The 59,361-nt window shown below is 37.9% G+C and overlaps 1 long non-coding RNA gene across 3 annotated transcripts; it reads left to right on the top strand.

Moving 5' to 3' along the window:
* The first annotated feature begins 5,773 nt into the window (after positions 1 to 5,773).
* On the top strand, positions 5,774 to 49,925 carry LOC107308987. 3 transcript variants are annotated; one of them, XR_004306366.1, is made up of 6 exons: positions 5,774 to 6,329; positions 41,927 to 41,990; positions 43,024 to 43,132; positions 44,427 to 46,683; positions 48,773 to 48,892; positions 49,536 to 49,925. It is a non-coding gene; the product is annotated as an uncharacterized LOC107308987 (long non-coding RNA). The 3 variants fall into 3 exon arrangements; XR_001553024.2 differs by having other exon boundaries at positions 48,773 to 49,925; XR_004306365.1 differs by lacking the exon at positions 5,774 to 6,329 and adding an exon at positions 40,738 to 40,990 and having other exon boundaries at positions 48,773 to 49,925.
* The last annotated feature ends 9,436 nt before the right edge of the window (positions 49,926 to 59,361 follow it).

Here is a 59,361-nt window from a genome sequence, read left to right as displayed (position 1 = left end):
CAATATTCTGAGTATACGGTTTCTTTAGCAAGCCTGCCTGACTGTAACAAAAGAATGAATTAAAATGGCTAGGAGCAAGAAAAGTAGTCTTTCTGATGGCAGTGCTGAAATGACATTTCTTGTGACTATTGCTCCTCAGTTCACTGTAGTGTATACAGGAAACAGGAAATAAAACCCTTCCTAACCCATTATTCCAGCTGTGTTTGGTCTGTGATGATTTGGTGCATCACTGTACAACCTAGAAATTGTGGTTGAATTCATGACATTCTTATTATACTGCAAAATGTTTCTGTGTATCTGCTTTTACTATCCAAACCCCTGCTGGAGGGATAATGGATACTGTACATAGTGAATATGTTTTGACTTGCATATAAAAAGGAGTAGTGGCAGTGGGAAGATTTGTTTTCTTCCAAAGACCTGAAAAATGTAGCATAGAAAATATCCACATTGGCAATAGCACAATGATAGTTATTAGTTCACAAAAAGAGAGGAAAGAAAGTGTATATTTTTTTTAATAATTAAATATTTAGCTGAGGGACCAGAGCAGGTTAGAAAAGGTGCCTCATATCCTAAAGCCAAGTCCTGAAATGTATGAAAAGAATTTTGGACAGCATCAACTTCTCTCAAGAGAAAAGTCCATAGTGACAGGAATTTGCCCAGAGCTGACACACCTCCTCTTGAATCCCTTCACTGTCTGCTATGCCTGGATCACCTTCAAGTTTCACGTGATCCCCCAGAGTTGCACATAACTTTCTTTCTATCCACATTTATGTCTTACTATCATAAAGTAAGAACAGTCATACAGGATCAGACTAAACATCTGTCTAGCCGGGTATCCTGTTTCTGACAGCAGCCTGGGGGAGAGTATAAGAAAATGTCAAGCATGTACTGATCCTTTCTTGGTGTACTCTCCTACCTTCTACTGAATCAAGGCTTTGGGACTTCCTGAGCCAGAGATAATACTAACATTTTTCATCCTTCCTCTCAATTCCATTAGCAGTGCAAGCCTCAGAAACTTACTTTCTATTTTATTCAAAACCCCTTCTTGTTTTCCTACATACGGCACCTTATATAAGCACTTTTCTTGCATTGAACCATAAAGCTCCTATGTTATTTTCTCCATTTAAATTCCTCTTTGGAACTCACTTCTTCCTTGACATCCACCTGGATAATTTAGTAGTAATTTATTTCATTTATGTACCCTGTTAGTTTGCCACTCATTGATGTGAGGGGAAGGGTGTGGGGATCTCTAGGGAAGCTGTGAGCTGTGCAGGCTCTGGGAGGAAGGCTGCATTTGAGCTCTGTAAGAAAGAGCAGGGAGGACTTAAGGCACTTAGTCCAAGACAAAATACTTGAAAGCTAACAGCTCTGGGAGCCTTTCAGCTTCAGAAACCCAGTGTTTCTGTGCAAGACAAACATATAGTCCAGATCCCAATATGACAAGAAACAATGCAATTGCCACTGACACTGTTTTTGAATGATGTGGATAATCAAATAGTAAAATCAAATAGTAAAATCATTTCTTTGGCTCCTGGTGCCCTACAGGTTGTGGCTGGTTCTCTTCTAAATCAAACCTTGTCTGAAAAAGATAAATGTTGTTAAACTACACAGTGCCTCCCTCCCCCTTCTTTGCAGCAGGAAGCAAATGCCTCTGTGAAAGTACTGTGGTGTGAGCAAACACAATATTGAGCCAGGAAATGTGTATTCAGGAGCATGTGAAAACCTGAAGGGAAATGTAGGCCTAAAAAAAAACCCAGAACCATACCCAATAACCATTTCCCCTTTCCTGCCAAGTATAAAGGAAATTAAAATTGCTTGCTACTTTAGTGCACATTGATTTTCAGAAAATGCATTCTAGAAGTGCTGTGATTGTGAATTAGGCCACTTATTTCCAACTTCAGTATTGGCATGTTTGCTTGGACGACTTGATAAGCTGATGCCAGTATTGTAAGAAGAGCGGATCCACAGTCTTTGCAGCTGTAACGTGAAAATCTCTAGGCTCCTAAATTTGAACTATTGCCCTTATCACTGAACTGGTTACTCAAATTCTTATCTTAATAGACAGGAAGAAATCAGGAAGGAGGAGGTGATCTCTAAAAAATTTATACATAGGAAGGAAGCAAGAGACATTACTGAGTCATTCTTTGTCACATGGTGGCCATCTCCAGCTGTGACAGAGTTTATCATTTTTTCTCTTGCTATTTTTACATGCTGATAGTTTCACTTAGCTGGAACACAAGATGAAGTCTGTGTGTCAGCCAATCCAGTTCTGACCCATACTCTCTTATCTCTGTGAAGAGGTTCCCTTCTGCTTTAGCATCTTCTCAGCTAATTTGGACGATCTTAAACCTATCCATATTTTGTGATATAAGACAGATCAGAAATATGTTCTCATCATTCACTCTAAGCAAATTAGAAGATGTTGAAATGGTTTGCCTTCTAGGCAAACTCATAATTGTATTACTCAAATGTTTTACTCTGGAAGCAGTGACTTATTTCTCCTTTCATTCTCATAGGAAAAACAATCTGAAATCACCTGCTTCCCCTTCACTTTCAGCTCTCAACAATTTTGATGACATGCAGCTGTCTTTATGCATCTCAGTTTTACAGACTGGTCCTCCTCCTACATCAGTTTCAAATATAGACTCCTCCTGTTCTTGTTGCCACGTTTTCACTGTTGCTAACCATCTTTCAAGTCAGTCAAATATTGTGGTACTTGCTAGTGAGAAACAGACACAAGAATCAGTTGAAAAACTTGGCTGCAATAAATGGGAGAAAAAAAAGTCTGTCATAAGCAAGTTATGTCCCACTTTTGCATTCTGCGAGTAAACTCATATTTGTTGAGATCAATTTCCAAGAGATTGACAATTTTCTGCACCCAAACTCCCTTTGTGTAGAATGGGTGGGAAGCAACTTGTTAGAGACGTAGCAGCAGTGCTTATTACTCTGCTGTTTTCAAGTTTTCAGTTGTACAGGATTATATACGCGCCAAAAGAAAAGTGTTATCCTAAATTTCAGGGTTGGGATTTTTCACTAGAGCAAAGTAAATATTTCCATGCTTTGGAACATTAAAACTGGTAGTGGACTAGAAAGTATTAGGAGGTGAGAATTTTTCAGAAGTAAAACTTTTTTTTTATTTTTTTTTATTATCCTGCTGAACTAACGTCACACCAACACAATAAAATAGCTGCTGTGCTTGTACCAGGGTCAGAGCTTTAGTCATAGTTTTATCAGTGTTACTATTTTGGGGAAATAAAGCCATTCACCTTCTAGCTTCTGTATGCATATCTCTGATTTGGAAATAAACAAAAAGCCACTGCACTCAAGTACAGTGCAGTACTATTCCTTGTCATCCGTTTGTTTTTTTTCATTAATTGGAATGATGGTGGATGTTGATCTGGAGGAGACAAACAGATAATTCATATGCCAAAAGCTCAGTTAGGAATACAGACTGAAAAAAAAGATAAATAACTGTATGCAGCTGTGACTGCTGCCAGCTGGCACATTTTCTTTGCTGGTCTGCCATGTACATCTGCAAATATTTTATTTTATTAATGATAAAAGTAGCATTGGCCTCCTAGTATTGAATCTTTCCCTGCATTTCTGGTTTGGAAAACTTGTGCTATGATTCCTCTTCCTCTTATTAAAACTACTATTGTTATTGTTATTAACATAGTCATGTTTAAGATGTGAACTATGACCTCTAATGATAATGATAACTGCTACAAAAATACACCAGCAAACTTACCCTCTGACACAAGAGATAAGATACATGGATGGAAAATATAGTGAAATTGTATTCAGCACCGTGTATGGAAGCTGGACATGTCATCATCTTTATTGCTGCTGAGGTTTTTGAAAGACTAAAGTGAAAGGAGAAGATGAAGGTAGGCTTGTATGAGGATAATGAAGTTGTTTTGCTGTTATTGAGGATTTCCTGCCTCTGGTGGAGAACACTGCAGAGAGCACCAGCAGTTACCCAGAAGGAGAAACAAGTATGCGTGGGAGATATCATGGGTGACTTATGGCCTTGAATTAGTCTCTAAATGTACAAGGTAGATATGAGTCTCTGAGGCATGGTCTATACATGCAAGTAAAGATGAAAAGAACTGTCATACATTTGAATGTGTGACAAATTATAATAGTGAAGGAATGTTCAGTGAGATGGACTAGTCTCTGAAGTGCTAATGGCCTGGGGCTATGCCTTGTGGACATCCAGATTCTGAATATACTCTTTCACTCCTGCTGTATCTTCATTAGGTGGGGTGGCTGTTGGAATCGACTTTGTGTGGATACTGATCAACACCCAATTCAGTATGAAGCTATTTCTGGCCTTTCAGTAGCCCTATCTGAACTAACCTGGCCCAGCCCAGTGCTGTTGTCAAAACTGCATAATCCATGGATTTAGTTGTAGCTTTGTACAATTTAGTGTTGTTGGTGCTGCTGGAATTGCAGTTTTAAGTTCATATTCTGGAGTTGGATGATAGTGTTCATGAGCCTATTAATGGATTCTGCTAATACTCTGGATTTTAAGCCTGTAGGTGTTCTGACAGAAATTGAGTAGGCCTGGAATGCCTACAGGCAGGATGGGCAGTGAATACAGAGGCAAGCTGTTGGCAAAGCCTTGTGCAGGAATGGCTGAAACTTACCTAACTTACCTAAGCAAGATTTAAGAGAGCTAGAAACATTTTTAATATTAATTGATTTATCTGTCGGTGTGCTGAGAATTCACTGTTTTCTCTACTACCTTCAGTGTGCTCTAACTCCTTTGCTGACCACATTCCCTACTTTTCAAACCACATCTTTGGTCCTGTGCTTCTCCTATTTGCTCCTCTGCAAGGAACTTCACTACCCATGACATGCATTGCAAGGGCTTGGAGACAGCTGTCATATGTCTTGATTTGGAATGGTGGTAATGAAGGACTGGTAATACAACCACTTCTCTTTTTTTTAATTTTCAACTTCTATAATTATGAATTTTAATATGAATTTTAATTTTAATATGAATTTATTCACTGAAATTATGTCTCTGTTGTACTATGTAATTAACCATAGGCTTTATTTGCTATATTTTAAACCTCACTGCCTGCTACCTTATCAGTTGTTCTGTAGATCTGTATAGATATTTTTTTTATTAGGTTTAAGAGCTTGTAAATTAATAGAGTAGTTCTGAGAGCTTCCGTATGTACCTGCCCGAAAAAATAGCAATGGTGACTTGATATATGATTTGTCTTTGCTTTCAGTTTGCGGAATGCATCTGAGAGACAAGATTCCTGCTAGCCAATTTATTTTTTAGATAACAAGGAATGTCTAGAAGTACATTCAGAAGGAAAACACAGTAATTAATTTGTCACTGAAACCTGAGGGGTCCTCTTCCTCATATAGGTGATAATGAAGGTTTTGCATGTAATTAGCAGGAATAATTAGCACGTTTCTGGTAACAAATAGACGGAGTGCTTCTCTGCAAATAAATTAATTGTTGTGTTAACACAGGCAATTGTCTCTTTATTGTCTGACAATGGCCCTTGTTTGCACTAAAGCTTATTTCAGTCCTTAGCAGCTTTACACAAATAGGAAAGAGAATCTATAAAATTGTGGCTCATCCATCTGCTTCTGAGAAACTTCAAGACCACCAGGGGACTTGTTTGTCAAGGCTTGTTAAACAATTTGTAATCTTGAACATGTGTTTCAGTATATTAACAAATGAATTGTTCAAATTAACTTAGTGGGCAAGCCAGGAAAACCACAGTAATCAATCAAATCCCGAGTCTGGGCATCCAGGAACAGAAATCTCCAAGAAATAATACAGCAATAAAATCATAGCGAAGCTACGTGGGAGCCAAATGAATCCCGGAACGTTACATATAACCACGCAGCAAAGCGGGACTGTTGTTACGTAGTTATGGTCCTCATAGTGCGAAATCACGTTGTGATGTATGTACCCTTAGCGGCGAAGAACCGCGGCAGACAGCCCCTAATGCCTGCGCCTGTTCCTTTCTGAATTGCTGGAAGGCTACTGCTGAGATAAGCCTTTCTTTTGCTTTAGTCCCCTCTTCTCAGATCTAATTGTTATCTCAGCAGTAATCTTATATTAACTTCTGGGGAGCTGTTTGTGTTGAAGTCACGGCTAGCTTTAGTCCTATCTAATGGATCTATGGAAAAAAGAGGGAGAGGAAAGGAGAGAAATGTAGTTTGAAGATAGGATACTACATGTACCCTATTGGATTGGGTAAAAATCATGCATTTGTTTTGTGGGAAGTACTGGCTCTTGTATATTTTTCCTCTTCCGGTGACGATTCTCCATCATTTCTCTGGAATGAAAACGTTGGGTATGTATATATGTATATGTACATATATATATTATTATTTTTTCTTGAGGGCAGGGTTACCATATTTTTCCAAAATATCAATTTGTAATTTCATTTTCAGATGAATATTTATCTTCATGTGTGTGTATTTTTTTTTTATTTTTTTTATTTTTTATTTTTTCCATTGCTTCCTAATTTGCACTGCTTTTGACAATCGATTTTAGAGTAATAGCAGTACAAAGACTAAAATTAATCCCCAAATATAATGCTGGCAGATTATGGAATGCATTTCAAAGCTAGCCCTGCATTTTTTAAAGAGAAATCTTGTCTTATAAATATATATTTATTATATAAATAAATAAAACTTATTGGGGGAAAAAAAAAAACAAACAAGAAAAAAAAAAAAGAAAATTAGTTTCCTAAACTAATGTTTTCTGCATTAAGTGAAAACGTAACCATTAGTCATAACATCCCCTTTTCTTGCCTTATTGGAGAGATGTTACTTGTACTACATACGTGTTTTTTGTTGTAGTTGACTAATATTATGCATGGGAATACTAAACAAAACATATGACCAAACAGTACTTTTGCAAGTATCTATACAATTGTGAAATCTGAGGCACATCTATACTTGTAGCTGGTTGACTTCAATGCCCCCAGACTAGCATAGTGCATGTCAGTGAGCTAACTTTAGAGTAGGAAAGAGGCCTATGAATGGCCTACCTCAATGATCAGGTGATCTTTAGGACCTCTGAACTGCTTGGAAGATGTGTGGCTTCTGGGAGATGTGAAAGCTTCTGTCATTCAGTTTTGCCTGCGATTTCTGCCTCCTGGGTTTTTAGGCTGGCTGCCACTGTTTTTCTTGTGTGTTGTCTGGTGAACATTTTCTATCATCTCATTTTGTTTTCTTCTAGTGCATGAACAGCACTTAAACTCATTGTGTGGGGTATCTCTACTTGTATGCTCTGTCTCTCTTTGCATGCTCTCAGAACATTCAACTGACCAAGGAATTAAATAATAGCAACCCTGAAGGAAAGCCAATTTGATGGTAGCTGCAAAGGCAGAAGAGCATTAGAATTATTTTTCTGGCTCACAGGTTCATTACTGCCATCAGCTTTAAGCCTATATAAGGTTTGGTAATTTGCTTAAGTTATACCACACAAGACATCTCAAAGTAGAAACATATTTTATGGAAGTGTAAACATTATTGTTCTTTTTGATCCCTGCATAATTCAGTTTATGTTGTGCTGTGCTGATTGTTGACAGCTAGGGAAGAGAATTTAAGCCAAAGGATTACTGATACCATGCAGAGGTGGCAATGGTGGTCCTGATACAGGTTGACTGACTGGTCAACACAGTCTGTGATTCACTCATTACTCCATTTACACTCCTGTGGGCTCCTCAGTAGTGCAGGGTGCCAGTGTATCATCTCTTCTGGGTGCCTGAACCCCTTCCTTGTTGCACTCCTTAGTGCTGCTCTGTTTGTGCAGGGCATGTGCATTCAATCCCAAGATAGCTTTGGTATGCACAGCTGTGTAAGAGGAATGTATGAGATTTACATTTCTACCTGGTTGGTCACTTGTAAGCAGTATGCATGGTTCTAAAGAGGGGTAAAGGCTGTGATGAGTGCCTCAATATGTGGTGCAGCCGAGAGACACTATTCATGTTTGAGTTGCTGACTACTGTATTGTATGCAAAGAATTTGGTGGGATGAACTCAATGTAATTTCCCAGCTTTTAGACAAAGCATTCGAGATTTTTTACTTCTACTGCTTTGGAGACTCCTGTATATGATGACTGCATAGTAGTGGTGTCTTCTCTTTACCTGCATTCTTTTTGTAACAAGCTAAATTCATGTTCTTTATGAAATCATTCACAAATCTGTTATTCCAATAGAAATTAAAGTAACAGTTTCAGTTCCTGCGTAATCTCAGTGCTTTATCTCTGTTGAGATAAATTAGGTGATCCACAAATTTGAAATGTATCAGAATGTGACAGACATACGTTAGCAGCTTTCTGTAGTAACTCTTCAAAAAGTTATTAACACCAGAACCTCTTGGAATCGCACACTGCTGCTGTATATAATAATGAGTAATGAAGACCAAACAACCTGTAGTGTTTGACTAAATCAATTTCTGCAAATTTCTCTAATATGGTCCAAAATCCACTACAGTGGATGACAATCTTAGCAAACAAGCAGATTTGGTGCTAATTTTCTCTGAATGCTCAGCAGTACTGATAACTTTCAAAAACCTTATGGAATTTGCTTTAGCCATTGCTGATAGCCGGACTTAAGGTAGCAGAATTAACAGAAGGCACTTAGAAAAGCTAGAAAAGGTTTAGTTGGCTGTTGTTTAGATTTTTCCTCTTGATTTAGTTTTAATCTAATCTCTTCTGGGCACCAAGCAGAGCTGAAAAGTGAGTGATTTTTTTATCTAAATTGAAGTGATAGCAATTGATCAGGTTTTCATCATCTGTCTTTGCTGTCTTTGGCTCTTCCTCTGTGATCTAAAGTTGACTGAAGGAAATGAAAACTTACTTGAATTCTTTAGATATATGTCTGTTTACAGATCAGTATGTTGAAGCACGGTGGTACAGGGCACAGTTCTATTTCTTGCCGTGAACAGAACATCTTTATTGATTTAATTGAGAGCAAGAACAAATTTGATGCTATATTAAAACTCAGGATGAATCTTAGCCTTGCACCATGACTTGGGAACTAGTCATTAGACATTGGAACTACTAGTCAGTAGTTATACTTACAGTGTAACAGAGATTGGGGTCATCCTAGTAAGGGTACAGGTAATGCTAATCTCCACCCTTTTCCTTTTGTTACTCAGAAAAGGTCTGAGAAGGCCTTAAAATATATATCTGCAAAAATATATTGATAAATATCTTGTAGAAGTCTTCTAGGCTTCATACATTCCATTCACACATAGGGAATTCTTCCAGCTCAGGTTATATGTTAATGGAACTTTCTGCTTGCGAACTGTGATGCTTTTTAACTTTAGGCAGTAGGAACAACTTCCCTTGTCCCCCCAAGTCAATGAAACAATGCTTTGAGCACTGATTCTCTTTATAATTGAGTAGGCTATAATTTCAACTTTTTTTTTTTTTCTTCTTCATTGAATCATTCTATTTTCAAACACTCTGGCACTGAAATACATTCAGGATTTTGGGGGTATCTATGATATTTATTGCAATAAATGCCTTTAAATACTTCTTGCTAATTTACCATATGTTCCAGACTTGATCTAAGCATTAGAGTAAACACTGGCAGCTCAGATTATTCTGAAACAGAGGAGAAAGACCTAAGAACCAGCAAAGGCTCTTGTTTACCATGAATATAAACGCTTTTCTGTTGTTGTTTATTTTTCCTCCTATATTGTGTAGGTGGCTTTTCCCCTGTATTCAAGGGTGGAAAAAGTATTGGCTCAGAGCAAGTCTTTTTTTGTTTGGATCTCTACCTATTGCTCATTCTTACTGATGCTGACTGAAGCATCAACAAAACACTCTGAAACATTTATTCGCTGTCATTGTCTATAAACTGCAAACAGCATCTGAGACTTCATTGGACCTTTTATAATATTCCAGAGGAGTAAAAAAAAATTCAGCAAGCATTGGAATTTAACATTCTTATTACTAATCAACAGCTTCCAACCATCACGTAAACAACTCTTATTGAAGCTCTGGGTAAAACTGCAATATGTTTCATAGTGGCAAGATAGGTTTTAGGTGGCAGTAGCTTCTTTAGACCCTGCGAGTGTTACTAATTCCAGTCACTCAGCACTGTCATTTATCTGAATGAGTGCGTGTAGAATGAAAGTTGCTGTTGATGGCACTGTCCTTTTCTAGTCTAAGGAGTGTTTATTGCTGTGATAGTAGAAAATGAAATCATATGCACCAGGCTAATGAAATGCTGTAGATGTTGTCACTGTATGCTGAAATCTAAAGATACGTAATGGAACAGACCTGATTATGTCTGTGAGCATTCAAAGGATGTCTGTGGATTACTGTCATTAATTACTTCAGCTGCTTAATAAGAAAACAACAAGAATGAATAGCCATAAACTTCAGCAGGAAGGAGGAAACTTATATTTGAAGAATGAATCAGGAAGCCTTGCAAGAATTCATTCTTGGGTTAAGGATTCAATCACTGAAACTGTTTTCTGTGTGGAAGGGATATGAAGAGACGACTGGAGTTGAAAAAGTCAGGAAAAAAAAAAAAGGGTATTTGGGGAAGTGTGTAGAGCACAGTAAAAACATTCCATGTTTTCATAATAGTAAGTATCAGTATAAGGAAACCTAACCTTTCCATGTCTGGTGAGTTCCAGTTTTAAGAAGGATGGATCCCAAATTCAGATTAATCTTTCTCACTTTATAAAAAAGAGGTTGAGATATTTGGCAAGTTTCAAACTCTACAAAGTCAACTCAGGTCCCTTTTTAGGAGCAATTATGCAATAGCAAAGGCTGCCAAGGGCTGTTTTGTAACCGGTATCACTGGAATATGCAAGACTCAACAAGATACTTATCTGTCAGGGGTGATGTAGGATTAGTGAAATTATGCTGCAGGAAGCTTGGATTCAGATAGCCTTTGAAATCCTACAGACTGAAATTTTTCTTAACCTACATGATTCTAGGAACACATTCGAAGAGCTGTTACATAATGGGATCAGTATTAAAAGGAAAATGTATGTATACTGCTCCAAAATCAATGCCAGTTTCTTTCCATGAATACTACAGCAGATACAAAGAACACAATAACACTATTCGATAGAGTGAATTCTCAGCTACAAAATATTATTTTTCAGTGTAGTCACCATCTTTAGCAAAGTTATCATTAAAAGGTACCTTTGGCAGTCACCTAATCTGGACACCCGTTCAAGCATTGTGAATGTCACAGACTGTAGTTCATAGAGTTGAAAAAGAACAATTTGACTAGTCCAGAATTTCAGTGAGTCCCAGAAAGGTGAACAGAGCTTTAAGGATACAAAACTGATGGATACTCCTCAAATTTACTGAACACTACTTACCTCTGTTTGTGCTTACATATAACGGTGACAATTTTACTACTTCCTAGAAACTTGTTCTTTTGTCCACAATGCTGTTTTATTCTTACTCTTCCTATTTATTTTAAGCCGTTTTAATATGATCTTCTTCATTCATAATCTGTGACGATAATTCCATTCCTGTCCTCTTTTTCAGAGGTCCCTGTAGGTTTTAGAAGGGTCATGGAATCTCTTCCCATGTTCCTTCTTTGTGGGTGAGCCATCTGAGTGGCTTGTCAATGCTAGTTTTGAGGCGGGCTATCAAGCACAGGTTGAATTACATGTGGAGCATCTGCATCTCAGTGACTTCTGGAGAACACTATTTTTTTCCCCCAAAATTTAAATTTACAGCACAGTTATGTAGTAGAATTTATGCAGTGGTATGATTGCTAACATGTTAGCTTGGAACATAATTCCTCCCCATTTCTCTTCCCATTTCCCTTTCCTTTTTTCTCCTTTTTCCTTTCCTTTTCCTTCCTTGTTAGCTATACTTTTTTTTTTTTTTTTTTTTCATTCTTTAATGTGATAAATTCTCGCAGAGTTAATTAATAGATATTGTAATGTGCATAAAAGCATGATCTACACAAAGACAAATAGGGGAAAATGTAACTGAAAGCAGTGATTGTTTAAAGCTGGAGGGCAATTGGAATGTGAAGCAAGAGAACACACCAAGACACATTGTAAGAACCTTAGGAGCTGAGAAAAGGAGTGCTGTGTCTAGTAGATACAGATGCCAAATTAGAGGTGAAGCTAAAAGTGAGGCTAACTGTTGTTGTTGTGTTTATAGAAATACGTTTTCTTTCCTAAGAATGTGAGGTGTGTAAATTGAGTACTTTTATAAAAAAATTTTTGGGGAGGTTTAAGTTTTCTATAATCCAGCCATTCAGCAGCCCCGAGAGTCAAGACATCTGCTCTGGAGATGTCATGCCTTGATGAGCCTTAAAGCATTGTGATTTTTTGACATAATGCTGAAATGAAATCTTTGATGCCTGTCAGCTGCTGGCTGCTTGGAATGCTTTTGTTATTTTCTTTTTTTTTTATTGCATTTTCAGCGTGATGTTTACTACGCACAATATGAATGTGTGTCATTTTAAAGAGCAGCTTTAATTCCTTTTATCCAATGAGCTTTCTGTAGAAGTGATAAATTCCTAGAAGTTAGCATTCTTTTGGTGGAGAATGCTGGCACAGCTCTGTGTATGCGTGCAAGAGTACAGAGTGGGGGTAAAAGGCTGTGTGAATTTCTGCATGTAGTAGAAGAAAGATGCCACCGGATGTAGCGCTGCATCTCACGTGATCATTTTGGCACCACTGATCAGTGCTTATTACACCTGATGTGAGCTGCAGCCAGGTTGATGTCAGACTTCATAAAATGAAAGCAAAGTCTTTTGGATGCGCTGTTACGGTGCTACTTATGGAAACTGTAAAACCAGATGGTGAACTCCTGACTCATATAGGTGAGTGATGCAGGAGCAGGCCCACTGTCACGGAATGATGGTGGCCAAGAAGACTTGAAAGACGTGTGATCATACAGCATAGGAGCAGACAGCTTCTGTTGGCAGTAATAGATGCCACCTGTGATCTGTGAAGTGATCATGGACCCAGTAAGGATGGATGGTTTACACTAATGCTATGACAACCCTTAGGGCAGTTTCTGTGCAGCATTTTATCTTCTGTTTATTAAAGGTGGCATCTGCCCAGCTGTTCTTCACCAGCGATAGTCACTTTTTGTTTAGGTTAAAGGGAGAGAACAGTGAACTCACTTCATGCAGTGATGGCAGAAATAACATGAGGCCAGTGTCCAAGGCTGTGGAAAAGCCAAACAGGAACTCTGACCTCTGGGATAAGAAGTTTCAGAGGGAATGCCTGCTGTATCAGCTGATGTGCAGCTGTCTGTGCATGAGGGCCAGCAGAGAAGAGAAAGAAATAGAGGAGCAGAGATGGCAAACAAAGATGTTTGCAGAGTTTAAATGTACAGTACTTACTGGAAAGGCAGTCTTAGATTTCAAAATAATTATATTCATCACTGGTATTGTTTTTTTCCTTTTTCTGTTCAGTGAAGCTGGACTGATGTATAATCTTTCTTTCTCAAACAAGCGCAAATGAGTGAGGTCCCAACTACTGAAAGACTCTCAGTCAAGGTGGAAACAAATTTTGCTTAATTTCCTCAAGCATCAGTACCTGTGGCAGTTTTGTGACACATGCCCAGGCCTCCCCACTACTTCTGGGGTCTCTCCTGTGAGGTGTTAAAAATTCTGGCACCAAGCCTACAGCATGATAGATGACAGATGATAGATGATTTTGAATGTGCACTTGGCCCCATGACTTCAGTGGGAGTACTTACATGCTTAAAGTAAACACATGCTTAAGTGCTGCACTGCTGCGGAGCCAGAATTCCCAATGACCTGCAGGATCCTTTCTTTGGAAATCAAATTAATGCATTTCTGTCCTCTATAAATCTATCCACTATTAGGTGTCTTCATGCAGAGATGATATCAAGCTTGTTTCATGAACACAGGGCCTTGGATCTGGTGCTAACCTGGTATTAGCCCATGCTCTACTGACATTTAGGAGGCCCAACACTGTGCTATTTAATGGAGGTGACTGAGTCTATATTTGTCTGTGCAAAGTTTGTTGGTTGCATTATGCATACAGATTTATGTAATTAGGACAGTAAATTCCATAACTATGGCTGCAAATGTGAGCCATTTCTCTAGAACTTATTGTAGCTGTTGCATTCATGAAGTATTCTTTTTTGTTCACTTGTTTGGTAATACAGCTTTGGTTATGCCAGGATTCTTAATGGTCTATCATACTCTTTCATGCTTTTAGCAAAACTATGGCAATAAAAGCTTTAGTTATAGGCAAGCCTTCTGTTTAGTTCAGTTTTCTTGAGATTCTAGTTGCTGCTTTATAAAATAACCAGCCATTGTCTTGGAAGCTGAGTAGGAAGCTGCATTTAACTTGATCTTCCTTACAAACATAAGCAAAATATAAGCACAATGAAGTAATCGTTATGACCATTTTATATTAAAAAAAATGAAGAAATCCTAGTATTATGCAGCGAAATCACAGTTAAAAGCAATCAGTTCAATTTATAGAAAGAACAATATTGCTCATCACAGGAAAGACATTTATGAAATTGATTCATCAGGAATCTTTAATTCATAGTTTGTGATATATTATACTTGTGGAAGTTGTCTCTGTGGCTTAGGAATGTCACTAATGTATCAGAAGAAGATCAAGCTTGCAATTTTTTCATTAAGAAATGCCATATTTAGTATTTTCTAGAAAGTTTTCCTGTTAGTGATGAGTCAAAAATCCAGGAAAGGGGAAGTGATCTTTGAATAAATCCTTAACATGGCACAGAGTGTATTTCAAGAAATTACTATTTGTCAGGCTGGAGGAATTGGAACAAATCTAAAGCTTGCATCCTATGGAAGGCAAAAAGGAATGACTGTGAATATTTAACTTCAACATGGAAAAACACATTATCTATTGGACGTGATAGGATATTTGTGCCTGGTGAAGAAATAGCTTGGATGTCTGCAAGATAACAACTGATATGAAAATGGTGTGTAAACATTGAAGTTGTAGTTAAAACATAAAAACATTCATTGTTTCTTCCAGTGCAGGAATAAGGACCATGACGTGAGTCTGGTGGCATCCTTGTTCAGAACAGTCAAACCAAAAAGTGAAACTGGAACAACTGGACGTTTCCTTTGTGCATCTTGTATTTCCAAGAACAGATTCTGAGTTCTTCCTCCGTGTGAGGGACAAATGTTTTTTTTAACTTTTAAATGGTTCTTATCATTTAAAATAATTCCCGAACAAATAATAATAAAAATGAGAATTAGAAGCTTGCTTGATGGTTCAGTCCAGCAAATTGTATGTAATGTATGCAAATTGTATGAGGCCCAAACATATTGAATACCCATCAAAAAGAGCAGCTACTTTTTTGCCATTTTTGACAACAATTTGCTGACATTAAAATTGACTATTATGTAGAGCTTTTGAATGCCTTGTGTAATGTGAATTCTTTCGTTTGCATGAGGGAAATATCTAATGGTAGCAGACTGCTTATTTTGGACAACTTAAAATGACTTGCTGCAAGCATCTTAAATGAAATGCTGGCTGAATAACCACAAGCTCAATTATAATTCTGAATTATTTTCTACTGTGCTTGCCACTTTGTCCCTAGCAGCCAGAGAAGATGATGCCTCATTGGTGACTGGTCTTGTGACACATGCATGTACATCCTCTGAATATTAGCAAAGTAAACACTCAGTGTAGGAACTCATCAGTAATGTCATGAGGCAAATTCTGATAAGTACATCACCTATGAATTGTAGTGCAAACTGTCAGAGTACTGGAACTATTGGAACTGGACATCTATGTAGCTCAAAATCAGCAAGTGCTGGGCTTTTCCCCTTCTGCTTCCATCTGTCAAGGCCAAAACTGATCATGTAAATCAGCTATCTTGTGTTTTTCTTCCTAAATGGAAAAATATATAACTTCATAAGAAAAATATGTCTTAAAATTTCATTCTCTCTTAGGTATCTTTTAATATCAGTTACTAATTGCTTAAGGAGATTCTCCTTAAAGAAAGCAAAACATAGTTGCCCCAGATGACCAGAGTCTTGGAAAGAGATATCATGAAACTACAAGTTCTGCAACATATTTTTCCTTGCTGACTGTATTTCTTTGCAATTCTTTCATGCTACTTTCAAGAATTCTGTTATATCTGGAATAAACAGTAGATATGATACGTAAGGTAATCCTCCATCAGCTCCGGAGAGAAGCCATAATGGCACAGATAATCCTCTTGGTAAGGATCAGGTGTGGTGTGTGTATGTAACCAATGGGACCGCACACAGTTTATAGAAGTTACAAAGTTAGAAGCTTTGGCTTACAGATGTTGAGTATTTATACTTACTGTTTGTTTGGAACAATGCACTAAAATCTCCCTTTTCCCTGGTTTGGTACGTGGAACAGATCCATACCTAATTTCCATCAGCACAAATACCTAAAGAATTGTTTGAAAATGTTTTATTCCCTTTGGCCCTGAAGGTTCCTCTGGAATTCATCATGTTGACTGACTACTTGCATTGCCCAGTTACTTGTAAAAATTTAGCTCACTGTCATCTCTTCCTTTCAGCAACAGAGAATGATACAGCACAACTTTGGGAAACGGCAGCATTAAATTAGAGATGCAAGCTGCAGACTGCAATATTAAAAATGTGTTCTCCTACTGTGGCCTAATTTGCCTTTTTCTTTTTATGCTGATAATGTATCTGAACCCACACTGTGAGCAGTGTGTAATAAGTTTCTAGGCTTTTGGCATCTGTTATGGACAAACTGTGGATTCTTTGCAACTTCAAACAGCAAACGAAATGAGAAGATCGATGGTATTCGTGTCTAGATGTGTGACATGGAAATCTGCCTAAACAAATGTAAGTTTGCAGCGGGAGCACTTAAATTGTGTTGAGGCTAAAAAAGCATATCTTGCTTATCACATGAATTAATTAACTGCGAAACATTTTCTTTCTCCTGTTTTTACAGAAAGTAAAGGGATGGGAATTTGAATCCAGCATTACAAAACTCTGTGTGTCTGGCTCAGAGAAAGCCCTGAAACCACAGAATGTTGGAAGCATAACTGAGGGAAGGATTGCTGCGTGCTTGCCTTGTTGATACTTTTCCTCAGGCATTTGCTACTGGCCACTGTCAGAGGCAGGATACCCAGCTAGATAGACCTTTGGTCTGACCCAGTATGGCCACTCTTATATAAGAATACATGCGAGCTGGGGTGATTTTGATCTTCAGCCCCTTCCAGGGCTGGGTCACGACTGAGGATGAATGAAGCTGTGACTGGAGTTAATTTTAAATCTGTTACTCAGGTTTGGAGCAATTTCAAGGAATGTTGTGCTGTCCAAAAATATGAAAATCCAGTGTATGTACAGTGCTTCTCAGAAGAAGTAAATTTTGTATGTTCAAACATTGAAAAAGGATTTGGAGTAACAAAGAGAAATTATGACTGTAATTTAGCAATGGAAAATATGTTGATGGGTGTAGCAGAAATGCTAAGTCATGGCTCGAACCTCTGATTGAGCACTTGGTGGAAGGCAGGGCCAACCCAGGGGAGCTCCGTTGCATGTAATGCACCTGGATGATGGGAAAGGGGTACCACAAGGATCCTCCCCTTCCCAGACTTCACGTAAGAGCTGGCAGTGGACATGAGGAGATCTCTGAGTGCCCGAGGCCTTCCAAGGGTAAGCAGATTTTTTTTTCCCCTTTGTGTCTATACCCATAGCTGCTGTATTAGCGCTTATCCTTACTTGCAGCAGCCTAAGACTTTGCTACCCTGCAATTATTGCTGTGCTTTCCATCACATTATAGTGTTACAATGGATGTTTTGCTTACACCCTCCCAGTGTAGCTGGGTATCAGTTTTGCATAAGTAGTGTGGAAACTAATTATTGTTCTCCTTATTATTATTTTTTTAAAGTAGGGTATTTTTTGTAGCAATATTCTGTAGTATACGTCACTAACATGCTAAGCACAAGAAGCCCTCTTTTTATTTGGAATCTTCAGAAATTGCAACATAACAATATTTTAAGCTGATATGATAGTAGCCATTTTTTTTTAATGAGAGATTCTATAATTTTCCTGAGATGCACTTTCCCTTTCCAGATCACAGGCATTTACTGAAAGCTTCATTTAAATGACTGGTGATGATACTTTTAAAAGTGTAAGTTAGATTCAGAGTTCTGCCAGTAATGGAATAAATAATTAATTCCTTTGTTTAAGTGATACACCCTCTATCCTTAATCTCTACTTCTAGGAACATAGATGTGGCCCTGGATTATTGCCCCTTTGTGACTATGGAATATGAGAGGTCTGAGTGTGACACTGTGAGGTCACCTTCCTGAAGCCCACGGTGAGGGGAAGCCACATTGGGAGTGGGCAAGTGAATTCAGATTTGACTTTAAGGGAGCATGGTCAAGTGCTGCTTTTAACCGTAGCTGTTTACATTGTGGTGAGTAAAAAGAGGATTAATACCATTGTACTTGAACCAGTAGCTGAACTGTTTTCAGTGTCTGGTTTTATACTGGCTAGTGTTTGGGTAGAAGCAAGATGTGTTCAGTAGCTGCTGTCAAATAAGGGAGCTTTTCACTGTCAGTATTTATTGATATTTACCCTTCAGATGCCTGAAACAGTGTTAAAATGGAGTAGCTTCCCATGCAGATGTCCAAACTGTTATTTGATTGTTGCGCGAGAAATACCTATTATAATTCAAAATATAAAGAGTGGTTCAGCCCAGTACATTTGCTGTGGCAAGAGATTCTCACTCCATGCAGTTTGATATTGCTCGCCTGAACTGATTTGGTGCAGTTCTCCTTCAAATGCCCTTTGGATAGCATGATCTAAAGGTGGAAAATGAATATGGAGCTAAATCTATTCTACAGTACTCAGACCAGAAGAAAGAGAATGTTGCAAAGGAAGCAGGAAGTCTGAGAAAGTCTTGATCTAATTTCCATAAATGTTTGTTCTAAACATACAGCAAATACCAATATAAAAAAAACTATTGAAATAATCCAGTTACTCTCCTTTTTCTGCAATTTTGCTGATTACAACTCCTTCTATAACAGTTTTTTTTCCCTTTGAGTGCTATTATTCTGTACAGTTGTATGAGCCTGTATTTAAAAGTAATGCAAAGGGGAAAAGAAAATCCTGCAGTCTCAGCAGCACATATCTGGAGGGGCCACAGTTTCTGTTGAAATGAAGTTGTTAATGGAATTAGATTCACAGTGACATACTGTGAAAGATTTTTCTTTATTGCACCCCTAAGATTTATGAAGGAAATGGTCCAGACTCTAGCAAATTCTTGTGAACAGTGAGGAATATGTTTTAGTGTGCCAGATGAGAGCAAATGAAATTGTAGTGTATATTTCAGCTGGGATGGCCTTCTGGAAAAGTTCACTGTCTTCACACAAATGTAGGGGTTGGAAGGGATCTCTGGAGATCATACAGTCCAACCCTCTGCTAAAGCAGGTTCCCAATAGTTGGTTACACACGAAAGCATCCATGAGAGTTTTGAATATCTCCAGAGAAGGAGACCCCACAGCCTCTCTTGGCAGCCTGTTCCAGTGCTCTGTCACCCCTAAAGTAAAGAGAATTTTCTTCATGTTTATATGGAACTTCGTGTGTTCCAGTTTGTGCCCACTGCTCCTTGTCCTGATGTAGGACACTGTTGAATATGTCAGCACATCTTCCTAGCTTTGTATCATTACCAAACTTGCTGAGTGTGGACTTTATCCTTTCTTCCAAGTCACTGACAAAGACGCTGAAGAGGACCAGACCCAGCACTGACTCTTGAGGAGCACTGCTGGGTACAGGCCTCCAACCAGACTGCCGCTGATCACTGCCCTTTGAGCTTTGCCAATCAGCCAGTTCTCAGTCCAACTCATGGGACAGCTGTCTGCTCATCTATTCCATGCTTTCTAAGCTTCATTACAAGGATCTTGTGGGAGACAGTGTCAAAAGCCTCACTCAAGGCACACAATTCTCTTTTCCTGAGATTTGATATCTGAACAGCTACCAGACTAATATCTGTGGTAAGAAGGTAGAAAAAAAATCTCTTTAGTGGAATTTACTCTTTATATTTCAAAAGCAGTTGAAAGAACTCGTATGAGTAGTAGTAAATGGGAATGAGGCTGTGGAGGGAAAGAAAGACTGTGAAGTAAAAAGAAAGAAAGTAAGGGAACTTCAGAGATTAGATAAGCAGCTATAATTTTCAGTACATACTTGCTCCAAACCTCAGAAGACACTATGGTTCGTATATCACTGGATTTTGACCTGTGTTGGAAATTCTTTTTAGCAGAACTACTGTAATAAATTGGCAAAAAGCATATACGTTTTCTTTGAAACGTTTTGCATTTTTGCCAATGTAAGCAAGAGAAATGCTTTTACCATAAGACTTTAGCTTTCCTATAACCCTTCATTTCATCTTCGTTTCACTCTTAACATATTTTAGCAGTGGCTTATGTCGTTTTTTCTTGCACTGATTTATTTTTTTGGCATTTTTTTGCAATTTTAGAAGGGGGTTTGTTGTAATGTGTCGTGGAACATTTATTTTTCTGCATATCTTTGTCTCTCATATTCAATCATCATAGCATATCAATGGACAACACTGAATGTTAAAACATATGAAGTTAAATTAGATTCTTCTGCTTCACAATAGTTCCATAGGCAGAAGCCTCCCTGCCACTTAGAAAGTAACTAGCAAGTAATGTATACTTTAAGCTGAAAATATATTGGCATTAAAAGTTTGAATTGTAATCACAAATGAGCAAGTATCAAAAACAGTGATGGATGGAATGAAGCCAAGAATTTATCAGTTTTTCAAAACAACATTACAAGAAGCATAGTTGATTTTTTTTTTTCTTTAGTTACACATCCATAGATATTATGCAGGCTGCATATTGAATCACGACAGAAAGATCTTTGGTGTATGAGGTGGTGGGTTTTGCTTCTTCAAGTTTTTCCTTTGCTGCTGTTTAATTTGGAATTGGTCTCTATTCCCATTCATTTTAATTGTCTGCTATGAATTTAGAGGTTTTATGTTGGTATATTTGGCATACTTCCATTTTATCCTTCCTTGCCATGCTGGAAATGGGCTCCAGATCAGACACTGCAAAGGATATGCGTTTAGAATCATTCTTTTGAAAACAGGCCTATCCCCAGAAGCACACATCTGCTCCTTGATGCTGCTTTGCAACTACAAATGCTCGTCATAGATGCAATCTTTCAGTGTCTAATAATAGTATGCGAACCAATATAGTGAATATCTCTCTAGCTTCTCATTCACTGACATTTTCAGGCTATTTATGAAGGCCAGAGGGTTGAAAATGTTGAATCTGGAGCAAACAGGTTCTTCGCCCAACTACCTTTGAGCATCAGCATTTGAATACTGCAGAAGAGTGTTTTTTGTCTCCTGAAATTCTTATTTGTAACCTTTGTGGTCAGCTGAAGTGTCAGTGTCTCCTTCTTCGCTTCTTGGCTAGCATCATTTTTCTTCACAAATCCTATATGACATACCTGGGGATACCTGGTAGTAGGCATGCTCATTGCTAATGAGGATACTTGAATTCTTCAGCCATGCTTTCTTGAGTTGGTTGATCCCACTGACACAGAGAAATACCATGTTTTGTGACACAGGGCTGACGTCTTCCATGATGGTTCTAAAGGTGTGTGGCTGTTTTACTATGATATATCACAGTTGGTGCATTTTTCTACTCTGGGGCTGTAGCTACATAACATGGCCTTTTCCATTTTGTGATTTTAATATCCTGACATCGGTGATATTTTCTCAGGTATGGTTTAAAGCTTAGAATAGTCTGTCAGGCGTGATCCTTTGCTTTTATGCAGACATCATTTCTTAGATGGAACAAGTCTTTTAATCTCTCTGTTCCTAGTTTTATCTCAAGGTAATGTAGTTAGGTGTATTGTTGTTCAGAGAGGTGCTGTGTGATGAGTCTGAATGAATTGCTTGAAAAAATTTGTGTTAAAGATCTTGTTTAATGCTATGGGTCTTGCCAAGTTTTTGTGTGGAAGACTGATCTTCAGGCTCTCTATTGTAAGCTTGGAACAGAAAATAATGGAAGGGAGGAGAATTCAGGAGTGAAAATGCATGTAGTGTGTGATCTACTTTGTGCTGGCCTCTTGCTCTTGTTTTTGAACCTAGTGATTATTTTTAATTATGTCAAACTCTTTTTCTGCCACTTTGTTATGGCTCTTAGGCATGATCTTACTCTCCTAATGCATGTCTTCCTAAATCCCACTGCACTTTCCTGCCCAAAAGGTGAGCCTCAAAGAGATGGGAAATACACCTTTAAAGTTTTTTTTCCTCCCGTGTGAGCACATAAATGAAAGAGATTTTGGCTTGTTGAGAGTTTTCCTTGTTATGGTACAGAGTTTATTTTGTTTAAAATAAACTGAAATTTTCTGTTTGAGTAAATTTTATTTTGCTGACAAAGTCTGTGGTGCTTAAAGTGAAACCCTCTTTGGTAACCGAACAAAGCCACCAGATATGTTATTTGACTTGACAGTCTGGTGTTTGATTAATCAAACTGTTAATTTGATTTTAAATGACTGATGCTCTTTTAGTATGTCTGACTTAAGTGCCGTTTATAATTACGGTACTGAATCAAAGGCTTTTCTCAACCATTGTACAGATTAATTTGGAAAGATGTGTTTTGATTTTAGTAGTCATAAAAAAAATAGCATTGGTGTTTACTTTAAAGCACAAATATGTTCAAAGAAACACATAGTTAAAGTGATAAAGCAATGCCCTCACACTTTTTATCTGAAAAAGGAATGCAAGGGTGCAATCTTTAATAAGTTATATAAACAGCACACTTCATCTTCTAAAGAGATAACTAGTTTGGAAGCATTTGCAGCAGTTTGATTGGTGGGTACTTAGCTTTGTGTAGTGAACATATATCATGCAAAACTTTTGTGAAACTGCTGGAGGTAGAGGATCACATGCAGCTGCTGTGTCTTACAGTTTGCTGGGAATCTGTAAATTCCCAGTGAACTTGGAAGCTAAGTAATGGTATCCTGTAGCAGTTCATAACTGTGTGTGTTGAGATGTATTTTCGCATGGGTTGTTGTTCAGGTGTTAGGATAACTGGATGTCTGACTGCAAGTGAAGATCACACATCTTGGGTAAGGTCCTAGCATTACAAACACAGTTAAGCACATGCTTCGTTGAAGTCACCCATCTTGTCTTATTTGCTCTGATCAGTACAAGAATTCTTAAAATAAATGCAGATGCGATCTATTAATTTCTATGTATACGATATCTGTAACTGTAGCAGTGACTGCATCTGAAGAAAACCATACTAATGGCTATAACAACACTCACTAGTGATTTTCATGACCCAAAATTAAACACATGGTAAATTCACTGTCTAGTAAATGTGAAAAGTCGTCCAGAAGAATCAGTCTTGACGTAGCAAAGAAAAAATGTCTGGAGGCATTATTTTTGCCTATTTATAAACTATGTGTGTTGGATGATGTATTCTTTTCCCTAGTTTTCTTCACAAGCTGCTTGAATATCTCAAGGGAATATTGAAATCCTGTAACCGTATAGCAGATAACAATCCCTTAACAATGTCACTGTTAATTCCAAATTTTTTATTTATTTATTTATTTATTTATTTTTGTGCACTGTAGTTAAGTAGGTGTTTAAAAAAGTAATCTAAATTTAGTGAAAGTTTTCCATGCCTCCATTATTGGTTTCCTGACTATATACAGTTTTAAGAAGCCTGATTTTCAGAGGAAGGATACTCAGCGCTTCTTGGAAACGAATTGCCAAAAAGGTGACTTAGGTATCTGGACAGCCAAACTCATTAGTTATTCTTGAAAATCTTGAAAGAAGGACACTGGACAGCACAATCTCTATTTCTGTAGGTTTTTCAGTTTTCTGTTCACAGAATCACATTTCTTTGTTCTCATATCATAATTTCATAAATTTTTCAGTCACTGCATCTTTGCAGGCTACATAGACCTAAATTTTGACTGTAAAACCAAGTTAAACCATCTTCTTGAGGTTTTTTCTTTTGTTTTTCATATATTGTAGAGAGCAGTATGAAAGGATCAGAAGTCATTCTATTTATTTCCTAAGCATGAGCTCTAGAGGAAAAAGATTATTCTGTCAATGAAAGAAGTGTGGGGAAATCATTTATCTCTCCCCACCTCTATCCAAACCCTAGGAAGCTTATAATTCTCAATTAGCATCCTGAGATGACCCTTAACATAGTTGGCATATGATTGCTAACACAGATATTGGCGTATTTAGACAAGTCCTGTAGTTTTTCAGTTTACTGGAGGTTCTACAAGGCTCTGTTCTTAGCTTGTGGTTAAGTACATCCAAGAAGAAGGTATATCAGTACTTCCATCTGATACTTATTTCTGTTTCTTGGTTCTGTCTTCTTGTTCAGTTCACAATTGGTCTTCAGAAGTAGAATATATTTGTGAGAGTTGTGCAACCTGGATATCGTCAGGGCTCCAGAGTAGAGTGATTCTGAGTTGTGGATACAGAGAATCACTCTGGACCCTGATTTACTATACCCATCTGTGCTCAAAGCATTGTAGATTTGGGGTGCAGAGCTATGTAATTGTGATCAGTGCATTTTTTTCCACTTTACATTACTAAAACTCCTTCTGGAGGGTTGCAGTGACTTGGAAAAGGGGTGAGTGTGAAGTTCAAGCTAGAAAAGTCTACCATGCAGCAGCAATGGTAATGGCTGTGAAGCCAATAAGAATGGTATTTTTCATAGGTTGCCAGAAGCCCATAGGGCCAAGCAGAAGGTAGGAGCTGCCATCCTATGCATGTCTTGGATTTGTGAGTAGAAACGGTTTTTTGAGATTGAAGAAAGAAAATTCTTTACTGAAAGAACCCCAGGGAGCTGGGCTAGAATGAAATTCAACTAATTGTAATACCCAGCTGAGATTAGAAGCCCTGTTCTATAGCCCACAAGAAGAGGCAATTTTAGACAGCAGCAACACTGAACTATCCTTTCAAGTTGTCTGTCTCTCAGCATTGACATATGTAGGGAACCTTTGCTGATGGGGCTCTTAATTAGGCACCCCAGAGAAATTCCTGAAGTCGTTGAGGTGAATTTGGGGCTCAGTGAGATTTAACTTTTTCAATTTGCCCTCCTGTACATAATAAAGAAATATACAGAAGAATATTGGAACATTTAAATTCAACAGAAAGTTGTATTTTTAATCTTGAGAATGGATCGCTAAACCTAACTCTGTTAAGCCTCTTACTTTGCAAGGCTGAGTGGTTGAATCAAAGCATAGAACTTGAGGTTTTTTTCCAGTTGATTTTCATTTGTGCTACTTTTATTACTTTTGAACATAATTTTACAGTCAGAAGTTAAACTTTTCCATTTATATATCATAGTTTATGAGTGTATCATATTTGATGATGCTATGCAGAAATATTGTTTGATTTGGATGACTGTCTCAAAGAGAAACAGAGGTGATAGTACTACTAACCTGTACTGGCAGCTGTAGAGACCTGAAGTAAAAGTAAGGATATTCATTAAATAATAATACATGTGAATAAAGATCCTTTCATAAGAAGAGGAGTGGATATTTTCTTTTCCCAGTAGCCCAAGTTTTTGCAAAGTTTAAGTTTGGGATGTGCTTCACTCATTCTCAAACTTGTTCTGTCTAAACTCAAAATCTAGATTGCAGTGAGCTTAATTATAATTTTTCTTTTTTTTACATGTTTTACATAGATCCCCTGATAAGTCGGCAGAATGGCAAGAGTTGGATTATTTTTCAGAACAAGTAACTCTTCTGCCTCTTGTAACAGTTTATGTGTAAGAGATGTGATATTGAAAAAAAAACAAACAAAAACACAACCAACTGTAACTACCATTCATTTATAAACATCTTTGCAAGCTTTCCAGATAGGCTCTTGGAGCCTGGAATATGCAGCTCCTTGCAGGCAGCAGTTTCTTTTCTTTCCAGCAGTGAACTCCCAAAGAAATTCCATCACGGAGAAGACATTACTGTGGGGAAAGGGAGGAATGTGAACCGGCGTATTCTGATAGGTTGCTGCTTTGTAACTATTATTAGCAGGACGTCTAAGCCTCTGTGCTGGCAGTTCGTGGTCTTGTTCTCCTTCAGAACATCTTTGACTTAAAGAATTTCTATCATGGCAGGTAGGCTAAAAGTGAAGGGAAATGGTGTTTATAATTAAAAAAAAAAAAAAATCTTGCTGAAAACTTCTCGAGTGTTTTTTGACTTCATTATAGGTAAATGACTGTGTGGCAGTTGTGTTACTATAGCTGTCTTCAGCTATTTTTTTCTTTTGTAAAGTGGAAGCTGAGTTTTATAGATGTAATTAGGAAATCGATCCTGCACTGTCTATGGTTTGAAATTAGGGCTATTAACCTCAAGTATTTAGTGCTTTAGATATACCGATGCATAGTATTTAAAGTGAAAAAGAACAGCTATTTGGATTTGTTGGTGTGTCTGGCACGGTTACTGGAGCTATCTGAATTTTTTTGGATATCACTACCCAGCATTTAATTGTGTGGTTAAGGGAGTGTCAGCTGCTGGTTGGGTTCCTAAGCACAGTTTTACCCACTCACCAGTTTTGGCTGGGAGCTTGTACTCATTTTAGTACTGTGCATTACTGGCCTAGATTTGCCATATCCTGAGCGTGCCAAAGTGCTGATGTTCAGCTCTGGGTTGGTTGGAGCAAGGACTGAAGGAATTATTTACAGTGGTATGGAAGGGCAAGCAGCAAATTCTTAATCCATGCCAAACAAATTATGGGAGATATGAGACAGCATGCGCAGTATGGATGGGAGTCTGGGTATATAATACAACAAGGGACTTTAGAGAGATTATTCTTAGTGGTTTGCACCAAGGGTCATTCTGTTGAAGATCTTTGTATGGAAGAAACTGATAGAGGGACAACAGATCTGTGCAGATAGGTGGTTTCTGCTAATTTTCCTTTGATGTTAATATACTAACTCAGCTTGGAGTATCTGTTAATTACTCAGGATAGAGTTCTTGCTGCCACTAGTGTACTGGGTAATATTTTCAGGGTTTTTTTCCATGGGTGTGGACTACAGAGGAGTGAGTGCTGAGGCATCTAAGGCAGTTTGGAGCTCTGTGGGGGTTACTGTTTACATTGCTCAGATTAGCTTGCAAAGTTATGTGCTCTGGAATAAGACTACACTTTAATACTGCTTTGTACCTTTTCAGACTGCATGTAGGTTAGACATATGTTTGTCACCCTCCCCCCACCATTTCTTTGTTTAAATCTTAATTGAGGAGCCTAAAGATGTTCTTTTACTAATTGCCCACCTTTTAACAATCAGAAGACATCTCACTTTTCCCTGTACAAAGTATATCCTTGAGCATACTGATCTGTGGATTCCTCTTTTGTTCTCAGATGCTTAATAGTTCTCACCTCGGCGCTATGGTTTAGGGCACAAGTCCTTATCCATCCTGTGCTAATGAAGATTTTGGAAGGTGTACTGTTGAATTGGTGATTCAAAGAGCATGTGGGGAGCAGGGAGGCAAGAAGAAAATGATGTGTATATTCCACACAGACCCGTATATGTTCTCCCCTCAGAGAATTCCAGTTCAGTTCTTTTCCAGGTTTCTATGTTTCCCATGCAAAAAATCAGGTGTCAGTTTTCCACCCCCCTAACCTGAATGTGATCAGTGCAAAAACATAGAGCTATTATGTTCAGTTTATCAGCACTTCGTAATGTTCACCTACTACCTTCCAGTGGGTCTTGATTATGTAATTATCTCAATTATAGTATATTTTATCTGGTTGCTTGTTCTTAATTACTTGAGACCAAACACTGTTATCCCAACTCCTTGTCAAATTAACTTAGTCCTCCATTGATTAGAGGAATTAAATCAAGGTCACTTAAAATGACTGTGCAGGAATATTCAGCATCTACGGAAATGTTTTTGGTAAGTATTCATAAGAGTCAGTCATGTTAACTTGCTTGGAACTGAAAGCATGTGAATGAAGATAAAAGAGCTGCAGTCCAGTTAGAAAGGATGAGTTGCTGAATGTACCAGTGTCCTGCAGAGCCAATTTAATCATTCTGTGATTTAATCATGCTGAGATTGCCTCATATTTCTGAGGTACATTTGGCTCGTTGTAATGTTGAGAGAATCTTTCATTTGGGATGCACACTCCACTCAGCAAACCATGTTGCTAATTGTAGTTAGAAAGAAGGCAATAGGTATTTAACTGGTGAGTAGCTGCTCACTCTACTTTGAGTGCAAGGCTTGTCTGTGTTAATGGGAATGTTTTCATTGTCTGCTACATAAGATAGGACTGGATTCTCAAGTTTTTATGAATGCCATCTGCAACCTAATGCTTTAAAGCTTTTTTTTTTTACTACCTGTTCGAAGTTTTTATACTGTGGTGAGGTAGGAGGGAGGGTATTCTATTGAACACACTTATGCTGATAAATTTTCTTGACATATTTGTAGATTAATACAGAAGACTACTAAAATTCTCTGGTCTGGCCCTATTGAGATGACAGAATTTCACTCAGTCATCTTTGTAGGAAACCTGTTACTTTTCATTCTGCAGTAGTTTATGGTTTAGGGGTATATTTTGAAGATATGTCCATGTACACATGAATATATATATATATATATATGCAGCTTAAACTTAATTTATGATGAAAATTTAGTCAAATAGTCAAATAGAAGATATAAACACTCTTGAAATTTACAATCTCTAAAGGGTAATTTTTCTACCTAGAAAAATTAATGTAATTAGAATAACATTATATTGCAGATACATTGATAATATTACAAAGTTCTGAAACAGAGTTGACATGTTGTCCTCTTTATGGCTGGCTTAAAAACCCCTCCTTTTTGCTTTCATTCTCCCGTGTTGTGCTTACAGCTTCTATCTGATAAGGAATTAATCACGTTTTGTCTTCCTGAGTCTTTTCTAAAACTTGTAGTGGACAAAATGAAAGGAAAACATAAGGACTGCTTGGAAGTTCTAGGTGATTTCATTTTATAAATCCTTTCAGGAGATCCTGTGTTTACTAAGTGAACTACATGGGGTTAATTTACTAAAGTGTTCAGAAGGAATTAGCCAGATGAGTAAAGAAGCCTTACCTAGAGCTGCTTCTCTTTGGCAGGAACAAAAGTAAAACAAATCAGTGGCAGGATGAGTGGATCTGGTTAAATAATAATGTCTCTGCAGCAGGAAGTCTGTCTGTCAACTGAAAGGTGAGACAGCGACATAATGACAATGCCCTGTAGATCAACTCTGAGGGTAAAAAACCACCACCAACAACACAGCCCAGGCCTTTAGCTGAAAGAAAATATACGATGACAGTATTCACAACAGCATTTTTTAGTTTCTAAGCTCTGGTATCTGAAAACAGATTTCTTCTGGAGGTGATTCACATGCAGATTCCTTGTTGCTGGTGGAATACCCCAGGGCAAATGAGAGCTGTGTTTGGCCATTGCTGTTTGCACGGTGAAACTGAGTGCTGCTTTTTCAGTGCAGTACCTGTGTTAAGCTGAACAGCAGTGATATTGAAGTACTCCTTGAGTAGTTTTGGCATTTCTTTTTTTTCCCCCTTGGAATAAGAGGTGGGTCCTGCAAGTCTTCAGCTTTTGCATGGAAATGAACTGTGCGAGGGTAAATGTCATGCCCAGGTTGTGACCTGAGGACTGGGGGGGTATGTAGTTGGCTTTGTGTCAGCAATGGCAGAAATAAGACTTGACAGAGTATGTATAAGATGATGAAAACACTTGCAAAAGCTTTTGTGTCTCTGATGCTCTGTTATTTGTATTTCCATTCTAGAGGAGTGGAATGCTCCTAGGGCTTGTGCCAATTCCATCAAATTTGGGAGTGTTTGTAAATGATCATTGTCTCTGAGATGCTCCAGATATATAATGCTATTAAGTACGGATTTTACAGCTGACAGAAATTTGAAAACTTCAGTCTCCATTTCTAAGCCTTAGACAGTGTGATATTTATCAAAATCACCATTTTAAAAGATATATGAAATCTTCACACACTGCTATCAAGAGATCCCAAACTGACATTTTTTTTGTGTGTGCTTAAAACATCTACGGGAAGCAAATGTGTTCAACTGTTTTGAAATGATCAATTCTGTTCTCATTTCCATCTGGTAATTGCAGTGAAAGATTTACCTGCTGCACAGTGGAAACGCCTTTGTTTCTGGACATGGCTGCTTAGCAACAGGCCAGATATGTACTGTCAAACAAATAAAACAAAAGCTTCATCTGCTGCTTCGAGCCCAACTTCATTGTTACTGAGATGCTCAACTGGGTCATCTAGCTGAACTCAGCTCTCCACTACATCACAGTTTCACTGTAGGAATCCATTTGCTCCTCACATTACCTAGCAAGGTTATAACTGCATGGGAGTGTTCTAATGTCACCTATATTACTCATTTTCAATTATTTTTTCCTCATCATAGGGGGAAAAGGAAAACCTGCTGTATGAAATGTCCAGTTTTCAAAAGTAGCCTTCTTGGTTACCCTGGGACAATGAGGTATACATATATATATATATTTACTAAGTTCCTGCTACACCTACTGCTTAGACTTTCCCTTCTGTTACCTCTCTTGCTTTGCTCAAAACAAGAATCAGAATGGATTTCTTGGAACCAATCTGAAAAAAAAATAAAAAGAAAGAAAAAAAGAACAGAAAGCCCAAGTCCCAGAAGGAGCAGTCAGGCAGAAATGCTCCTGTCAAAGGGAAATTACCGTAGAGGCAAGTAGATAATCAATAGTAATCAGGCTGGTGACTAAAATACAGCAGTTTCCCTCAAGACTTGTGTTGTATTCATCTGCAGTGGGTCAGAGGCCAAGGCAGACAGATTGCAACTGTGGTAAGCTTTTCAGAAAGGTCCAGGAATGTGACAAATTTGTAGTTTATTAATTGCTGGAACTTGTCACTAAGGCTGTGGTTGCTTACTGCAGTTTGCAGTCCAAGCAAATGCAAGCAGGGGGGTTGCTCCTCCCTGTTTCACTGTGTCTGCATTCCTGTTATTGTCAGTTCAGGAAGCACAAATGACATCTGTCAGTTGTATATCCACATGCAAGTTATATGGGGACTAGATATGGGGGAGGCAGTGAAAAGGATTCTGGAAAGAACTGACATATAAAATAAACTGAAGCATAGAGGATAATTTCAAAAATGTTTCTGAAACCCATTGCCAAAGGTGGGCATCTTATGTCCTTAACTCCCATGCACTGTGCATATCATTGTACAACAGACACGCAAATATTTACATGTAAGCCAAAAATGAATTTTGGCTTTTCCAGGTGGGCACTAGAAGCAATTGCTCCTGGCATGGTGAAATAAATAGTCAAGGAAACTGTGGCATCAAAATAGAGTAATATTCCAGAACTGCTTCTTGTATTTGCAAGCTTCAGCACTGGAGTGGGAAGTAGCAAGCAAGGCTTGAAGAGTAAAATGCTTTGACTTATAGATTTTGAAGTAGTCAGTACCCATATGAAGTCTGTAGTGTATGGTCTGGAATATTAATTTTACAGGCTAATCCATCTGGCCATCTGCTCATCTGAAATTCAAACAGGGCTGTGTATTACACGTTAATGCCCTATAGCAACCGATAGCTGTAAATGATCAGCAGAATATGTCATTCTGTCTTGCTCGTCCATCAGTGAATGAGTGTGACATGTCATTTAATACATCAGCTACTGATTATTCCTGATGGGAGGGTGATAAAGCAAATGACTGAGCCAGTAGTGATGCGTCTTGTGGATCCATTTTTTTTTTGTTGCTCTCTCCTATGGTCCAATTATTATGGGTTGTGCCAAAGGCTAGAGGAAAGATTGTGTTTAGATCTTCAGATTGGAAGTAACGCGACAAATAATTTCCTCTGAGAATTACTTTCCTGTGGAAACAATTGGTCTTGACTAAGTAGTCAAGACCAATATTTCAAGCTCATGACTAGCCTCTGGAAACCATGAATGTATGCAGGTTTTTTCAGACCTAGTAAAAATTTGATTTGACATGGTTCCAACAACCAAACTGATGTTTTCTGTGCAGAATTAAGATACTGAGTATTTTAATTTGCACCTTGCTTTATGAAACATTAAATAGCCAATATTTTGATTTAATATATTTAAATCACTATTTGCCTATTTTTTAAAAATTAACTCAATTTTATGTGGTCCAATAGTTGCCTTTCCTTCTAACATTGAACCATAAATTCTAATTACCTTCGTTAATGAATGATGCCTTTGGGAAGTATGTGATTTGAGTACTTGCTGATGTCTTTGTCATGGCAATGGCAAACTTGGAATGTTTTAAGTTTGGGGGGTATTATAATTGTATTCATTTATCTATGTTCTTATGGTATTTGATATGTAATAAGCATGAAATGTTCCACTCTAAGCAATAGTTATTAATTCTTTATGTTCTGGCTGCGTCTCACAGCAAGAGAACGATTTACAGAAATAAAATGCAAGGTAGATTTTTTTGCTCCTATGCTTTCCATTACAATTGTGACCTCCTTTTTTTTTCTTTTTTTTTTTCTTTTCTTTTTTTAACTATTCAACTCTGAGATACTCAAAGATTTTTTCTTAAAATGTTAAACTGACTTTCTGCTCTTTTGTTGAGTGAAGTTGCTTAAAGTCTGTTTTCTTCTTTCCTATTCTGCAGAATGCATACAGTGAAAAATGTTTCACTGAACTGTAGAAAAATCGTTGAATCTGGACATCTCTTCCCAAGGAGGGAAGATTTAGATTGAAAATCAGGAAGAAGTTCTTTACCAAGAGTGTGGTGAGGTGCTGGAACAGGCTGAACAGGCTGTCGAGAGAGGCTGTGGATGCCACATCCCTGGCCAGCTTGGATGAGACCCTGGGCAGCCTGGTCTAATATTAGATATAGAGGCTGGTGGCCCTGCCTGTGGCAAGGGGGTTGGAGCTTGATGATCCTTGAGGTCCCTTCCAGCCCAAGCCATTCTATGATTCTGTTTTCCCCAGAATCTAAAAATGATTTTTCTCTTGGAACTGTTGCTTATATTTTTCCCAGTGTGTGTGAAGAACGGTGGAACAATCTGAATTGCAATGTTTAGAACAAAGTTTAAAGACCTTGGAAAACTATGAAGTATGTAATTATTTGCTTAAACTCTTAGTCTTCGTAATGAATTTACTTTTTAATTGTAGTAAAAAAAGAAGTTATAGTGCTCTAGGAAACATATTTCTGTAAACTTTGAATCCACAGCAATTTAGATAGCATGTTTTAGCTTAGATTATGATTATGAATTGTTGCATTACAAAAATTCCATTTAAAACCACTTTGAACCAAAAAAGGTAAATGCCTTTATGTAGGTGAATAACAATTATTAGAAATCAAAGGGAGATTCAGAAGAATTCTTTTTTTACGGAAGAAGGCAAACTGTGTGTAAATCATCACATGAAGTAGATGTCGTTTTTCTGGTCTTTGCTGTTAGTAATAGTGAAATAAAAAAATAAGAGACATTTTTATTGGGTGTGAAGGAGGGGATAGAAATAAATTTGTTCTCTAAGAGCTCTGAGTTTTGTTTGGCATTGTTTGGGTGCCACAGACCTCAATAACAAAGAACGCTTTCAGTTTGCCTTACTGTTGAGGCTGACTAAGAGCAGAGATTGGGACTTAAGAATAAGGCTAGGTAGAGCCTTGGGAGAGAATTAAATAATTTATAGTTTTGTTTCCTTTTCATTGGAAGACAACAGAATGTGGAAAAGACACAAGCAAAAATACTGTGCATCTCCTAAGCAAGCAGATCTTCACTGTTTCCTAGTCTACCATGACCTGAAAGGAAGAAGCAAATTACATTAGCATCTTTGTATTGGTTTTAAATGTAAGTGCAAATTTCAATCTTTACTTCAATCAGAAGTAAATATAATAATTAGATGAAATAATAATGTGGGGTTTTAAAACTCCCTGACAACCTTTAGCCTTTTTTGAATCTTTTTTTGTAAATGAATGACTTCATGTCTCAGTCTGCGTATTAGTAAGACATCAACCAGTTTTACTGAAGACACACTTTCTTTTCTAAATTTACCTTCTCTGGTTTCTCTTTCTGTGACTTTTCTTGAGGCTTTTCTACATTTTAATATACCCAGAATTAATTTCAAATTAAATATAATATACTTTCTGGGGTTGAAGTCTCATTTGGTCTGAAAAGAAAATTAATAAGTTACTTGGAATGCATTGATAGTGTGTGTCATCATGACTGTGTTCAAAGGAAAAACAGAAGAACTCTGCTTGCTACTAACTTATTTCTATTTTTCTGTTGTTGCTCTGTTTAATGCCCATTCTGACAACTTAAAATATCGAACAAAGGAAGTAAATATGTGCTATGGAAGCCATAGATCATAAAATATTCATATGTTTAGAAAAAATACACATTTAAGTTTCTTTTGGTCTCTTCAGGATGACTTTTGTTTCACAGTTTCAGTTTCAATAAAAGACACTGCATGCACTAAACAGATAAAATTTCCATTTATGTGTGGGAGAATGGAGCCAAGTTTTGCTATCGGCTCTACTACTGTAATTGTGTTGTAACTGCCTTGGAGTTTCTATGGCATCATCTTGTCAGAAGTAGTCAGTGATTAATGAGGAATACAGGAAGTGTATACTCTAGGAAATTGTCAATAGTGATATCTAACCACTGGGCCGATTTCTTCCTTCACCCCCAGAAATGAAACTAACTTCAGCTCTAGGTGCTTTCTGCAGATGTTCATATATTGTGCTGCGATGTCATGCAAAGCTGTACTAGAGCAATTTGAGTACGCCTTAATTTTGTGGCTAGGGCACTTTCTTTAAAAACAGGAAATGAACATGTTTTGTCTCAAGAGAACATATTAGCCATGTCTCCCGAGATCTGATTATATGGTTTAGTTACTCCACTGGTATTTAAAGCAAGGACACCAGTAGTTCTTTCATTGCTATTAAAAGTATGCAAAATTCCTGCTTACAGGAGAGACATAGATAACCTACCTCACTTCCCATGTGATGGGAGGAGGAGGACCTTCCACTGAGGATTGGTGGCCATTTGTCTGGGATTTTAGTGCAGTGGTGTGGGGAGTTATAAAACACTGATACGTGACTGAAGTTGTCTTTGTCCCTGAACTCTCCCTTGCCAAAACCAGCAGTAGCAGTGACACAGACTAGCAACTTTTTATTTATCCCTTAAACAGGTTCTAGGATGGTGGAGGCTGTCCTCTTTGTGGGATACATACTAGCCGCGTGGCACAGAACATCAGTGAGTTTGGCTGCCAAAGGCTGTATTTTTATCAGAATCATTTACCTTTTAATTCTGCTTGTGCTGGATATGTGTGTTCAGATACAGGGAGATAAAAGACTGAAAAAAAATGCACTGTTTTGTCAAAGTGCAATTGTACAGGCATTCCCTCTGCCAAGAAGAAGGGTGCAAAAGCACTGTAGAAGGTGAGATGTCAAAAATAAACCTCACTGTATTCCAGGTCTACAGCAAAGATTTTTTAAAATCTTCAGTGTAGTCTAATATTGAGACCTGAAGATTTATATCAGAGAAGCTTGCCCTGCTGAAGCATCATCACCTATTTTACAAAAACATTTACAGTGTAAAATGTAATGATCCTAGTACTACAGGTTTTGGAACAACTAATCAAAATAAGCTGATAAAATGTCTAAGCTGGAAATGAAAAAGAACCATCAAGCTAAACTAAACTGGGGGAGAAGTGAGGAGGAAGGAAGGAGGAGGTCAGTAATGTGGCAGCTCCTATTCAGACAGGCAAGCTGCATTTGTAAGTGATGAGGTGGTGTGAATGTGACAGGAGAAATCCAGACAATAAGTTTGAGTGATATCTTTTTTCCTCTGCTGCTTCACTGTACGTTAGGAAAGGAAGTAGTTTTTAGACTTGAAATTGCACTTTTAGCCACACAGAAATATCCCTCAGCAGAAAGGAATGAATAAAGATTACTTAAAAAATAGTAAATTTGATGAGAGTGTTCTTTCTGTCCAAAGTTGCTATTTCTAAGTTATTTTCATCACTTTTTGGGATGGTTCAACATGTTTTCCAAGTGTTACATCTGTTTGTACAGTTTACAAAATCTAGTCTCAGAACAGAACTTGTACTGTCTGACGAGATTTTCCAGTCACGTGGTTGGAAAAATGACTTCCAAATATTAAGTCTACAAGTGAATCGTTATAAAGAATAGTTTATGTGCATCCTCTTGTATTTGTTTTGCTTGTAAGCAGTGAATACTAAATGACTGAATGATTTGCACAAATTGTCTTATTTGCAAACAGCCTAAATGTGGAAATAGAGACAGTTTTCTTTCTGAAGTGGACTTGAACTAGATCTAAGGGTAAGAAACAGATGCCCCCTATTTCTATCTATATTTAAATGCTTTTTTTTTTTTTTTTTTTCTTTTTTTTTTTTTTTCCTCCCCAAGTATACTTTGCTATTGTTCACAAGCAGACAGGAAATCCTGAGTGAACAGTGATGACTGTTTCCACTGTCTTATGTTTTATAAGAAATGTCTTCATTATGTGAAACAAGTGTAAAATGCTACCACATGGATATGTCTCTAAGTGATAATTTGAGAAAGATAGGAACAGAGAATGTATCCCAACAGAGCTGTGATTACGGTAGCAATGTTAGCTCTTAGATAAGCTTTACTATTAAAACTGTGACACACTACCTAAGATGCTCAGTTACTTGTGAGCGTTCCACTTTAGTTTACACAGTAGTTGTAACTAAATATCAAGACTATCTTCACTAAATCAAATGTCAATCCTTGATTCTTCCTGGAGAACTGGAACAAGAAAGTCTATAACAGGATGTATAGAAGTTTCTTGTGTGAGAGCTGGGCACAAGAGTTGGAATCTGGCAGTGATCACAAACCCACATGTAAAAAGATGTTCACGTTTGTAGTTGCCAGGCTGGTTTTACTGTGTTTGAGAGGTGTCTCCAACAAGGTATACACTGTGCATGTAAGTGAAGAGAATAAATTTCACTTTGAGTGAATAAGCCTCTGGGCTTATTTTTTCCCAACACTTTTGTGTAATCACCAGAGTGTGCCTCCTCCTTTAGCTAATATTTGTAGTAACTTTATATGTTAAAACAAGGCTGTGTAGTAGCTGTTGGTAGCTTAACCATGTGGCTTCAAAATTAGCCTTTGACCTTTCTTAGCCTAATCAGGAAATTGACTTTAAGAGTTATTCCTTAACGTGGGATATGTGGTTAAAGTTAAACATCACTAATAGGAAGTCTAGTAACAGGAAATGTGTGAATGCTAATCCATACAAACATAAACAAACCTTTGGCTTACATATAATTTTATTGGAATTTTCCTCTTGACTCACTTTCCTTCACTAAGTCAGAAAAATTACAATGGCTTGTTAAAGTCTTTGAAGGGCTTCAACTTTTTTTTTTGTGGCTGTAGATTTATTTCTACTTAGGAAACCTTTAAAATGGGGGGTAGGACTTTGTCAAGAATTAATGATCAATTGTTCATTTCACCTTCATTACAGTCTAATTAATAAAGTTATTCACCAGAAATGTCTACTTCCTTGGGCTCAAAACAAGAATATTCAGGCACAGCATTAAAGATTGCTTTACTTATTGACTTTACATCGGATAATTTTGAGAGAAAGATTTAATAGAATTGCCTACTTCTGTAAGATTGTTTTGAAGCCTCTTCAGAAACAAGTTAGTCAGAAAAAGCCAGTAATGAATACTATTCCAGTTCAGAAAACTATCCATGAGAATTTGAAAGATTTTTGTTATTTTCATTGGATCCTTTTCATGTCTTGATAGGAAGGCAGGCTAGTGTGACCTGGTGCTACATATTAATCATCTAATCACTATAGGTATAAATTCAGACTTTTTGGAAAACCTTTGAATTTTACTTCAGATTTCATACTAAATGCACAGAAACTTCACATTACTATTGAGCTCCATTAAGCTCAATAGGTTATTGTGTATGTCCATTGACACAGATCAGCTTCCGGGATTAGGGCCAAGGTAATTTTAGTGGGAAGAGCTTCCTTAAAGTCAGGAGAAAAATCTTAGGGGAGCAGAACAGCCTGGTCTGAAAAGATTGTTTCTCAAAATCTTACAGTTTGTGTAGTTTCTCTCTTAACCTCTCTAGAATAAATAAATCAGTGATATTCACCAAAGAAACAGGCAAAGTATTTACTATGCAAGTTAAAGCAAGGAGCATGTAAAGCATCATAATAAGAATAGTTTCATAATGATGTGTGTTCACTTCATGTGTATTTACAACACTGTCTAACCCACAAAACACACAACTTACAGCATTTCTTTAGATAATTTTGTTCCTAAGGGAACACTGTCAACAAAGTTCTTAAGATGTGCAAATTATGTTAGCTTCAATAAAAATGTTATTGGATGTAAAATGAGTATCAGATGACTATCTAAAATGTATTTACTGATTAAGAACTGTGAAGTAAGTTGTATGAGTATCCATACAGCCTTGTTAAATAAATTTGGGATTAATTCTGTTTACCTTGATATGGAATTTTCTACAGACCTCATAGAACTTTCCCCTTAGGTCACAGTAAAGTTCCACTCCTCTTTGAGTATTAAGTCTTCTTTCTGTTTTCAGAGCCCTATTTGCAGACTTCAGTGTTGGAGTCATTCACACTACTGTCGTCCAAAAGCTCTTTGCCTATAATACCCAGGCAAACATGAAAAATTGGTTTATATCACAGCCTTGTTAAAAACATGTTTTGCAAAGTGGTGTGATGATGACTGAGAAATATGCTTCCACTTGAATTTAGTCATGTCTTTAAAAAAAAAGTTACTATGTAAAGGTGTGAGTATTTATACAGGCAAATGTTAGGGTCTGGTTATTTCATTGGTCTCTTGGAGTCCTTCCTGAAGTCAGTAAATTTAAAAATACTGTTTCATTTTAAGGTAATGGAATTTAATGAGAGAAAAAACTGTAAAGAAGAGGAAGAAGAGGTGGAGTGAGCCTCAGAATAGTTTTAAGCTTTTTTTTTTTATTTTTTTCCCTTCCTTTTCTTTTTCTTTTTTTTGTCTTTTCTTTTTTTTTTTTTTTTTTTTTTTTTTTTCCTTCCTTTTTTCCTACCTAAAATAAAGATTTTCTTTTTCTTTTCAATGTTACTGTTTGGCAAGGATCTTCACTGTTTCCTTTGAACAACAGTCTTTTATGGTGAATTTCAATCATGCAGTAAATTTAGTGTTTTTAAATACTTGAACCTTGTGATGCTGATCTTTTTCCACAGGAACAAACTCCTCACTTTTTCAATGAGTATACTTTTTTTTCCTCTTCAAGTATTGCTTCTTGTTTTCTTTCAAAAACTGCTGGAGCATTGGGGAAAGAAGTCTGGTCTTCTGAGACTTGTTTTGATAGAATATAAATGACTGTTTACCAGGTAGTGCAAATCATAATCCTTCTGTACTTCAGTGCCTTAAGGTTGACATTCTAATGAGAATGTAATTTACCTAGTTAAAAGGTTATCTATGAAATGAAGCTATTCTTTGTGTTGGGGTGTACACAGAACTGAGTGGATGTACCTGGTGAGATTGGGTACTGCATGCTTCTCCCAGGAAAGTGAGGTCTGGTAATTTACCCTGAAGACCAGATTTGAGGCCTTGTAGCTGTAAGTTCACAAAGCACGAGGCAACTATCCCAGGTTTTATACTTCAGGCTTGTGTTTATCTTCTGATACACTGGAGGATTGTGCTGCCATCCACTGAGACCTGAAAAGGCTGGAGCAGTGGACTGACAAAAGTCCCATAAAATTGAGCAGAAAGAAGTGCCAAGTCCTGCATCTGGGAAGGAACAAATCCATCTACCAATATAAACTGGGTGCTAATCAACTGCAATGCAGCTTTGCAGAAAGAGATCTCTGGATCCCGGTGTAACCAAGTTGAATGTGAGCCAGCAGTGTGCTCTTGTGGTAAAGAAGTCTGTTGGCGGCCCAGACTGCATTAGGTGAAGTGCTGCAAGCAAGTCAAGGGAGGTGACCTTTCTCCTTGGTAATGATGAGGTCAGGTATGGAGACCAGTTCTGGGATCGCCAGTGCAGGAGACACTGGCGCACACTGAAGAGAGTCCACAGGCTGCCCACAGGTGTTGTGAACTTTCTTTCCTTGCAGCTATTCATAGGACATCAGGACATGGTTCTTGCAACTGGCTGTAGATAGCTCTCCCTGAGGAGGAGGGTTGGACCAGATGACCTCCAGAGGTCCTTTCCAACCCAACCCAAACTTTTCTGTACTTCTGAATGTGGCTTTTTTCCATCCATTTGCATGCAGTGGATTCAGACTGTTCAAGTGTTGGCTTTATGACTAGAGAATGTCATTGTAGGAGCCACTTCATGATCACGTAAAATAGAACAGTGGCCTAAGGCTTGAATGGAAGTGGAGTCATCAAGCAGAAGAATATGCACTGTGTGGCTGCTTGATTGCTAGTTCTAGTTTGGCTTTACTTTTAGTAAGGAAAGTTGTTACTTCTCATCTGTGAGGTGAAATGAGTTAGCGGACTTACTTCACCCTTAATGGACAAATATTCTTGTACTGTAAATTTACATTTAGACCCAGATGACATCCTTACTGGTGTTCTCAGACTAAGATCTAGTATTGGAAAATCTAGAATTACATTTACCTGTCTTCCATCTTCAAACACAATTGGAAGACGCAGGTCCATTTCTTATGTTTTATTTTGTATATGGGATGTTGTCATCTAGAGTCATCAGTCTGGATCAGTACCTTCATAGACAAAAGCAATACATAATCTTGTTTAATTGTTCACTCCTTCAGAAGATTTTTATACATCATAAATAACAAAACTGAAGCCTTGCCTTCTACAAAGGCAAACAAACATTTTTCAATTTTTGTTGTTGAGCTGTGCAGCTAAATAAGCAACGGGTTCTAAATGAGCTTTTTTATACCATATGTCCCACATCCTGAACTGGTGGTTTGGTCTTATTTTTCAACTGCATGCACACCTGCTTCCTCATCTATAAGGGCTGTTTCTCGTTCACAACTCTCATGATTATATTCATTCAGAGTTAATGGCAGGTAAGTTCCATTAATTTCAAACTCTTATTATGACCATAAAGGCTACACAATGCATATTTTAAAGTAGTTTGAGAAAATATTTATACAAACAATGTGAATGGTAACTGCAAATGTACACATGCTGCAAGAACAGCAGCAGCACGCTGTGCTGTCTTTCATAAGGCTAACAAGCTTTATAAAGGGATATTTCTGTCACAATTATGGTGATAGCCGGCAGTAAATCTGTGTAAAAACTTTTTTAGCTAAACCAGTGCAACTCAAAGAAGCGTATATTGGTTTAGGTACCTAATTAATTCAGAACTGCTCAGATCTTGTTCCAGTCTTGACAAAAAGTTGGAAGATGATCTGTGTAAACACAAAACAACAACAAAATGGTGAGGGAGGGGAAAACAACCAACTAAACCCCATCTGCAATGTCTGATGGCAAATTCAGTTCAGTATGATCCTACAACCCAAATCAATTTGGAACTCCTAAACGATTCTCACATGGTGGGAGAGACCTATTAAAATCTATGACTATTTCAGGAACTCCTTAATGAATGGTGTCTATACCTTAGTGAACCTTCCATTTTATCAATTGCCCTCTCATGGCTGAGGGTCTGCAGCACATCCTTGGCAGCTCTTCTATAAAGTACTTCAAAATCAAAACATTCTCAAGTCAGAAACTGGGAGTGGAAGCTGAAAGTCCCTGCTGATTTTCATTCTGCATCACCCTTAGGAATTTCTGCTTTTATGAAGAACGGCCAGTAACTTCAATTTTGAAACATGCTGTTTAGTCAACCCAAAATATTTTGCTACAGTTCCCTTCCTTGGAAAGCCTCCTTGACTTAACTCAAAATGTCTGTGTTTAAAATGTAATTTTTTTTTTTTTTTTTTTTTTTTTTTTTTTTTTTTTGTGTGTGTGGTTTAATTCATTTCCTTCTTTTCTTGATACAGCAAAGGCATCTCTGTGTTGAGCCGTCACATCCAAAAGAGGCTGACAGCATCTGAAGGCAGAGCGGTATGCTTTGATGAGAAAATGCAAATCCCAAACAAAACATTTGCAGAACTACTAATCTCTATATCAGTAAAATTGAACCATTATATATTTTTTTATAGAATGACTCAAAGGTAAGGATGATTCCTTGTAACAAATCCAGCAAATAACTTCACATACACACATCCCATTTATTTCAGCACCAGAGGCTAATTTTTACCTGATTGAGATTAATGTCAGAACTCCCCCTGTGTTTTGAGCAACCAAGGTTTGATATTTTTTGGTCTAAGCATTGCCTTATTAGTAGTTTGAGAGCTTGTATGTCGTAGCAGGAAGCTACCAGACGCAAAATATGCACTTACTGTTAAGACAAAGGTTAGAATCAGGTGAGGTTGACTTCTTTTTTTTCTGAGGTTTTCATACTTGGTTCTTTTCAAAATTAACGTATGATTTTATTCAAACTGCTCTGTCAAATATAGTCAAAAGGGGTTTCTAAATTTGGAATAGGGTGTGGCATTTTGAATTGGGTTTAGAAATTTTGGGTAACAGAAGCTGTCATTAGTTTTCATGGTAATGAATTCTGCACTTTGAAATGAGAGGTCTTGGCTGTTGTAGCTGTTGATGCAAAAGCAAAGGGAGTGAAACTCACAGACAATTTGGAAAGTATTGTGATTATTTTTAATTTTAGTTCTTTGACTGTACTATAATAATTGTAGCTAATTCATTAATTGCTGTTTGCAGTGCTGTTGTATGAAGAAAAATGTGTATCTACCAGTCTGTTTGCATGATTTGTGTTTTGATATATTTCCCTTATTTAGTTCAACTTTTACCATACCACCTACAGAGAAAATAATTTAATTTAGCAGAAGCTGTTTTCATTCTGAGCAAACCTTGATTTAAAGCTATGGGGGTTGTAATTACATTTAATTATAATGAGTTTGGGTTTTGCAAAAACCTCAGTAGTCTAGTTTGGGTTATAAATTCCCACATCAGTTCATGGTGGGCCTGAAGACTGGCAGTTCACTGCATTATGTTCCATAATTTTTTTTTCCACCAGGAGAACCTGACTAGGAAAGTGAACTTAATCCAAGGTTTAGAATTTTCCACTCTTCTATGTTTAATAGAAACTGGGACTTTGGAATAAATTTCTATGTGCATGCCTGCAGGTAAGCTGTTGCTTGTACCTGGACTTACGTATTGGCGTAGACCCACCCAATAACATAGTTCACTGGGAAGAAACATTATCTCCCGCTGGACATTTTTCCCTTCTGACCATCACTAGCCAAAGGGCAAACTTTCTCAAAGGCTTTGCAGCCAGGAAAGGCAAAAAGTGTTTATTAAAAAGCTCAAGAAAAGAAATACGTGGGGCATGGAGCTGTGCTTAGTTCAAATGTTATCAGAAAAGGATGTTTAACCTGAGAAGCTTTGGTTGTAGTGTTAGAGTGTAGGAAGGAAAGTGACTTTGAAAAGGTTGTTACTTGGGATGAGAGGCAGGAGGGGTATTCCTTAATTTTCGCTTTTGGTAAAGAACTTTTCCATCAATTATCATGCCAGTTATAAGGAATTCTTTCTGTAGGACAAGTGGTACCATATAATTATCCCCAAAATGGATGTATTTGAAAGTAAAGCAAAATGCTAAGAAAATTAATAAATTTAAGGAGTACACATTTAGTAAGGAAAAGAAAGAAGTTTGTAAGAGTCTCTGAATATGCCAAAAGGATTATTCTGATTTCTATTTCTATTTTCGCAGTCTTTCTGTTATGCTGATTCATTCCTTTTGACTTTGAATAATCTTTTTACTTCTTCCCTTGAATTCTAGCCCTATTTTCTTTAAAATAATTCTGTTATCTTACACTATCTCAAAGAAAATAAGCAAAAGTTGTCCTATTTTTTTTTCTAGCTTCTTCCTCTTTCTTTATTTTCAGAATTTAACTGAAGACTCTAATAGTTGACTATGAGTTTGATTTCTGGATCAAAAAAGTTTTAAGGCATGTTCTGAAATTTTTCCTAAGCTTACTGCTGTTGCCTTGACAATATATTATGTAAGGAATTAAGCTGTTTCTTGATATCATCATTGATAACTCCATTGAGTTAGACTTATTAAACTCAGTGTGGCTAGTATTTATCTTTAACTAGAGACTTCTACCCGTCACCATTTAAACAGTCCCTGAGGCTGTCAGTGTTCTTTTAATTTTATTCCAGCATTGCTATTAAGTTACTGGAGCATTTTTAGTCAGCTGTTCCTTCAGCAGATCTTACACAATAGATGGATCTTAGCATTGCTGCAATCAATCTGCTTACATTTCCTGTAGATCTGTAACAAAAATATGTAGCTGATTTCCCTTCTGGTTCTTCTCAAAAGTCTGTTATCATATATTGGTTGGACTTTAGTAACTTCTGTTTAGATATATTTGATTTTGTGATTTGTTTATCAGAAAATGCTGCTTCTGTCTCTCTAAGATTCCGCTGAAGCTCTGTGGAGTTTCCCATCCACACTTTGATGTTAAGGTACTTCATGACAGGAGCAGCTTGTTCTCCAGGCATTTGGGGATTTCTCCATTTAACTCCCCAAGGTATGGTTCTAATCATCTTATTCTCAGAATCTTTCCCCAGAGGTGCTCTTCTGTGTTTCTTATTGACTCCACAGTATGGATCCATTTTGCTTTCCTGTCAAGCATTGAGCTGTTCTAGTAGTGCCTCATTCAGTTCTCCGGTTCTTCCTATTAATCTTTTTTCAGTCTACAGAAGGGGAAGAGGTATAGTAGTTATTTATATTGATAGCTGTAAATCCTACTCCTCTCCTGTTTTAATTTGGAAACTCAAACAGGAAAAGCATTTTGTATGGGGATGAAATTAAATTAAAAGATTACCCATAGTTTGAAGCTTTCTAAGAAGAACAGATTTTTTAAAATTCCTCCAGTGATGGAAGTGTTCATTTTATGGTAAGTGCTAATATACTTCAAAGGTAGAGGGAACAGGTGAAAGTCAAACCAGTGCTTCTGCTAAAAATTGAAAGCCAGCCTATCAGTGCTCTTTACTTTCAGAGTAAAACTGACAAGTTTCCTGAAATATCTAGTTCAAACGTGTTGTTTACCTGCAGCTAACAGGCGTTTGTTTCTGAAGCTAGTGGAAGCAGTTTTCATTCTTCCTGCCTCAGTGATTGATTTGTTTCTTTCTGTTATTTTTTAATTTTTTATTTATTTATTTTTAAAAATTATTTTCTTTCAGGGAACTTAATTGCACTGTTTTTTGTTTTGTTTTGGTTTGTTTGTTTGTTTTTTCCCCATAAATAAACACATCAAATGTCATGGCATTAGCATAGTCATAAAAATGTCAAGTATTTGCTGCATTTGCAGTATGTCACAGTTTACTAAGGAAGGTATTTTCTCTTTCAATTAACATGAGTCTCTGGAGCGTGACTTTGAATGGGCAGCTCTTAAAATGGTGGCAATTGGTGACTACAGATTATTCCCCTTAGGGATAAGAATAGATTGTCCCCAAAGCAGGATAATTTTGGTCCTCAAAAGCAGTAGATCCTAAAGGAATACCCAGATATATATGGCCACTTAATGTATGCTACTGACCCTATGGTTGTATTCTGTGCAAGCTCATGCTGTGTCTGGCTGACCCCACTGATCTCCCACAAGAACCTATTTCTTTGCCAGTCATAATCCACATATTATCATTTGTTCCTTGGGTAGTATTATTTATTCTTTAATACAGAAGAGTGACTGATGTTATATCGTTAAGATGACTAGATCTTAAAAAGAAACAGGTACATATTAATAAATATTATTTTGTCTTGTATCTAAACATGTATAGACTGTTGCACTGCCTGTGCTAACTACAATAGCTTTGTTTTAGTCAGTAATTTCCTGACAGGATTTGGGACTGTGAATCTCAGTTGTAAGGATACAAGTATGTGAACATGGGAGTTTCATATACAATCAGAATTTTTTTAAATGGTAAGTTTATGTAAAGCAAATATTTTAAACTTCTGTCCAAAGTTCCTTCTTCTTTCTCGTCTGTTATCAGGGGAAATAGCTATAGAATTCAATGTACTTATATACTTAAAAATTTGGAGATGTGAACCCAAGTTATTATCTGAGTTTTCTGTTTTTGATCATGTCCACAGATCATCCACTCGATTTGTGATTGATATATTTGTTAAGCTTATGAGCGCAATGGTAAGAGAGACTGCTGCCTTAAAAGGTTCCTTGGCACTGGTTTTTCTATGCATGGAAGGACATCTGGTATGGCCACTGGAGAAGAAAGCAAGTGTGCTGTGTGCTGGGTAGCCTCATCCCTACTTTGAACTGCTTGCTACAGGTTTTGCTGCTGCATTGCAGCACAGCTCTGTTTCTGTCCTTGTTTGGATGGGCAGGAAATTCTCATTTTCACTTGTGGGGAATACAGTGGGCTATAAATAAGGCATAGGGCAAAAAGTGCCCAGAAAAAGGTAACCTCTCTGTGGGTATATTTACAGAAGGTGAGAGCCCCTCCAATGTGAGAGCAGTCATTACGGATCACCTCCCTTTTTGGTCTTCCTAATGTGTCTTAGACCTCATCCGTTAAGAGACAGAAATCACAACTCTTGGTTGGATTTACTGTTCTGTTTTGTTTTATGGGACAGGCAAAACAGTACCAGCTGATGATGATATGGCATATGGATGCCCACTGGATGTGGATTGCATCAGATGGCTTACTTCATGTGGTGGTAAGTGCTGCTGATTGTCCTGGTTAGGAGCTGAAAATGGATAGCTGGATCTGCATCCAAGGACCACTCTTCTGACCCGCTCTGTCTGTACAGACACTTTTGGGATGACTTTTCCTTGTACATCTAACTACTTGAGCATGTCTGGTGCGTCCTGACAGAGTCCACCTGCAGTTGCATGTGCCTCCCCATGAGCTGAAGGGAGATGATGATGACTTGGGTCTGAGAGCTGAAGTGAATGCAGAGAGTTGTGCGCACACCCACTCACTGCAGTGGATGGGAAGGACAGATCTGCTCATTCATCCTCCTTCCTCTCTCTTTACATTCTCCTCTGGCCTATGAAATTTGATGACTTCTGTAATTTTCAGACACGTCCGCCCTTTCCTCGTCTGGCGGGTATCAGTTTGTATTCCCCGAAGTGATGATAGGATTATGTCAGAGATATCAAAGGAGATGGCTTTGGCCGCAGTCAGCAGTGATAACAAAAAGTTGCAAGTCAGATTTTGTAATCTGTCTGTTGCACATCCAGGCCCTAAGGATGGATTCAAATATACATATGAACATTTCAGAAAATATTCCACATGACAGTGCCATAGGAATAATCTCTTTCAAAATCCCAAGCACTGAAGTGTTTGCAGTTGCCTAATATGTACTTTTCTGATCATTAAATTCTGCTTTGTGCTCTGAAACAACAGAGCCGTTTTCAGCAAGTAGAAGCAGGTCCTGGCCTAACCTCAGGGATGCGAGGCGCTAGAAGTAGCGCAGTGTGCCTCTATTTAGCAGTGAGGCCACATGAAATAAGCAGAAGTCAAGTACCAAAAAGCTTACACACACAATTATTTGTTTGCAAGTGGTATGAAAAAAAAACCAACAAAAACAAATCCATTTGTACGAATGAAAATGATGGTAGGTTCTACCAACATCTCTCTTTAAAATGAAGACAGTTACTGGATAATGTGTGCTTTCCATTCAGTAGTTCACATCCTACCCTGTCAGCATCTCTCCTGCTCGTGGTAAAGACAACTTCAGATTTGACACTGACATCGCAAAGAGAGAAGCAATATAATTTAGCTGTGTTATCCAATCTGTGTGCACTTTGAGGGATCTGTGGCTGTCCCAGGCTGCTACAGCCTGATCAGGAGATTCCCAGCTGTAGGAGACCACTGGATTTTATTCCTTATTCATCTCACACTGCCTATGCTCAGAAAGCATAAATGCTTTAGCACTGTGGCCTCATGTGAAGTCAGTCACTTTTGCATGTTAAGTATCAAAAGGAAATGTATAAGCAAAATGGTGGTAGCGTAGTAAGATGTCAGGGAAAGGAAAACAAAGAAGTGACATGAAGAACATTGCATCTCTTTGGGGGTGACTTCACTGAGATACAGGTTGAAGGGACAGACTCCCTTACTACTGCTTCTCAGAACTGAAAGATTAAACACTGCTTTGCTGGAGGCCAGTTCTCTCTGTCTGCATCCATATACAGATAATTTGTTCCAGTGCACGGGGACATATACTACAATGTTGAAGTCAACATTGAAGAAACATTGCACTTCTGTCTCTGGTAATTGATGTCACCAAGAGTTTGGAGCAGTTCTGCTCTTTTCTTACAGAAATCTGATTTTGTGTTTTATTCTTTGTGCGTAATGCCTCCACTGTGAGTGGTATTTTGCCATGCTGCTGCCCAGGGTACTGTCCCTCATGAATTCAAGTAGTAAGCCATGCACTGGAAAGGCATATGATACCAGAATCCACCGGCAAAGAAGTCATTAAGACAGCAGAGTAGAGGAGGACACATGAAAAAAACAGTTTAACAAAGTAGATGCCTGTGAACAAGAAATAGGATCTGGGAAGGGGCTTTAGGTGAACTCACAGCCTGGAACAGCCACGGCTGGACTGGATCCTAGAGGTGTTGCTCTCTCAGCTGCTCCTTCCTCTCTGGCACCTTTCCAGTGCAGATGGTGCAGCTGAGGCTGCATGGCCTCAGGCAGAGTGCTGCAGCAGCATGCTGATAGCTGGCCTAGCAAAACACATTTTTTCTCATTCCTTTTTTTTTTTTTTTTTTTTTTTTTTTTTCCCCCCCTTGGCTGTTCAGTATCAGCTGTGCTCCAGCTCTGGACTTACTGTTCTCCATGGGTTGAACACAGAGAGGATTCAGACTCTAACGCCAACTGAGCGTGCTTTTTCTTGTCTCTGGATGTCAGTCTGACAGCAGGTTGGTGTTATCAGTGTCCTGGGAGCAGTAAGCATTACCCGCCTGCTGTTTTTCCAGTTTTTTTGCCCCTCCCCAAAATGAACTAAGCAGACAGACAGCCTGAACAGAGAAATGGCAGAACAACCGTCTTAAAGCGGTCAAGATTTCTTGTGTTAGGTAACATGCTGGAGCCTGTGCAAACCTGGACCCTGTTGATTATGTGGAGTAGTCCAGGTTATGCACAGCTGCAGTCTTCTGGCACTGTCAGCATTTTCTTTTTTCCAATATCTGAACCCAAGCAGGCTGACACTATGTTTTTTGTGAGGCCAGTGTTCTCCCAGTAGTATTTATGTGCGCCAAAAGTTGGTGTGATCTTGAGGATCAGCTGCCATTTGGTGGTGGCTGCAAATCCCTGGAGTGGGAAAGAAGGTTTGATGACTCCTGTCCTAGAGCTGAGCTTTTTAGTTTTTTTTTTACATTTACATTGCACTCTGAGACCTCCACATCTTCTCTAAAGTTGTTCTTACTTAGGTCTTGGGTAAATGGTCTATTTTAGATATTCAGTCATACTCTTTTCTGTTAAGAAACTACTTACCAGAAAACAAATATCTCTGGGGTATTCTTTTAATTTGAATTCCACCTCTTTTCTCCAAAATAACTTCAGGAGTGTTAACATGATGTCACTGAGTTTGAACAGCAGCAAAGCTGAGACACAAAGACAGAAATATGCAGCCTGTCTCAGGACGTGCTGAGACATCCCCCTGCAGCTGTATGGGCTATCAGCACATCTCCGCCCTTTCACCAGAGACAACCTCTGAGGGGTAACTTTGCCTTCAGACTTCAGTCGCGTATTATTTGCTCTCAGCCAGAGCTTTTTGCCTGTCTTCTGGGAGCGCTGATCCACTCACCGCAGCTAAGCACTACATACGAAGCCTTTCCTACGCGTGTTCTCTCTCTCTTAAAAAAAAAAAAAAAAAAAAAAAAAAACAAAAAAAAGAAAAAGAAAAAAGCTGTCAGTATTTCAGAAGCTACGAGCAGCAGATCTTTGTGTACTTTAATCCATAAATAAACATTTCTTCTTTTNCTTTCCTACGCGTGTTCTCTCTCTCTTAACAAAAAAAAAAAAAAAAAAAAAAAAAAAAAGAAAAAGAAAAAAGCTGTCAGTATTTCAGAAGCTACGAGCAGCAGATCTTTGTGTACTTTAATCCATAAATAAACATTTCTTCTTTTGAACTTCATTAAAATTGGATGTGTTTTCACTGTAAAACATTCCGGCATCCCTATCCTTTAGACATATATGGTGATGCATATTGCAATTAATTTTAGTTTGTAGGCATACTTGTGGTATAGAAATACTGATTTTTTTTATTTTTTTATTTTTTTTTAAGGTGGACTTCTCTTCAGAATTAAGTGGTTTTTGTGTGTTATTATTTACTTTTTATTTCTTTTTTCACTAAGACTCCTATAGGAAGTGTTTTTGTCAGTCCTTCCATTCATGCCTCAGACAACTTCCACAGAAGAGCCAGACAAGAAGATATTCTGCTTATAACCACGCTTTCAGTGCATGACATAAAACTGCTCCTGCTGTTTGGGCCAAATACATTTGTGCTGTGATGATCCATCTTGCAGGGAAGCTGTGCCATGGTGCACGTGGTTTGCCTGCTACAACAGTGTATCCGACTTTCTTTGGTAATGCTTGTGGATGAATCGCATTCACATCTTCAGCTTCTCCTTTTATGCCTTTGACCTGAAGAAAGGAATTCCTGCTTTTAAATGCTCATCAATCAATGCTGCGTAGCTAAGCTGATATTAGAGCTAAGGCTAAGCCAGTGTTCATTTAGCCAACTGTAACATTACTGACAACATTCATCAGCAAATGATTTTAATTAGAGCAGCATAATGAGATCAGTAGATTAAGACTTAAGCAAATGACTAAAACTAAAGAGTGATTCTGCTGACAAACAAGTCCTGATGAGAGTAAGGATGAAACTTTTGTCACCAGTGTTTGAATAGAATGTGGGAAAGGAGAGACTTCCTAATCTTGTGAGAAATCACTTAAAAATAACACCTTTGCACTGGAGTGCTGTGTTAACCCAGCTAATGTCAGGAAGGCTTTGCTAAAGGTGAGCAAGTGCTATGTGATTTTTCTGCATAGCCCTGCAGGGCAGTCACACCACTTTCCTGGCACAGGTAGAGGTTGGTTGTGTGCTTTCCTGATGTGCCATAAATGTGGAGTCCTCAGTACAGCAGAGATGTGGTCCTGCTGGAGCATGTCCAGAGGAGGGCCACAAAAATGATCCAAAGGTTGGAACACCTTTCCTGCAAGGACAGGCTAAGGGAGCTGGAGCTGTGCAGCCTGGAGAAGAGAAGGCTCCAGGGAGACCTGAGAGCAGCCTCTCAGTATCTACAGGGGGCTGTAAGGAAGAAGGGGACCCTTTAGCAGGATCTGCTGTGACAGAACAAAGGGAAATGGCTTCAAAGTAAAAACATGGAAATTTGGATTAGATATGAGTTTACTACAAGGCTAGTGAGACACTGGCACATGTTGCTTAGAGAGGTGGTGGGTGCCCCATCCCAGGGTCAGGCTGGATGGGGCTCTGAGCACCTGATCTAGTATAGGTGTTCCTGTTCATTGCAGGGGGGTTGGACCAGATGGTTTTTAGGGGTCCCTTCCAATTCAGATGATTCTATGGTTCTGTGAAACCAGAGCTGGAAAGGGGCTACAAAAGGTGGGACTGAAAGGACAGGGAAGGGATATGTGGAGGGGCAGTGGAATAGGAGCTCCCAAGGGTTGTGGCTACTATTAGAAACATGGAGACAAAGCACTGAGAGAAGGAGAAAGAAGTATCTGCAGTATTTTAAGAAAGAAATAAGAATAGAGAAGCAAAAAGAAAAGGAACACTTTGTGTTTTACAGTAGAAAAGTTTGGGCGACTGTCCTTTTCTCCCTGCTTTGTTCTGATTCCTGTTGAAGTATTCTGGCCCTGTTTTATTTCCATGCTCGCCGTCTTCCTGAGGCCTGCTGGCAGAGGCAGGTTTTCACAGCCTGCAGTGCTAATTCCAAGAAGCACAAAGAAAGCCAAGCCATGCCGGGCGGTGTGACTCACCTTGGAAATATTGGTGCTTTCTGGCCGAGTAAAAGTGGAAAGTTTAAGCCTTGCTTGACCAGGTATATTAATGGACATTGCCACAGCAGAAGAACCCTCATCTGCACATCCTTCTCAGCAAAGAATAGGAGAGCAGCATTATGCGCTATCATCATTGTATAATGATTTATTATTAAAATAAAAATAAAAATCAGTGAGCAAAGTACTGGGTTAATTCCTAAATCCCCCAAAACTCAGCATTCCAGCTGAACATGGCTGAAATATCAACTATCATATGATGAATATTTTAAAGAAGATTCTATTATACACCTAGGGGTTCATTCGCTTCTGTAATGAGGACAGTTACCTCTGGGGAAAGGAAGCAGTATTATGCTTGCCACTTAACCAGGGCCTCGTTTGACAGGCATCAGCTCAGAATGTATATGTATATATAGGGAACCACAGTTGCTTGTCTCTATCTCACCAAGAGGAAAATGTTGTGCCGTGCAGTACTTTGGATTTCTATCTATGGATTTGTGCATGGCACTGAGTGGGATTCAGGCTATTTTTATTCCTGAATCTGATTGTTGAGGTGGAATCCATTGCCTACTAAATATTAAATCAGCAGGTTTTTTTTTTTAAAGAGCAACACCGTCTCTGCTGATTTGAACATCCTTATGTGGCCCAGAGGAAAAGAGAAACAAAGGCAAGATGAGAAAACTATCATCCTTTGCATTCTTCTTAATATTAATGATTTCTCTAAAGTTTTCAAACTGCTGAACACAAAAAGTGAGATAGAACTTTAACATGGTTGGGAAATGACCCAGGTGAAAACAAAATAAAATAAAACATTCATTATAAAAACAGAAGTGAAACTTCTGGAGTTGAATTATGAGTTGGAAGAAATGGAAAAAATGAACTGTTTTTAAAATTTTTTTAAAGTAAGTTTTGTTTAATTGCTTCCAAACAAACATTGCTGGGAAATCTTAAGAATGCTTCCATTCAAAAATATTTGGAGAGTTTCATGCAGTTATATAATTTCTGTCAGATTTTGCATTGAGTATTGCTTCTGAAAAAGAACATTTGCAAATGCTGAAGTTTTGAGATATCTGCCCAACTTGCATGCAGACAGACTAGCAATTGGCATAGTAGGCAATACCCGAAGGTAGCAATTGTGAGGTTTAAGAACAACATTTCTAATATACCTGTAGGTTCCTATGTGAACACTTATGCCCCACCACACAAATAAACGCCCACCTCTGTCATACTTAAAGTATCTCCAGAAAAAATCACTTTTATGATAATGAACAATGACAGTGGCATGATAAATTTTGGAAACTTTTCTGTTTTTATGTTCTGCAAGTATAAACATCACCCCTTCAGTTCCAGAAACCAAAATGAATAATTGTTATGACAATCTTCTAGATGCAGTCAAGACTCTTATAAATTTTCTGGTTGCTGACTGTTGAGATGAAAGCCAACTGTTAAGATGGAAGTCCCTATCCCTTTCTGTGGTAGAAGAATTCCAGAGCTTCGACTAATTTCAAATAATTCTTCTTATATAGCCAGATGAATTATTTAGGTTTCAGTACACAAGTGATCTATTCTGATGCCTTTTGTTAGATGAACTGACCCTTAATGCAATAAAGGAACAATCTGAAAATTCTCATTAAGTTGATGCTTTTGCATAATTCACATGCATTTTTTAAGATCGTATTACATATTTATCAGTTTTTATTAGTCACAGAGTTGCTGTCGTGAGTGCTGTGTAAATATGTGAATATCTCAGCTGCTTTGTGAGGGTGAGGGAAAGTGAAGAAAAAGGAAAAGAAAATCAAATATGAAAAAGGGGTTGGAATAAGTGAGAGTAGAAATTAGGAAGGAGTCTGAGCATTGGAGTTCCTAGTCTATGTACGTGAATAATTAGAGCTTACAGAGTTTCCTTCCTAGTATTGGTCTTGGTGTATAGTGGGAGTTTTAATAATTTTTTGCTGCTATTTAAAAGCTAATAGTTACTCTTTCTCACCTTGAGATAGGGGTTAAATGATCTTAAATTGGTCAGGGACCATGAAGCTATTTCTGATCCTATCTGTTCATCTGCTCCTTATGTTGTTTCTAGTTGTGAATGAAAAATAAAAATGCTTTGTCTTCTGATGAAATTTTTAATTTCTGGATTTTGCTTTGGATTTGTGTCCCACCTGATGTGATGCCTGCATATATTAGGGACATAAGACTCTAACATAAAGCTACATCAAGATTTGGAAAGTTTGAATAAACCATTGGCTTATTTCTTCAGACTGTGATAAAAAATATTTCCACTATCACGTAGATTTTTTTACATTTTTAACAGCGAACTGGGAGAAAGGGATGATTGGAGTAGTAAGCAAACATCTGCACAAAGCATGTAACTTCATCCCACGTGTCTCATTATGTTGCATGATGCTTAGTTTAAAGACAGTCTGAGTCCATGGGGTTTGAAAGACAGTGATATCTCTGGAAATCCCAGGCCAAAGAAATCTCTCTTTTTTTTTTTTTATTTTTAATATTCCATACTGACCTAACGTATTCCTTAGCCCCCTGACACATTTAGATTTGGTTTGTTAAGAAGATGTGAGGGAATAATTCTTAGTTGGCATACAGCAGTCAGATGAGGACCTTCCATGAAGCCTGAAGGTTATCTGCTGCCTGTAGGCAGAGTTCAGCAATATTACATCTCTGGTGGTCATAATAGAAAGGTAGAGCTTCTACCAGCCCTATCTATTATGCCATTTCATAGATTGTATTGAATCAAGAGTCCTCATCTGTGTATTTTTCATAGGCATACCTAGGCATGCTGGTAGTCAGCAATCAGTTTAACACTCAGACAATGATTTTTACTTGTAGTGCAATGGATGAGAAGGAGTGACTGCTGATAATCTTATCTCATCTTTACAAGACCCTGCAGAGGTAAACAAGCGAGTGGTTTGAACATGCTGCCACTAGACATAATGAAGATTTCTTGAAACAATGAGAGGTTAGGGGAACTGAGCTATTGACATGGCAGTTTGTGCTTGAGAGAGCTCTGAAGGTCGAAAGGAAGGTTATTGGCCATAAACTTGCAAGTTTCTCTCCTCCAAAGGCCTCAGCATGAACCTTGCACTGCCAGGGTCTTGTTCAGGAGTCATATGACTGATGTGATCTCTGCCTGAGATCTCTAGAAGGCTTATTTAATTGCCATGTGCACCTAGCCCCTGTTTTGCTGCTAACTGCCTGCTCATTTTTCTTCCCAACCACTGGGAAGAAAAGAAAGCTGGTTTTCTGTTACTACTGCTGATTTTAGCCAGGAGCAGTTGGAGTGACAGAAATCTATAAAAGGGGCTCATGGTTGGAAGTAGAGCGCTACATGCTGAGTGTTGCCTGCCAGTGTTTTACTGGGATTTTAAGGGGGGGGGGAGGAAAGTAAGAGTCCTCATCTTTGTTTTTAATTAATGCAGACACCATTTTCATTCTGAAGTGTCACACACTGGAAATCAAAGGAGCCTTGTATAAATAATAAGAAAAAAAAAGAAAGGTTCTCTCGATTAGTAATGGAAAACATTTTCAAAGATCTACAGAATTATGATAGACCTGGCACTTCCTCAAGGTGAAAGTCTCTCAAAATCACAACATAAATTATTGATTTGTCCAAGTCTATTCTCCATAGGAGATTTACAATCTCATTTTCATAGTTGTCTTAGGGAGGGAGGGGGAAGAAATGCTTATCTAGGTCAGAATGAAAGCATCTTATTTTTTACAAAATAATAATAATAAAAATGTACTTTAGCTATAGTGAGGTTCTGTGCAATGCAGTTACAGAGCTGTCTGATGTGTCATTTATATAATGTCAGAAATAATTTAAACAAATTGTGCTAGTGTAATCAGAGTCACAATTATATCACACCTTAGATACAAAGAAAGATTATTGTGAGCAGTAAGCAAGATATGTAAAGAAGATGTCTGGCTTTTCCTGGTTATTTTTGTTCATCAGAATTGGCTTGACCAAAACAGAACTTTAGAAATAAAAAGCTGAAGGTAGAAAGTATGAAGATTGTGGCAAATTAGAAGGGAATATGATACAAATCTATCCCTTTCTTCCCACTGCCTTGGTTCAAACACAGCCATGAATAGATCAAGTAAATAAAGAACAAGAAAATTAAGTGTGGCGTTTCAGAGAAGATTTATAGCTCTTGGAGAGCTTACTGTGAGAGTACTTCTCTAGATCCATGAAGAAGGGATCTGGCTGTTGAGGAGTCAAAGACTGTGAAAATGGGGATAAAATTAGTCAGTTCTAATCACCACAGGCAAGAGAAGTGAGTATCAGCATACAAAGCAGGAGGGAGTGATGGGCAGAAATGAACTGAACAAGCAGGTAGGAATGGTTGTGTGATGCCTCATCTTCTCTGATGCAGAACAGCGACAGAATTCAGATGTTTTCAATCTCTATGTTATGTGATGATGGAGAGGGTTAAAATTTAGTGTTCAATCTAAGGAAGAGCCAATTAAGGAAAAAACAAAACAAAACAAAAAAAAACACCTCAAGGACTGTATATAAAAGAAAATGGAAATATCTTCAAATGACTGACAAATAAACTCTAGTGATTTTAGATGTTTATTGAGTGAGGTCTAATCAGGGAAAACACAATAAAGAATTTGGTTGCCATTTACTGTCCTGATAAAAGAAGACAAACGAGAGAACCCACGTGCTGAAAGAGTTGGAAAACTTGCTTTATTGCCAAGGGGAATAATGTAGATTTCCCATTTCCAGATTTTCTGCTCAGTTTTGGCACTCTTCATTTGTTGATTATTCCATCTCTGTTTTACGGTATTTTAGGTGAGCAGTTAATGCACCACATCTAGAATGGTTACATGAGATAATAAAAAAAAATGTAGAGGTAAAAATATTTTCTTTTAATTTCTTAGAAAAAATAAAATTATGGCGTGTAAGGAATATTACCCTGGTCCTAGTCTGATGGGTCTGGCTCTGTGATGAATCTCCCAGGTTGTTCTCCCCAGCATGCAGAGGAATCCAAGCCAGTGTTGTAGTTGAAATAGGCAGAATTAGGAAATACTTTTCTCTGTCACATACAGATATTGAGGGAGCTACTGTACTGCAAAAGGTGGTATCATATCCTTAGATCACAGGTCACTTTTCTGAACATGACTGCATTCCAATCCCTTTCCAAAGACTGAATTCATATATCCACTGTGGAAAAGAAATGTTCTTATTCATGAGTGTGAGGATTCATACTTACCATGCTGCAGTTTTGCCAGAGGACTGGTGATTGTCATACAGCAAGCAGTTCAAACCAGGAATCCCCCTGGGCTGGTGAGTTTGTCTAGCATGGAGTTCTTTCCTTTTCTTCCCATTCTAAGCATACCCTTAGGGCTCCTGCATGGCTTTGATTCTGGTCTTGTTTATGTTGGTGTAAATCAGGAGTCACTCAGTTCCCATAAGTGCAGTTCAGGTAGATGGGATCACATTCCAACATATGGTATTCAACCCCTCTAATTCTGTTAAAGGAGCTTCATCTAGCTAAGATTTGCATAGACCTTCTGTGTTGTAGTTTAGCCATGCAACATTTAATCTGGTGTTCTTCATAATAACTATTTTTTACATAAAATGAAACAGCCTCCACTTAAGATTCAAAAATGCTCTTTACAAATTTTTGTTAACTAAGTTTCATGACATTCCTCTAACAACGAGGTTCAATTAATCAGTTTCATTGTACAACTGCTGCATCCCATCAAATGTAACTCCTAGACCAGACTTAAAAAACCTAAACCAAAAAGCATGCTAAGACAAGATTAAGTACGCAGTATTAATTTAAATTGCCTTCAGAATTCAAAGCAGGATGTCTTATTTAGTTTATGGGAAACTTTTGGGAGAAAAGAAAAACAAACAGATATATTTCCTTGATATGGAACATACAGAAGATATTTCAGATAGGAAACAGACTTTGTGGACAGATTGGAGTGAGACTGAAAACTCAGTCTGTTCAATTACAAGTGTGTTTTGGAGTTACTGCATTTTACAGTTGTCCCTGAGGGATTTTCTGAGATATTTAGGCAGCTATCGGGAAATCACGGAGCAAAATTTCCTCATTAGCATTGGAAATCTATGTTTAAAGTGTACAATAATTCAGTTGAAAATGGTTTAACTTCTTATGATTTTCCTTCCTTCTCCTCTGCCATCTTTCCTCCTGGTGAGCAGTGACTCTTGGCACAGTATGTGCTCTGTGATGATCTGTGGGCTGCTGTGAGGGGTTCATTCTTTGTGGAAGTACCTGTGTCTTCCAGAAGACACTTTCCATTTTTGGGCAATGATGCTCTGGTTTGTGGTGTGACAGTCTCTAGGCAAAGGACGTAATGCAGATAATTCTGCAGAGGAGTTCTGTTTCTGGCTCAGCAAAGCAATTGAGACCACAACACGGTCATCAGAGAGTAACCAAGCAGTTCAATTTTCAGTTACAAAAATCGAGCTTACATACAAGTCTCTTCTGATGAAATCCTATCTATCTATCTGTCTGTCTGTCTTCCTGTCTATCTATCTATCTATCATCTATCTATCTATCTATCTATCTATCTATCTATCTATCTATCTATCTATCTATCATCTATCTATCTTTTTTTAGGGTAATATTTTCAGGAATGCTCAATTGTAAGTAAACACATACCGTTAATATGATCTCAGTTGCAGCAATAAGGGGAACTTGGGACCAAGCTTTTAATTTTGGATTCCTGATAGCTCAGCTGGTGGTCCTCGGACCTTGTTAATGCTCCCTTAATTCATACTCTTATTCCCTTGAGCTATAGCTTAACTGTGTTTCACTACACATTGACTCTTAATAAAATTTGTTGAATGACAAAGTTCAAGGTTGGTGCTTCCCTACAATTAAATGTTTTTAGCTTTCAGCACAGCCAGTCATGTTGTGCTTAGTTTGGTTTGCATTGCTTAGGGCTTTGTGAACAGTTGGGTTGCATGGTGCTGTTGTAACCCCAGTTCAAGTCGTGTTATGACCTCTCTCCAGCCCTGATTATTTATGTGTTTCCTGCAGTTCACCGGGGAAGTGTGTGTTGGCTTCCAAACAAAGATTGCTGCCTATTATATATAACCTAAAAATACAACTGTGAACATGTGTAGGAGCAAGAAGAATGATTTTTTTTTTTTTCCTGGAGTTTATGAACATCCTGTTGAATTTATTTCAAAACCTCAAAGTTTAGATAGATTTTTTTAGAAGTTTATTGTTCAAAAGTTGCTGTAATTACAATAGCTGACAAACGGATAGGTGCAAAGTATAATCAATTTCACTCATAGGCTGCATGAAGCAGTTTAAATTATTGCATTTATGCATTGCCATCTTTACCAGAAACCTGGAGTCTAGATGAG

The sequence above is a fragment of the Coturnix japonica genome, chromosome 2, assembly GCF_001577835.2.
Source record: "Coturnix japonica isolate 7356 chromosome 2, Coturnix japonica 2.1, whole genome shotgun sequence".
Classification (NCBI taxonomy): domain Eukaryota; kingdom Metazoa; phylum Chordata; class Aves; order Galliformes; family Phasianidae; genus Coturnix; species Coturnix japonica.
The sequence above is the reverse complement of the archived record's forward strand: the minus strand, read 5'-3'. Positions and strand labels throughout refer to the sequence as shown.